Below are 72,089 nucleotides of genomic sequence, written 5' to 3' on the forward strand. Positions count from 1 at the left end.
ACACAGACAGTCGCCTGAGGGTGGAATTGAATCTGGGTCCCTGGCGCTGTGAGGCAGCAGTGTTAACTACTGAACCCACTGTGCTGCCCCTAGTTGGCGAGGGATCTTATGGACATGCCAAATTCCCTAAGCTACCTGAGGGAGAAGAGATGTTATTGTGCCTTCTTGTCTGTCGCAATTTTGATAAAGATAAACAATCTGACAGCAAGGAACAGAAAGTTTAATGGCACTGTATTAAGGTGAAATCAGATGACAATCTCAGGGTAAGAGAACGGCACTTGCAGCAGTGAAGAGTAGAAATTTCTTCACTGAATGAACTTTTGGAACTCTCTACCCCAGAGAGCTGTGATAATCAGTCATTGTGTATATTCAAGGTTTAATTCTAAGGGAATCCAGTGGTACGGGCAAACAATGAAAAATGGAGTTAATAGTGAAGATCAGCCATGAATTTATGGGATGACAGAGCAGACTTGAGTTGAGGGACCAATGGCTTAATCCAGCTTCCACTTATATTCTTATATTCAAGATTTATCCCTTATTTAACATCACTGAAATTGATTACTCAGACAATGGGAGTGTGGGGCGGGAGAGATGATGGCCTGTTTGTGTCAGGTAATCCAGAATTAGGTAATCCAGAGGTTAATGCTCGAGAGACAAAGATGAAAATCCCATTGTGGCAGCTGATGGCATTTAAATGTAAATAGTAAACCTGGGATATGAAGCTCGTTACAGAGATTGTGGTAAAAACTCACCCTGTTCACTAATGAGATAGTAAGAGCTGCTGACGCTGGAATCAGAGATAACACAGTGTGGAGCTAGAGGATCACAGCAGGCCAGGCAGCATCAGAGGAGCAGGAAAGCTGATGTTTCAGGTCGAGACCCTTCTTCAGAAACGGGGAATGGGGAAGGGAGCTAAGAAATAAATAGGGTGGGGTGGGTCAGACTGGGGAAGGTAGGTGGGATGGTGATAGGTGAGTGCAGGTGGGCAGTGGTGGGGATTGGTCAGTGAGGTGGGAGGAGCGGATAGGTGGGAGAGAAGACGGACAGGTCAGGGAGGCAGGAATGAGAGGGAGGGTTGGTCATGGGATGAGGCCGGGGGTGGGGAGATTTTGAAACTGTTAAAGTCCACATTGAGACCATTGGGTTGTAGGCTCCCAAGGCGGAATATGAGGTCTACTCCTCCAGTTTGCGGGTGGTGTCATTGTGACACTGGAGGAGGCCCAGGTTGGACATGTCATCCAGGGAGTGGGAGGGGGAGTTGAAATTGTTTGTGACTGGAAGGTGTTGTTGTTTGTCCTGAACCGACCACAGGTGCTCTACAAAGCGGTCTCCAAGCCTCCACTTGGTCTCACCGATGTAGAGGAGGCCACATCGGGAGCAGCAGATGCAGTAGACCACATTAGCGGATGTGCAGGTGAACATCTGTCTGATGCGGAATGTTTTTCTCGTTCCTTGGATGAAGGTGAGGGGGGAGGTGTAGGGGCAGGTGTAGCACTTCCTGCAGTTGCAGGGAAAGGTGCCAGGGGTGGTGGAGCTGGAGGGGAGTGTGGAGCAGACAAGGGAGTCACGGAGAGAGTGGTCCCTCCGGAAGGCAGATAAGGGTGGGGAGGGAAATATATCCTTTGTTGTGAGGTCAGATTGCAGGTTGTGGAAATGGCAGAGAATGATGCATTGAATCCGAAGGTTAATGGGGTAATATGTGAGGACAAGAGGGATTCTGTCTTTGTTTTTGTTGTGGGGAGGTGGTGTGAGGGCTGAGGTGCAGGAAACGCAAGAGATGCGGTTGAGAGCATTTTTGACACTGAAGGGGGGATGTTGTGGTCCTTGAAATACAAGGACATCTGGGATGTTCGGGAGTGGAACACCTTATCTTGGGAGCAGATACAACGGAGGTGGAGGAATTGGGAGTAGGGAATTGCATTCTTGTAGGAAGGTGGGTGAGAGAAGCTGTAGTCTAGGTAGCTGTGGGAGTCGGTGGGCTTGAAATAGATATCAGTTTTGAGGTGGTCACCAGAGATGGAGACAAAGAGGTCCAGGAAGGAGAGAGAGGTATCAGAGATGGTCCAGGTGAACTTAAGGTTGGGGTGAAAGGTGTTAGTAAAGTTGATGGCCTGTTCAATATCCTCATAGGAGCATGAGGCGACGCCGATACAGTCATCAATATAATGGAGGAAGAGATGGGGGATTGTGCCAGTGTCGCTGTGGAAGAGCAACTGTTCCATGTATCCTACAAAGAGGCAGGCATAGCTTGGGCCCATGTGGGTTCCCATGGCCACCCCCTTTGTCTGTAGGAAGTGGGAGGAGTTGAAGGAGAAGTTGTTAAGGGTAAGGACAAGTTCAGTTAAGTGGATGAGGGTGTCAGTGGAGGGGGACCGGTCGGGCCTGCGGGACAGGAAGAAGTGGACCGCCTTTAGGCCATCCACATGGGCAATGCAAGTGTACAGGGTTTGGACGTCCATAGTGAAGATGAGGTGTTGGGGACCGGGGAATTGGAAGTTTTGGAGGAGGTGGAGGGTGTAGGTGGTGTCCTGGATGTAGGTGGGGAGTTCCTGGACCAAGGGGTAGAAAATAGAGTCGAGATAGGTGGAGATGAGTTCGGTGGGGCAGGAGCAGGCGGAGACAGTGGATCGACCAGGGCAGTCAGGTTTGTGGATTTTGGGAAGGAGATAGAAGCGGGCAGTGTGGGGTTGGGGAACGATGAGGTTGGAGGCTGTGGGTGGGAGATCATCTGAGGTGATGAGGTTGTGGATGGTCTGAGAGATGATGGTTTGGTGGTCGGGGGTGGAGTCATGATCAAGGGGGCAGTAGGAGGAGGTATTGGAGAGTTGGTGCCTGGCCTCGGCGATGTAGAGGTCAGTGCGCCATATTACAACTGCGCCTCCCTTGTCCGCGGGTTTTATGGTGAGGTTGGGATTGGAGCGGAGGGAGCGGAGGGTTGCACGTTCTGCGGGGGAGAGGTTGGAGTGGGTGAGAGGGGTGGAAAGGTTGAGGCGATTGATGTCTCAACGGCAGTTGGAGATGAAGAGGCCGAGGGAGGGTAGGAGGGCTTGGGGTGGTGTCCAGGACGAAGGGGTGTGTTGGAGTTGGGAGAAGGGGTCAGTAGAGGGTGGGTTAGACTCGCAGTTGAAGAAGTAAGTGCAGAGGTGGCAGAAAAACTGTTCGATGTCCAGGCATGAGCTGTATTCATTGGTGTTCGGGTGGAGGGGGATAAAGGTGAGTAGTTTACTGAAGACTGACCGTTCATCCTCAGTGAGGGGGGAGTCTGGGGGGAAGGTGAAGGCCTGGCAGGGTTTGGGGCTGGGGTTGGCTGTCGAGCTGGTGGCCGTGGGGGCGGTGGGTAGAGCGTTCACTAATTCACTAAAAGGGCATTGTTCACCAAAGCCCTTTTCTTAAGGAAGGGAATCTGCTTTCCTTATCTTCTCTGACCTATACATGACTCCATAGCTACAGCACTCTGGTCGATTCTTAAGTGCCTTCTGAATTGGTCTAGCAGGCCATTCAGTCCAAGGGCAATTAGAGACGGTCAATAAATGCTAACATTGTTGCTGGCACCCACATGCAGCGAAAGATGATTATTTTTCAAGCCCTTTAATAGTTCTTGGAGCTCAACCATGGTCAAATTGGCTGTTGCATTTCCTACATAACAGTTATGATCAGACGTCTGATGTATTTCATTCTGTGTTATCTTATCAAGAGTTAGACGCACCATTTGTGGTTAGCTGAAAGAATTAGGGACAGTATCAGATTTAAAATAAAAGCATATAACTATATGTGGTCGTATGCAGGGCACAAGATGAGACAGAACATAAAATACTTGCCTGGTCAGATGCATCTGTGGCCAGCAGATGGGTGACGATGTGGTTAAGAGTATTTATCTCTCCTTCACTATCTGTTGCAGACCCAGTCGAGCAGCCATCTCTTTTAGGACATGAGCAGTTCAGTCAGTAGTAGTGCTACCAAACCACTGTTGTTGGACATTTGAAATCACTCCTGCAGAGAACATTCTGCACCTTATTCATAGAATCCCTACAGTATGGAAGCAGGCCATTTGGCCCATCGAATCCACACCAACACTCCGAAGAGCATCCCACTCTGACCCACCCCCATCCTATCCCTGTAACCCTGCATTTCCCATGGCTAAACCACCTATCCCACACATGCCTGGACACTATGGCCAATCCACCTAACCTGCATATTTTTGGAGTGTGGGAGGAAACCGAATTATCCAAAGGAAACCCACACAGACACGGGGAGAATGTGTAAACTCCACCCAGACAGTCATCTTAGGGTAGAATCGAACCCGGGTGAAGCAGCAGTGTCTCAGTGATCATTTCCTCAGTGGTCTTCATCATGGGAGAGTGTTCATTCATTACCTGAGGTGGGTGGAGGGTGGTATGTGGTCATCAGCAGGAGGCTTCCTTGTCCATGTTTGACCTGATACCATGAGACTTCATTGGATTGAAGACTCCCAGGGCAGTTCCCTCTGTCTTTATTAAACAGCCAGTACTGACTGAAGGCACACATTCTGGAAATGTGAACCAAAAACAAAGTGCTGAAGAATCACAGCAGGTGTGACAGAACCTGTAGAGAGAAAAAAACAGTTAGCGCTTGAGTTCACACTTTCTCTCCATAGATGTTGCCAAACCTGCTGAGTTTCACTGGCATCTTCTGAGTTCAAAGTTCTGGTTTGTAACAAACAATATAACAGACATGGCAGTACGGAATGACTGTTGTATCATAGAAAGATTGTCACTCTTTGTTTATTTCTATCACAACGTTGGAGCATTGCTGATTTAAGGTTTAAGTCAAGGCATCAGTCACTCTTTTCTAATTCTGATGTGGTACACAAACTGCTGTGAATCAGCTTTAATCTTCCGCAGAAAAGCAGATCTTGTATTTACACTGAATCCTTTGCAAACTCAGGATTTCTCAAAAAGATCTACCAGACCTGCTGTGATTCTTCAGCACTTTGTTTTTGGTTCACATTTCCAGAATGTGTGCCTTCAGTCAGTACTGGCTGTTTAATAAAGACAGAGGGAGCTGCCCTGGGAGTCTTCAATCCAATGAAGTCTCATGGCATCAGGTCAAACAGCAATCCAAGGCCCTGTCCACCCTTATAAATTTGAAGAACTGGGGAGCTATTCCTGGATACTATTAATCCCTCAGTGAATGTCCACCTGATCTGTATGGGGACATATTGTGGGTGATTGGCTGTTGGGTTTCCTACTTTACAGCAACAAGTAAACTTGAAGATTATGCCTGGACACTAGGGGCAATTTAGCATGGCCAATCCACCTAACCTGCATATTTTTGGACCGTGGGAGGAAACCACCCTGCTGATAACCACATACCACCCTCTACCCACCTCAGGTAATGAATGAACACTCTGCCATGATGAAGACCACTGAGGAAATAAGCACTGAGGCACTGCTGCCTCACAGCACTAGGGTCCCAGGTTCGATTCTAGCCTCAGATGACTATCTGAGTAGAGTTTGCACCTTCTTCCTGTGTCTGCGTGGGTTTCCTCCAGATGCTCCGGTTTCCTCCCACAGTCCAAAAATATGCAGAATAGGTGGATTGGCCATGCTAAATTGCCCCTAGTGTCCAGGCATGTGCAGGCATAATCTTCAAGTTTACTTGTTGCTGTAAAGTAGGAAATCTAACAGCCAATCACCCACAATTATTTCAGGCCTGCTGCAGTGCTTCAGCAAACTGGAGGGACAACACATCTTCTTCCACCTAGGTACCTTACAGCCCTAACTTATTTCTTTATTTTTCTATTTTTGTATCTAGGTACTTTTGTACCTAAGATGGTGCCACAAATGGTAACATTGTACACTTTTCACTGTACTCCTGTACATGAGTACATGTTACAATAAAACCTAAAATTTAAAATAAAAACCTTCAGCACCCTAACCCTAACCCTAACCCTAACCCTAACCCTAACCTTCATGTTTGGCTTGCACCCCCTACTCCACGAGCTCCCATTCTGGATGGATTCCTCCTAACACATACAAACCACTTTCACTGTTCCCCAATCAGCGACTCAGCATTTATCCTACCTCCCCACCCATCAATGATCCCTTTGTCTGCTGCCCTTAATTTTCTCTTTCTGGGCACTGTCTCCACCCATTCGACTCAGTCCTCCCCACCACTGCCCAGCAAACCCCACCAACCTATCAGCAACACACCTACCACCATTTCCCAGCTGCTTTTAGTTCTGACAAAGGGCCGCTAGATTAAAAATCAGGGAGGGGAGGTGATGGCCCAGTGGTATTATCACTGGTCTGTTAACCCAGAGACCCAGGCAATGTTCTTGGGACCTGGGCTTGAATCCCACCACGGCAGATGATGGAATTTGAATTCAATTTAAAAAGAACTGGAATTAAGAGTCTAATGCTGACCATGAATCCATTGTCGATTGTCGGGAAAAAGCCATCTGGCTCACTAATGTCCTTTAGGGAAGGAAACTGCCATCCTGACCTGGTCTGGCCTCCATGTGACTCCAGACCCACAGCAATGTGGTTGACTCTTAACTGCCCTCTGGGCAATTAGGAATGGGCAATAAATGATGCCTAGCCAGCGATGCCCTCATCCCGTGAATGAATAAAGGAAAGTTTGCTCTGTTTCTCACCACAGATGCTGAATTTCACCAGCACTTACTGTTTTTATCTCAAAGACCTTTGTTCCCCTGGCTAGGGTACACAATATATTTGAAGTATGTGGGCAAGTAAAATATTATCTAGGACATGGGGAAGAAAGGATCGCTTACGGAATCTGTGAACGTCATAGGATCATGGAACACTAGAGGAATCCAAATGGAAAATTATTCAACCCCAGAGCCTACAAGGTGCAGAGCTGGATGAACACAGCAGGCCAAGCAGCATCATAGGAGCAGAAAGGCTGACGTTTCGGGCCTAGACCCTTCATCAGAAAAAGGGTCTAGGCCCGAAACATCAGCCTTTCTGCTCCTATGATGCTGCTTGGCCTGCTGTGTTCGTCCAGCTCTGCACCTTGTTGTCTCGGATTCTCCAGCATCTGCAGTTCCTACTATCTCCAACCCCAGAGCCTAGCAGGGTTATTCAAGTAAACCAACCTAATGTTTTTGGATATCAGACACAAGTTGATGCAGTACTCCACTTTCTAATGGATGTCACCGATAACATACTCAAAGACAAAAAAACATAGAAAATAGGAGCAGAATAGTCGGCTCTTTGAGTCTGCTCTGTCATTCGTTATGATCATGGATTGTCATCCAACTCAGTACCCTGTTGCCATTTTCTCCCCATTACCTTTGATCACTTTAGCCCTAAGAGTCTGCCACTACTGCTGGAGACTTCATTAGTAAGTATATGTAAGACTGCATGACCAAGAAGTTAACCTGAATGTTCCCCAACAGGAAACGATGGAGCAACTGGGAGATCCACTCCCTACTGAAGTCCAGGCCTGAGGCGTAATTGTTGGGCAATATGCAGGAAATCCAGGTACAACATTTGCAAGGCCGTCAGAGACGCCAAGAGGCAATACCAAATTAAGCTTGAGACCCAGACCAACCACACGGACAACTGTCAATCACTACCATCTAGAAGGACTGGGAGCCAGTTGTACAGAGGGACCACCACCTGCAAGTTGCCCCCAAGCCACACCCTCTCCTGATTTTAAAACATTGCTGTTTCTTAAGTGTCACTGTGTCAAAATCCTGGAACTTCCTTTCTGAAGTATTCCACGTGTACCCACACCTCATGGACTGGAAGAGCTCTCCACCACCTTCTCAAGGACAGTCAGGGATGAGCAATAAATGCTGGCCCAACCAGTGTCATTCACATCCCAAACAGGGCTCCACGGTGGCTCAGTGGTTAGCACTGCAGCCTCACAGCACTAGGGACTCCAGGTTCAATTCCAGCCTCAGGTGACTGTCTGTGTGGAGTTTGCACATTCCCCCCATGTCTGTGTGGGTTTCCTCTGGGTGCCCTGGTTTCCTCCCACAGTCCAAAGATGGGCAGGCTAGGTGGATTGGCCATGCTAAATTGCCTGTAGTGTTCAGGGGTGTGTGTGTTATAGAGGGATGGGTCTGGGTGGGATGCTCCAAGGGTCAGTGTGGACTTGTTGGGCCGAAGGGCCTGTTTCCACACTGTAAGGATTCTATGATCTATGAAAATGGTGCTGTGCAGGTTCATAAATACTTATAATTACTGCAGTAATTGTACCTTTGTAATCGTATTGGCACTCTGAAATGTGTCACCCTCATTTATTGAAGGACCTTTACATGTAAGGTTGATATAAAATTTAATGTATCACAGATTATATTTTGGAACATCAAAAATGGCAAAGCTTTAGATAGCTTTAAATTTCTGTAATACTGACTAGAATAAACAGTAAATCCTTTTAAAAATATTACGAATTTATCCTTCTCGAACTCTTTCTCGTGTCACTCAGAAGAAATAAGTATCAAACAATAATGAAAATTCTGCATCTTTACTGCCCATAGAATTGTTTTCAGCCTAGTGATATCTACAAATGTTGTGGTGCAGTGGTCTAGAAAGTGTCTTTTATTCAGCCTTGGATTCAGATTGAGCTCCACCTGATATGATGACACTTCCTCTCTCTACTATCCGAGCATCCGTTGTGAAAGGGTTTGAAGCAACCTGAGTTCAGTTTCCAGCAAGCTTTGGATTCATAGCATAAAATTGTCTCTAATTTGGCGATGATCATTGCTAAATTGGAATTAATTGACAACATCCTTTGCAACCAGCTGCAAGCTGGCATGATGGTTGCAGGAAATGAAAGCGTCTTCAAAATATGTCACTGGGATGGCTGCGGTCGGGAGAGGGAGAAGCAGATGATATTAAAGTCTCCACTTTCTCAGGAGGCTAAGGAAATTCAGTATGTCCACAAGGACTCTTACCAATTTTTAAAGATGCACCATAGAAGGCATCCTATCTGGATGCATCACAGCTTGGTTTGGCAACTGCTCTTTCCAAGGCTGGAAAAAACAACAAACAGTCCTGAACACAGCCCAGTCCATCAGGCAAACCAGCCTTCCATCCATTGACTCCATCTACACTTCCCGCTGCCTCAGGAAAGCAGTCAACATCATCAAAGACCCCTCCCATCCCAGTTATACTCTCTTCCACCCTCTTCTGTTGGGCTGAAGACATAAAAGTATGGATAACTTGTACGAACATATTTACGAACAGCTTCTTCCCTGCTGTTTTCAAACTTTTGAACAGTTCTCAAATGTTAATTCTGATCTCTCTCTCTCTCAGCACCTTCTCAGTGGCTGTAACACTGTATTCTGCACTCTGTTCTGCTACCCTGATGCACATTGTATGTACGATCTGCCTGTATAGCATGCAGAACAGCACTTTTCACTGTATCTCAGTACATGACAACAATAAATCAATCAATCAATCAATGGTGAGTATCTAACCAGAAATTCCAGAAAGTTCAGAATAGATTCATTCCGATAGATTCAAAAAATTCTAAGGGAAGGACCTGCCATCTGTGGTGAACTGTAGAAGTCAAAGATAGTACCAAAGTCAAAAGACATATAATTAAAGGTAAGTGGCAGATCAAGAGATTGTAAAGCCATATTAAAAAAGCCAAAGAATTACTCAAAGATTAATAAGGTGGGAGAAATTAAAGCAAGAGAGAAAGTTCATCAAAAATATAAGAACAGAAGTGGAAAAGTGTTTTTTTGGATATCTGAAAAAGAAAAGATTTAACAAAGTAGGTATTGGGCCCTAAAAGAAAAGGAGTCTGGAAATTAGTAACGGAGGATGAAGAGATGGCAAATGAATTGAATAGATATTTTGCATCAGTCTTCACTAGATCTCCTCTCCTCTTTCTAATCTCCAAAGAATGTAGGCCTAAACTGCTCAATCTCTCTTCATTAGACAAGCCCCTCATCCCTGGAATCAATCTAGTGAACCTTCTCTGAACTGCCCCCAATTTAACTACTCCCCTCCTCAAATAAGGGGACCAAAACTGTATGTAATAGTCCCGATGCATCTAAGCATTGGTTACTACCAATCAGTTTCAATCAGGCCACGTTGTTCCCCTGCCCGAAATAAAACTCTGAAAACAAAATGTCCTCTCTGAGCTTCAACACAAGAAACCCTTACCAGGAAGGCAAAAAGAAAATATATCAAACACATGCACAAAGCATCTGTGAAAAAAATACATTTCCACCAACTGGTGGGAATCTCTAGGATGGTCTAAACTGCCCAAGCTAGAGAAAAAAAGTATCTGTAAAAGTGTCAACACTCTTGAGCATTTCCCACAGACTTGTGGGAAGGTCTAACGCAAACAGCAGAAGAAGCATCTGAAAACCTGAGCATCTGAAAACACCAGCTGCCCAATGTCTAGCAGGAGGTGCAGATTCGCCAATGGATTGTGTCACTACCTCAGGGCCTGCAAATCCCCAGTGAAAGGAAGTCATCCTCAGTTTTGAAGGAAGACCCAAGAGAAGAAGAGACTTGATGGGCTGAATGACCTCATTTCTTGCTGTAAACATTTTATGATTTTGAAGAAAGGATCAGTCTGATTATTCTTGTGATGGTGTTATTGAATCTCATTCTACCAACTAATCATCACCCTTACTCTGCTGCTGTGTAAATTGGTGTGATCACTTGAAATTTGACATTCTCGCATTTGTCTTGTTGAGTGCGAATCAAAAGTATGTCGCTTTTCTCCAACAATAACCATGATTTCTAATCAATGGGTCAAAGCAAATATCGCTTACGAGATTATTTACAGTATTGGATTTTATTTTAAATTTGGTTTGTCCATTAATTGCTTAATATAATACAAGGACACTAGTTTTCTGCTTTGAAGAGAATGATAACACCCGCAACATGTTTCTTGACAGCTAGATCTGGAACAGATTCATTCCCCCGACAACTATTTCTTGTTTGCTTAAAGTGTTCAAGACATGAAATGCAGTTTTGAGTTTAAAAAATGAAACCTTGAGCCGCTGTCAAAGTTACCCTTCATCTCTTGTCTCTTTTGCATCTCCCAACCATCTGTGGACTCAAAAATCTTCAACTCTTCTGTTCCCTTATGCTCTGAAGTGTTTTCTTTAACTCCTCCCAGCTGCTTATCTCTCTAAACTCCTTCAAAAGACCTGCTCAAATCCAATCTGTCTGGGGATGTCTGCAGTCCCATCCCTTTGCTCTTCGCTGTTGTTGTTAGATTTTATGCGGAATCATATTTTCACTCTTTGTTCTTGAAAAGTAGCTCAAAGAGGGAAAGAATGTCATTCAAATTTCAGTCAAGAAAAAAAACCTTACTCCCAAATAATTACACAGGAAAAAAATTACCTTAAAATAACTTTTCTAACAAAAAATCAATGGCAGTTAATTAAATAAGACATTTCATCAAGGTTTAAAATGCAAACAAATTGGGAGTAAATAGCAGGGGAGGGTGAATTGAATTTCACAGAGTGGGAGCTCTTTCACTTAAAAAGCAAATATTTCATTTCCTATAGATTTTGAAATTGATTTTAAACCGTCAGAAAGGTTAATGATAATGATGTTGAATAATTCAATTGTCACACCTCCCAGATGCCTAAGGATAATTGGAAACTGGCTCCCAAATTAATAGCAATTTTAGGTTACAGCAAACAAATAGTGTGATGGAATGGAACGTCAACATGGTGTACGTGTCACCTTTACAGGTTTGGTAACAATCATGCCTCTGAAACAGTTTACAGCGTGAAGCTCTGTTTGGGATTTGAGCATTTCCTCTACACTTCTCTCTTTGACAGTCCCCTCATGGTTGAGTATGATTTGCTTCAACAATAGAAACAATTTCACAAGGTTCTGCATAGTAGACTGGTTAGCAAGGTTAGATCACATGGGATAGAGGGAGAACTAGCCATTTGGATGCAGAACTGGCTTAAAGGTAGGACAGAGGGTGGTGGTGGAGGGTTGCTTATCAGACTGGAGGTCTGTGACCAACAGTGTGCCACAAGGATTGGTGCTGGGTCCACTACTTCTTGTCATTTTTATAAATGATTTGGATGCAAATGTACAAGGTATGGTTAGTAAGTTTGCAGATGACACCAAACTTAGAGGTGGAGTGGACAGCGAAGAATGTTACCTCAGAGTACAATGGGATCTTCATCAGATGGGCCAATGGGCAAAGGAGTGGCAGATGGGGATTAATTTAGATACATGCGAGGTGCTGCATTTTGGGAAGGCAAATCAGGGCAGGACTTATACATTTAATGGTAAAGTCCTGGTGAGTGTTGCTGAACAAAGAGACCTCGGATTGCAGGTTCATAGTTCCTTGAAAGTGAAGTTGCAGGTAGACAGGGTGGTGAAGAAGGTGTTTGGTATGCTTGCTTTTATTGGTTATTGAGTTGGGAGGTCATGTTATGGCTGTGTAGGACATTGGTTAGGCACCCACTGGAATAATGCATGTAATTCTGGTCTTGATGCTACGGGAAGGGATGTTGTGAAACTTGAAAGAGTTCAGAAATGATTTACAAGGATGTTGCCAGGATTGGAGGGTTTGAGCTACAGGGAGATGCTGAATAGACCGGGGCTATTTTCCCTGGAGCATCAGAGGCTGAAGGGTGACCTTACAGAGATTTATAAAATCATGAGGGGCATGGATAGGGTGAATTGGCAAGGTCTTGTCCCCGGGACAGGGAAGTCCAAAACTAGAGGGCAAGGTTTAAGGTGAGAGGAGAAAGTGTTAAAAGGGACCTAAGGGGCAACTTTTTCATGCAGAGGGTGGTGTGTGTATGGAATGAGCTGCCAGAGGAAGTGGTGGAGGCTGGTATAATTATAACTGTTAAAAGGCATCTGGATGGGTATATGACTAGGAAGGGTTTAGAGTGTTATGGGCCAAATGCTGGCAAATGGGATTAGATTTATTTAGGATATGTGGTGAGCATGGATGAGTTGGGCCGAAGCATCTGTTTCCAGGCTGTGCAGCTCTATGACTCTATGACCAGTGACTGAGGAACACATCGCACAACCTACAATCTCTGTCACAGGTGAGGCAGGCATTGTAATGTGATTTTTAGTTTTTAACACTTAGTTAGAGCTAACCTAGGTCATGAATATATCCCTGATAATGTCTGTCCACTGAGTTTAAGATAGTTAATCCCACAAATGTTTAGCCTTTTATCTATAGGATTGACCGAGCCATTGTAATTTGAAAGAAACTGCCTGAGATTGTTACCTTCCTCCTAATAGCCACCTTAATTTTAGTAAACCTGAGCAGTGCTATAAATGTCCCAGATATTTTAAGGGTCTGGGATTTCATGGAATCCCTACAGTTTGGAAACCGGCTATATGGCCCATCAAGTCCACACAGACCCTCTAAAGGGCATCCCACCCAGGCCCATCCCATCCCTGTAACCTTTCATTTCCCATCGCTAAACTACCTAGCCTACCCATCCCAGGATGCTGTGGGCAACTTAGCTTGGCCAATTCACCTAACTGGCACACCTTTGGACTGTGGGAGTAAACCAAAACAGACACGGGGAGAATGTGCAAACTCCATACAAACCGTCACTCGAATGTGGAGGGTCCCTGGCACAGTGAGGTAGCAGTGCTAACCACTGAGCCGCCATGCTGCCCTCTCTCTGTTTCTCTCTCCATAATATACTTCTCCACTTAAGGAGTACATAGAGTGTAGGGTTAGTTTCAGCTGTAACAGAAAAGCATAAATTTGATGATTTACTGATTTCACAATTCTATTAACAAAAATTCACAAGCAATACACAGTAAGTGGACAACCATGTGGCTATGCTAAAAGCTATCATACACAAATCTAATGGGATTCAGTCTGATGTTATGTATGACTATTCAAGAATGTAGGATTTGCCAAAGATAGAATATCTAAGAATAGAATCTCCATCAACATTTAAAACCAGGAGTGCGTGAGGTATTTTCTTAGAATTAGAGAATCATATATTACAGAACAGGCCCTTCACCCCATTCAGTCTGTACCAACAAAAAAACTACTTGTTCCGCTTTGCAGAACATGGCTCATGACCTAGATGAGAGAAAATGTATTTTTGAGAAGTATTATCGCAGAGTTCCCAAGGGTTTGAAATTTCAGTGAAAGAGTCTTTTTTTTTAGAATTATTCAGATTACACCAACTTTAAAATGTGGGTGTTGACTTTTTGTATAAGTTCCCCTCATGATTCTAGACCATTTAACATTCCTCCTTAACTATTCAGGGAAGATTCCTTTAAGAAGTTGTTTGCTTTTATCCAGACAATTTGCTGGTGCTGTTTTACACGCTGTTATGGATATTTCTTTCCCATCTCTGCCCCTTTCTTTGAACCTTAAAAAGAATCCTTCATTGAACATTTATCAGTCAATGTGCTCCATTTCTCTGTCTTTATGACTGTTACGTCTTCTTGGATTTTCATAGTATTAATGTGATAAGGATATTTGCCATCTCTTATCAGTTGGGCTGTTAAAGCATTTCTCCTGTATTTAACATCTTATTTTCATGCCTGGGGAGCAGGGGAGGGCGGGGGATTGTCATGACTCTTTCCAGGCTCTCCTTTCAGTATTTATAAAAGTTGCTGAAAGAAAATAGGAATTTGATGCTTTTGATCTTGGACTGACTGGAACTAGGATGTTAGAAACAGATTTGAACAAAGGACACCATTTTATATGGCATGAGAAGAGAGTGCTGATTGATTGGACCATCATTGGCTTGGAGATGCAGAAAGAACAGTTAATTGTCAATTTTAATTCTCAGACCAGGCAGCTCGATTCTGATTGATGAGGGTGTTGCCATGGGGATGCAACAGGCACTGGCTGTCTCCATGACACTTTTCTATGAAAAGGATGCAAATTCCTTTCCCTGCACAAAATAGTGTCCTGTGTGTTTATACATGTAGCTGGTAGCATGCTGTCTTTCCTACAGCTGCTGCTATTACTGGAGAAGTCAGATCCCAGACTAAAATCTGGCCTGATAGATCATTTCCTACTTTTTTATTCTAAAGGTGTGTTTTTTTCACTGCAACACACACACACTCAATGATGCAGATTCAAGTTTAACGATGAAACCAAAGTTTACATGCAAAATAAATTAAGATTAAATAGATTAAGCCAAACATTACCTATGATGAACATTGAAAGATTTCAAAATATATGATAAAAATATAACCCCATAAATCCTGAGAACACTTTTACAGATTCCAAAACGCTCCATGATAGATCCAAAAAGATTCGTTCACAGGGCCCAAGACTCCTTGCTGCAGTTGTACAGGGCTTTAGTGAGGCCACACCTTGAGTATTGTGTGCAGTTTAGGTCTCCTAGTCTGAGGAAGGACATTGTTGCTAATGAGGGAGTCCAGCGATGGTTCACCAGACTGAGTCCCGGGATGGCAGGACTGATGTATGAAGAAATCCTATATCGACTGGTATTTAGAAGAATAAAATGGGGGTGGTGGTGATAGTTGGTGGGGGGGGGGGGAGAGGGGGTGCGGGGTGGGGGGGTTGCGTGGGGGGTGGTTCTCATAGAAACATATAAAATCCTGATAGGATGATTCTTCCTTGTTGCACCTCTATTAGGAAAGATAGCAACAAGTTATAAATATATTTTTAAAAATTGAAATGGTTAAAAGGAAGTGCCTTGCACCTCGTATCTATTTACCCTGATCAAAAAATAAATGGAACTAGAATAGGAATACATGGATATGGAAGTTGTACAGATGTTAAAAAGCAGCTTTTCTACAAAAATGCCTGAATGATCTTATGAGTAAAGGCAATAGCTTGGGTTTGCCAAATCAGAGAGATAGATAGATAGGCTGGTTGATGTTTTGAGCCAGGGTAACAGTTGTGGAATTATTTGATGGAAATAAACACAACAGCATTAGGAAAGGCTGCAATCAGTCAAGCTGCAGTTCCAACGTTTGACCAGAGATTGCAGATAGAAAATAGGATTGGGTTCAGCTGAGAATTGAAGAGCCACTACTGGAGAGGTTGGATTGATTAGGGCTAAAATTCACTGGAGTTTGGAAAGTTGAGGGGGATTCTCATAAAAACCTATCAAACTCTGATAGGATTAGACAGAGTAAACATTGGATGGATGTTCCTGATGATCAGGGAAGCCAGTAACAGGGTTCACAGCCTAAGGACACAGGATGAGCCATTTAGGTCTGAGATATTTCTCCTTATCTCACCCAGAGAGTGGTGAGCCTGAGAGAATTCCCTGCAACAGAAAGGATTTGATCACAAAACATTGAACGTTTTCAAGAAGGAGTTAAATATAGTTCTTACAGCTAAAGGGTACGGGGAGAAAGTGGGAATAGGGTTATGAGCTGTTTAACCAGCCATGATCGTATTGAATGTCAGAGCAGGCTCGAATGGCCTACTCCTGCTCCTATTTTCTGTTTTCCTATGTTACTGCTTGAGGTGGAATGTTACAGTGATGAGGAAACTTTGGGCCTTTGATTATCTGACATCGCAGCTGCTGTTTCAGCAGAATGTGAGAAAACACACCCTTACTGGAGTTGATTTAAGTGGCACTTGTATATTGTTAATTGAACACTAGATGGCTCACTATTAGGAGGAAGCACATTGCTCCAATAGCACTCCATAGCCTCTCGTGCCAGTGCTGTCATTTATTGATGAAGAAATATTCTCAAGGGTCTGGAAGTCATCACAGTTGATTATTCTAATTCTATTATTTTGTCAGACACGCTAGGAGGTTGCACTGAAGCACCAGCTGATTCCCAGAGCTGCAAACTGGGCTGAGATACTGAGTAGAAAATATTTCCCCAATTTTTATTTTCATAGTCAATAGAAAACCCTGAGCTTTAATCCTGGAACTGAATGTAATTAAGAAAGACTTTTTTTCAGATATTCATTCTCAGTATGTGGGCATCACTGGCTAGGCCAACATTTATTGCCTATTCCTAATTGCCCAGAGGGCAGTTGAGAGTCTGTGACATTGCTGTGGGTCTGGAGTCACATGTAGGCCAGACCAAGTAAGGTTGGTAGATTTCCTTGCATAAAGGAAGTTAATGAGCCTGATGGTGTTTTTACAACAATGGTTTCATGGTGATCATTAGACTCCTAATTCCAGATTTTTATTGAATTCAAACTCCACCATCTGCCATGACCAGATTCACCCCAGATCTCCAGAAATTTACCTGGATCTCTAGATTCATTGCAATAATGCCACTATGCCATTATCTCCCCTGTTCACATCCAAACCATTCACTATTAACAAACGTTTAGGAAAAGCCATCTGATTTATCTACAGCACCAACTGAAGTACCCATCTGAAACGAGACGAATTTGAAACGAGAAGGAACAGGAGTGGTCAATGGTTTCCTTTCTGAAGAAGGGTCCTTACCCGAAATGTCAGCTTTCCTGCTGCTCTGATGCTGCCTGGCCTGCTCTGTTCCTCGAGTTCAACACCTTGTTATCTCAGACTCCAGCATCAGCAGTTCCTACTACCTCTAGTCAATGGTTTAGTTGTTCTGTGTTTGATTATGTGTGTCTGCTGACTAATCTAAATAAACATTAGAGAAAAAAAAGTGGAAGATACTTGAAGAATGACATTCAGTTTCTCAGAAAACTAACTGACTTGAAACAACTCCGCAGAGACTGGTACCCCATCACCAAGTCACCCTTTATTTACACGTGGAGGGTCCTTGAAACAGATCCAGCTCCCTCAGAGCCAGCTCTCAGAATGAACAGAGCCTTTGACACGCTTGTTTATATCTGTCAGCCAGGGCTCCCTGATTGGACCAGGTTAACAGCCCCAATCAGGGAACTCATATTCTATGAGGTCCACCTGGCTGACCTCATTAATAATCACTGCAGACTGGCCACTTTTTTTTTCATTTGCAGGGCGAGGGTGTCACTGGCCAGGCAGCGTTTATTGACCATCCCTAATTGCCCAGAGGGCAGTTAGGAGTCAACCACATTGCTGTGGGTCTGGAGTCATGTGGAGGCCAGACCAGGATGACAGTGAATTAGATGGATTTTTACGAACAATCTTTTAAAACTTAAACAGCAGTCAGCACAGTTTTCAAATTGTTAACAGCAATCTGACACTCATTTGTACACTCAAATGTTTGCCTTTCTTCAAAAACTTGTCAAAGGAGTCATGACAACGCTGAAATTTGGAATCAACCTCCAATGAAATCCACTTAGCTCACCAAATCTCATGTTTTGCCTCAAGAATGGTAACATCCAGGATAGCTTTTTTTCAATGCTTGTTTAGGTGCTACTTGGGTTTGTCTCACACTATGGACCGGGTGAGTCACTTTCGCTCTGGAAAGTTCTGTTTTTGTCAAATTTATGACCAATTTTCTTTAAATTCACTCGTGGAATGTGGGGAATCACTGGCAGTCAGCTTTTATTACTTAGGACGGGCAATAAAATTGGCTCTTTATAACTGATCAAAGAGTTAATGCGAGACAACAAGGTGCAGGGCTGGATGAACACAGCAGGCCAAGCAGCATCATAGGAGCAGAGAGGCTGACGTTTCGGGCCTAGACCCTTCATCAGAAAAGGGGGAGGGGAAGGGGGTTCCGAAATAAATAGGGAGAGAGTGGGAGGCGGATAGAAGAGGGATAGAGGAGAGGATAGGTGGAGAGGAAACAAACAGGTCGAAGAGGCGGGGATGGAGCCAGTAAAGGTGAGTGTAGGTAGGGAGTTAGGAAGGGGATAGGTCAGTCCAGGGAGGACGGACAGGTCAAGGGGGCGGGATGAGGTTGGTCGGTAGGAGATGGAGGTGCGGCTTGAGGTGGGAGGAGGGGATAGGTGGGAGGAAGAACAGGTTAGGGAGGCAGGGACAAGCTGGACTGGTTTTGGGATGCGGTAGGGGGAGGGGAGATTTTGAAACTTGTGAAATCCACATTGATACCATTGGGCTGCAGGGTTCCCGAGCGGAATATGAGTTGCTGTTCCTGCAACCTTCGGGTGGCATCGTTGTGGCACTGCAGGAGGCCCAGGATGGACATGTCGTCTGAGGAATGGGAGGGGGAGTTCAAATGGTCCGCGACTGGGAAGTGCAGTTGTTTATTGCGAACCGAGCGTAGGTGTTCTGCAAAGCGGTCCCCGAGCCTCCGCTTGGTTTCCCCGATGTAGAGGAAGCCACACTGGGTACAGCAGATACAGTATACCACATTGGCAGATGTGCAGGTGAACATCTGCTTGATGTGGAAAGAGTTAATGCCAATGGTATAAGTGTCATTCCCAGGTTTAGCTGAACATAAACAAAGTACATACTGTGTTTTGGCAGTATGTAGTGGTTTCTTGGCCCGGCATGGCCTCAGTGTGGACTTCTGGTCTCGAGGTGATTTCTTGAAATGCAATCCCACTGTAGCTAAGCACTTAAGAAAGACTGTAATGTTTGAACTTTCAGCTTTATTTCTTTATTTTCTACTTAAACCTAAGGAGGTCTGTGATGTGTAGCTTTTAACTCTGTTCCGTATGTTTTACGCTACACTGCAATGTTTAACTTTTAACCTTGTTCTTTCTTTCTACTTTGTTCTTATGATTCTGTCCCTAGGTACTTGTACCTAAGATGGTGCCTTCAACATTATACACTTTTCACTGTACTCCTGTACTTTCGTATTTCAGTACACGTGACAATAAAATCGAAATGTAAAATCAAAATCACATCATCGACATATACATCACAGTTTTATAGTCTTTCTGTGACCTTGATGGTTAAACAGTTAAAAGTTGTTGGTGCACTTTTCATCCCAAAAAGCACGTCTCTATACTGATAAAGTCTATCTTGTGTTAGGAACGCTGATATTTCTTTGCCTCTGTCAGTCAATAGGATTGCTAACCATCTTTTAAAGAGTCAATTTTTGAAACAAATCAGACTTAATCCAACCCTCCCCAATCATATATGGTTCAGCCTTTGTTACTGTGTTGGTTCTGTAATAATGGACACTCAGGCCTTGTGATCCATTCGGTATCAGCACCATCACAAAATATGAGGCCTAGCGACTATAACTCAGTTCAATAACTTCATTGTCCATCATAAACTGGATCACTTCCCACACTAAAACCAGTTTCACTGGTTGAGCCTGTAAGGATTCTTTTAGTGGACAATATATCCCCTCCATTAACATTATTTATAGCTAAAGATGCATTTTCTGGCTAACTTATAAAACTCAATTTATGAGTCTGTTATTGCCTTTCTAAGACACTTCAATAGTTTTTGGGAGATAGTATAATGTTCTATTTAAATTTGTAAGCATCTCTATACTACCTAATCTGAAAACTGGAGGGTTGAATTTTGAATGTTCAATTTCTGATTTAGTCTCAAACCATTCCGATATTTTTATTACTTTTAATTTTTATTTCTTTCACCACTGTAAATACACCTGTCACAACCATCGTCCGTGTCATAATATATCTTAAAGACATTACTATGGCTTACTTGTTGACTTTTTTTCTCCTGTCTCGAGTACTCAAAACATAACTCACACCAATGAGTTTCTTTTCGATTTGATAAGACTGGCAAACCTTTGACTTTAACGGTTACCTAGAGGTGGATATAATAACGCATTGTCTGCAGCAATAAAATTTTTCCCTTTGGCATTTTTACTTGCTTGACTTGTCATTGTTTGTGGAGAATTTTTTGAATTCCTCTTGACCAACTCACACCATTTTGCTTAGATTTTCTCGGAAGCATGGCATATGCACAACCCTGATCCGCCCAATGCTTTCTATGCTCAGTTCGAGCAGAAAGCCAGAGGTGCGGTGTCACCTGCCCCAACAGCCGCAGACGCACCTGTCCCCTCCGTCACTACGGCAGATGTCAGACCCGTCTTCCTGAGAGTGAATTCAAGGAGAAAGATGGGCTTGGATGGAGTCCCCGGCCATGCTCTGTAATCCTGTGTGGACCAACTGGCGGAGGTATTCACTGACATCTTCAACCTCTCCCTCCTACAAGCCAAAATCCCCACCTGCTTCAAGAAGACCACCATCATTCCCTTACTGAAGAAAACACATGCAGTGTACCTTAATGCCCACCGCCCAGTGGCTCTGACTTCAGTAATTACAAAGTGCTTCGAGAGGCTGGTCATGGCCCACATCAACTCCAGTCTCCCATCCTGCCTCAATCCCCTGCAATTTGCCTACCAACATAACAGGTCCACAGCGGACGCCATTTCCGTCGCCCTGCGCTCATCCCTGGAACATCTCGATCACAATGATAGATATGTCAAGCTCATATTCATCTGTCTTCAACACCATTATCCCCTCCAGACTGATCTCAAAACTCTGAGACCTAGGTCTCGGCTCCGCCCTCTGCAACTGGATCCTCAGCTTCCTGACCCACAGACCACAAGCAGTGAGGATAGACAACAGCACCTCCTCCATGATAATCTTCAACAGCGAATCAGAGGGCGGCTGAGAGTCATCACAGTGGAATTCTGGGAGACATTGCCACAGCCATCATGACTGTCCAGGACCCCTCTGCAGGACACCCTTCATGAGATGGCAAAGAAGGGTAGTGAACCAGGGAGTGGCTGAGAATCATCACAGTGGAATTCTGGGAGAAATTGCCTCAGTCATCATGACTTTTAGCAGGTCACAGAGAACCTGGTGTCAAGGCATGGTTAAGTATGAAGTGCTACAATGGTTTTACCTGTTCTCCCTTCTCCTATGGTCTAAGGAAAAATGGCTCTGTTGGGAGGATAACTGGCAAGGTAAAGGTGTACAATGAAGCAGCCATTAGGAGAGTGGGCCACTGTTGGAGTGGAAATGTTGAGGCCTTTGCCCAAGAGGTTTTGTCATCAGGAGGCTGAGCAGGTGGATAGGTAATGGCTCTTTAACTCTCTTTCTTTCCAGACAAAAGGCAGTAGGAATGGCAATTAGAGACTTCCAGAGTCTGTGGGGGCTACGCCTGTGAGAATTGCACCCGGCTGCAGGTCCTGACAGACCGCGTCAGGGACCTGGAGCTCGATGCACTCAGAATCATCCGGGGTGCAGAGAACACCATTGATAAGAGCTATAGTGAAGTGGTCACTCCCAAGGTGCAGGCTGCCATTCCTGCTTTATACTGTTAGGGCGGGGGTGGGTGGTGTGAGACCTTTCAGGGACTAGTAGCAGCAGCACAGTCAGGTCAATGACACTGTGACCAGCTCTGAGGCTCACAGGGAAGGGGTGCAGTCAGACAGAGTGACACTGATAAAAGACTCCGTTGTGAGGGGGACAGACAGGAGATTCTGTGGCCACAGAAGAGACACCAGGATGGTATGTTGCCTCCCGGGAGCCAGGGTCAAGGATGTCTCTGATCGCCTGCAGAACATTCTGAAGGGGGAGGGTGAGCAGCCAGAGGTCATTGTGTACATCGGTACAAATGGCATAGGCAGACAAAGGGATGGGGACCTGTAAAATGAGTAGAGGGATTTAGGTAAGAAGTTAAAAAACAGGACCTGAAGGGTAGTGATCTCCGGATTACTCCCAGTGCCACGTGCCAGTGAGGGTAGAAATAGAAATATAGGCCAGATGAATGTGTGGCTGAGGAGCTGGTGTAGGGGGCAGGGTTTTCAGTTCTTGGATCATTGGGATCTCTTCTGAGGTAGAGGTGACCTGTACAAGAGGGATGGGTTGCATTTGAACTGGAGGGGGTCCAATATCCTTGTGGGGAGATTTAAACTGGTTTGGCAGGTGGGGTGGGACTCTGAATAAGATTCTGAATAAGAGAGGCAGCATTGAGAAGTCAAGGGAAAATACATTAGCCATCGAGAGCAAGTTTACGATTCAAGATAGCCAGGGGCACAGTAAAGAGAGGGAAAAGACTTCTGGTTTAAAGTGCATTTATTTCAAAGCACGAGGGCACAAGGTAAGGCAGATGAACTCAGAGCATGGATTGGCTCTGGGGGACTGCGATATTGTAGCCAGCACAGAAATATGGCTAAGGGAAGGGCAGGACTGGCAGCTCAATGTTCCAGGATACAGAAGCTACAGGCATGACAGAAATACAAGTAACCAAGGAGGGGAGTTGCCCTTATGATAATGGAGGACAGAACAACAGTGCTTAGAGAGGATATTGTTAAGGGGTCATCAAATCAAGCCATATGGTTAGAACATAGAAACAAGAGGGGGATGGTCACTCTGTTGGGACTGTATTATAGACCCTCAAATAGCCTAGAGGAGCAGATGACTAGAGAGATTGCAGATACTTGTAGAAATAATGGTGGAGTATTGTTTGGAGATTTTCATTTTCCCTGTGTTGACTGGGCCACCCAGAGTGTAAAAGGCCCGAATGGGATGGAATTTGTCAAATGTGTGCAAGAAGGTTGCTTAAATGAGGGGGAGGGTGCAACACTGGACCTACTCTTAGGAAACGAGGTCAGGGAAGTGACTGAATTGTCATTCAGAGAGCAGTTTGGGTCCAGTGACCATAACTCTCTTAGTTTTAACATAGTTATGGAAAAAGGTTGGGAAGGTCCACAGGTTAAGGTGCTAATCTGGATCAGGGCCAATTTTGGGAACTGAGAGGAAAGTTGAGTTCATGTTGAAGATTAGCCATGATTGTAATGATCAGGGGCTGTATTCCCCCTCCCAAATGTTATCTACTTAAACAAGCAACTCATTCTTCTTCTGGTGGTCAATAACATCTGAGGCAGAGGCCTGAGATAACAAGGTGTAGAGCTGGATAAACAGAACAGGCCAGGCAGCATCAGAGGAGCAGGAAAGCTGATGTTTCGGGTCTGGACCCTTCTTCAGAAATGGGCCTGGTCTTTTCTCCAGACTGTGGAAAATCAGTGATATGTGGAACAGCGAGGGCTGTTACCACACGGCACATATGAAGGAACATCAAAACCACAGACAAAGCCCTTTGATCAGGGAAATAAAAGATGATAGAATCCCTGCAGTGTGGTATCAGGCCTTTCAACCCATTGACTCCACACCAACCCTCCCATCCAGACCCACCTCCTTAGGCTAATGCAGCTGCCTGCGCATCCCTGGACACTGCAAGGGTAATTTAGCATGGCCAATCCATGTAACCAGCAAATTTTTGGACTACGGGGGGAGACTGGAGCAAAACCACGCAGACACAGGGAGAATGTGCAAACTCCACACAGATAGTTGCCTGAGTGCAGAATCAAACCCAGGCCCCTGGAACTGTGAGGCAGCAGTGCGAACCATTGAGCCATCATGCCAAGCCATCAATTCTCATTGCTTCAACAAAGCACTGTGGTATATTTTGAAGGGAATGTTGTGATATGCAATCATACATCTGAAATAGGAACAGGAGTATGTGTGTTAATATAAGAAAAGGTAATGGTAAAGTTGCCATTGTCCTACCAGACGACAGAGCTGCTCTCTCATTAAAAAGAGATAACTGGAGGTGTTTTAAGCGTAGCAAGAGGAGAGTCATACTGTCATAGAGTCATGCATGGAATCAGCATGGAAACAGACCCTTTGGTCCTACCAGTCCATGCCAACCATGTTTCCAAACTAAACTAGTCCCTCCTGCCTGCATTTGACCCATATCCCTCCAAACAATTCTTATTCATGTACTTATTTAAATATCTCTTAAGTGTTGTAACTATACCCACATCGACCACTTTCTCTGGAATTCATTTTAAGCGCAAAACACTCTGTGTAAAAAAAAAAAATGCCTCATGTCTTTTCAAGTGGTACTTTTCTCTTCTCACCTTAAAAATATGACTCCAGTCTTGAAATCCCCCACCCTGGGGAAAAGACACCTGCCATTCACCTTATCTATACCTTTTATGATTTTATAAACTTCTATAAGGTCACCCCTCAACCTCCTACGCTCCAGCGAAAAAAGTCCCAGCCAATCTGCCTCTCCTCATAACTCAAACTTTCCATTCCTGGTAACGTCCTGGTAAATTTCTTCTCAACCCCGTCCAGTTTAATAATATCCTTCCTATAACAAGGTGATCAGAATTGCACACAATACTCCAAAAGTGGCCTCACCAATGTCCTGAACAATCTCAACATAATATAACGAGAGAGTGAGGAGAGTCCTTCATGTTAAAGATGGTGTGTTAATACCCTTGTCAACAAATAACTCCATTGAGTAAGTTATTTGTCTTTACTTCAGTTTCTTTCATTCAAATTGAGGTCAATGGTATATTTTGGGGTATGATTGCTGTTTTCTTTGGTGCCTGCTAATTTTAGGATATATTACATAGCTACATTGCCTTAAAGCCGTACAGGTCCATGAAAAAATAGAGACGCAACTTTAATGGGAAAATTATTATTAAGCAAGTGGACCTGAAATCTAGTGCTTTGATGAGGCATAAAATATTTTATGATGGCTCCATGGTTTTACACAGAATGACAGCTGCTAACTTTAGCATTAAATAGACAGCCGCACATTCTTGCATCTTGTCAATTCAAGGATGAAATGTAACCTTACCTCATCTGTGTATGCAATTAAGTTAATGCGGATAAATGAGTGATAAATGAATAATGATTTAAATGGGTTACATTTGTTTCTGGAATCTAGTTAATTCTGACAGGTTTGCATATATCGCTCATTTAAATGGTCATTGGATAAACATATGGATGATAATGGAATAGTGTAGGTTAGATGGGCTTCAGATTGGTTTCACAAGTCGGCGCAACATCGAGGGCCGAAGGGCCTGTACTGCACTGTAATGTTCTATGTTCTATGTTCTTTGTTCAGCTTTTTTCACTTGATGGTGAAATGATTTAAATGTCAACCATACAGAATGGATCTGTAGTCATATGTAGACTGGGTGTAACAGGAGGTGGCCAGGACCATAACTGTGAGAAAGGGCTGAATCTACCTTACTCCTTGAAAGAGGTTTCACAAAATGGTTTTCAGTCACTCAGAGATAGCAAGAACTGCAGTTGATGCAAGTCAGAGCCAATACAGTGTGGAGCTGGTCAGGCAGCATGGTCAGAACAGGAAAATTGACATTTCAGGTTTACACCCTTCATCAGGACTGGGGACGGGGAAAGGAGGGTGGAAATAAATGGGGACGTGGGGCTAAGGGAAGGTAGGTTGGATGGTGGTAGTTGGATGCAGGTAGGGCATTGTGGAAATAGCTCATGGGAAGGATGGGGCGGATAGGTGGGAAAGAACATGGACAGGTTTTGTCAGGTCAAGGAGGCGGTGATGAGAGGGAGCGTCTTCCAAGGGTGCCCATCTTGAAGAAGTTGTCCTCTGCCCTCCGAAAAGATCTCTGGATCTCTCTCCCACTACACCCCACTGGTGATCTCCTCTGCCTTAAAGCTCTTCAAAATCTCCCCATCCTCAGCCTTATCCCATGTCCAACCCTCCCTCTCATCCCCGCTTCCTTGATCTGACACAACCTGTCCATCCTCTTTCCCAGACAACAAGGTGCAGAGCTGGATGAACACAGCAAGCTAAGCAGCATCATAGGAGCAGAAAGGCTGACGTTTCGGGCCTAGACCCTTCATCCCACCTATCCGCCCCAACCTTCCAACTGACCAATCTCCACTACCCCCTATCTGCATCCACCTATCACCATCCCACCTACCTACACCCAGCCCCACCCCACTCCCTCTATTTATTTCCAAGCTCTCTTCCCCATCCCCAGTCCTGATGAAGGGTGTAAACCTGAAATGTTGACTTTCCTGCTCCTTTGATGCTGCCTGACCTGCTATGTTCCTCCAGCTCCACACTGTACCAGGTCTAAATGAGTCACCCTTAATCCACAACTCTGTTCCCTACTTCAAGATTCCAAGAAACATCTTTCCAACATATATCCTGTCAAGCCCTTAGAATCTTGATCAGAATCTAGGTTGCCCCTCTTCTAAGCTCTAATGAATAAAGAACTAACCTGTTTAGCCATTGTTGAATGGCATTGTGGTTTACAACAAATTTGATTTCCACTAAAAAATAAATGGATTGATAATAGTGGGTTGTGAATCCCATTTCCCAAAAGGAAAAACTAACCCCTTCATCCAGGAATCAGCCTAGTGAATCTTTTGAACTTTCACCAAAGCCAGTCTCTCCTTTCTTTGAAACAGGGAACAAAACTGTACAAATTACTCAATGTGCAAGTTTACAACCCCCTGTCCAATTGCAACAAGAATCTCTATTTCTAAACACCAATCCCCTTGAAATAAAGAATGAACGAAAACTTTGTCAAGGAAAAGAAAAATTCAGTCCATTGTTCACAAATCAACAAGCAAACTACATTACTTCTGCACACCCACAATAAATACAAGATGTGGTTCAGCCTAAATCTTTAAGGGTGATTCTATGAACATACTTTCAGCATGGAGACTCCTACTCCAGTCACTCCTGTTGGGAGATGGGATTCACAGCTTACAATTATCAACACGTTTAGTGAAAATAAAATTTGTGGGCCTCACGATGGAGCTGAACTTTATTCAAACTCTTTTATATGACAGAATAAGATTAACAAACAGTGATTGTTGGTCACTGATCTCACATCCCACATTCCTCCATTGATACTGATCACTCTAAAACAGAAGGTTCAGAATTTCTACTGGATTACTGTGAGACCACATCATTGTTTAATCTGAAAATAGCTCTCTAAAATACAGGATATGACCAGGCTCCAAAATCGAAAGCAGTATCCCAGACAGAGACTGACTCTATACAACTGACTAATAAACTCATTGATTATCTCAATATGGTAATGTAGCCATGACATTACTGGTCCAGTAATCTAGGAGGCTGGAGGAATGAGCCAGAGACATGAGTTAAAGTGTCTCTGAGGCATTCAGACTCAATTAATTATATAAATAGGAAAAAAAAAAGGTAGCATCAGTAATGATAAGCATGCACTGACAACTATATCAGAAATGTTCTTTGGGGAAGGAAATCTGCTGTCTTTATATGGTTTGACCTGTATATGGCTTCAGACCTACAGAGCCATTTGAACTTCATGTTCAAGAAAGCTGCATTTTTGCTGTAACGTCTGCCCTGTACCACTGTGTGGGAGTTATAAGATCATGGAGTAGATAATGTCATATTCTTGCACAATTCCTCCATAATGGTGAACCTGCCATTGTAAATACTCTCTGTGTTGACATGACAGGTATAAGGGCAAACAGCAGTGTTTGGGGGTGCATGGGCTACCTGGAGCCAGAATAGAGGTTATAAAAGGTCATGGGAGAATGGGTGGGGAGGCCTAGGTTGGCATGTGTGTGACCATGGGTTAGCATGGATGGGGCATAGGGGTTGTGTAGGGGAGTGATGATACACGAGGGGTGATGACAGAGGTGGGTTTTTGTTTTTCCTTCTCTTAAATAAGCTTCGATACAGCGATCCCAGAATGAAAATCAGCTATTCACTCTCAGCTTGTGTTTTTGAAGCCCAGAAAATGCTTGACTTATGGTCCTGACCCAGGAACATTAAGTCTGAGCCATAGATAGGGTGCAACCAAAGCTGGTCAAGTTTGATTACTGAGTCTGGAGGGGCTGTTCTACCAAGTGGAATCGGCTTTTATTTCTTGTTGTTTACATGAGAGGAAATAAATTCTTAGACAGGGTGATTGCTTAGAGGCTGTTTCCTCTGACTGGAGTGTTTAGGTACTGAAGACATTGTCTCAGTGTAAATGGGTAAGAGTGATTAGAACTGAGGTGAGGAGAAATTCCTCACTAACAGGGCTTTGAAGGCGATAGTTTTCACTCAGAAGGTTGAGAGTCTTTGGAAATATCAGCTCCAGAAGGCCCAAGTTGCACATTCAACGTAGTCAATACTGAGATTGACAGATGGACTCCATAGGAATTAAGAGGTGGCTGGTTAGGATGGCAAATTATAAAAGTTAAGCTAGACTCTTAATTGGATGGCAAAGCAGGCTTGAAGGGCAGTACAACCTGTTCCTGCTCCGTCTTCCATGTTCTTCAGGAACTGAAATTCTTTCTGTATCTGACTTGATAGAGATGTACAAAATGATCAGAGGTATAGATAGAGTAGACAGCCAGAGACTTTTTCCTAGGGTGGAGGTAGCTATTACGAGGGGGCATAGTTTTAAAGTGAGTGGAGGTAGAAATCGGGGAGACATCAGAGGTAGGTTCTTTACTCAGAGAGTGGTAGGGGCATGGAATGCATTGCCGGAGAGGGTAGTGGAGTCGGCCTCATTAGGGACATTTAAGCGGCTATTAGATAGGCATATGGATGATAGTATAAGGTAGGGATGGAGATTAGATAGACCTTAGGTTTAGGGTAAAAGTTCGGCACAACATCGTGGGCCAAAGGGCCTGTACTGTGCTGTACTGTTCTATGTTCTATGTTCTATCATTGTTTAGTTAGTGACAAAGATGGTTTTGCTTCAATGTCTCATTTGTATCCAGCAGTTATTTTTGTGCTCTACATTGCCACAGAAACCACACACCACAAAAGACCGCATCAACTATATGGTGCTTGAGAATGGCTTAAGGCTGTGTAAGTAGCCTTTTATATAACCTCTCCACTTAAGAGGTAGAGGAAACCACTTCAGGCAGCATTAACTCATATTATTGAACACAAGGATGCATGGGACGCCCTGGAACCTTTACAACAGGGTTGGAGAAAAGAATGATTGATATTTCTGCCACAGCCTGCAGTCCACCCGAGAGTGCTTCCAATAGGAAGTGCAATGGGCAGGATTTTCAGGATTCTGTTTAAAACATGATGGAGGGGATGGGAGATGGGGCTACTAACTGAGGTGGCAGCATTTTGGATGATGAGGGTTCTGGGCTGGCAGAACTGCCCATAAGGTGGATGTCCAATTTGGCTCATTAAGGAAATATAAGTGAAGAGCACTTATAAACATGAAAGTTAAACTGAAACTGTAAGTTAAAATTAAGAGAGTCCTGAACTCTGACTCCCAAGTCCCTTTGTGCTTCAGATTTCTGAACTGTTTCCCCATTTAGAAAAGGGGCTATACCCTTAATCTTCCTACTAAAGTGCTGAAACTCACACTTTCCCACATTGTATTTCAGTAAGGTCAACATGGTGACTCAGTAGTTGGCACTGCTGCCTGACAGTGCCTAGGCCCCTGGTTCAATCCCAGCCTTGGGCAGCTGTCTGTGTAGACTTTGCACATTGTCCCCATGTCTGCAAGGGTTTCCTTCAGGTGCTCCAATTTCCGTCCACTGTCCAAAGATGTGCAGGTTAGGTGGATTGGCCATGCTAGAGTGTCCAGGGACGAGCAGGTTAGACGATTTAACCATGGTAAATGCAGGGTTACAGGGATAAGGTGGGTCTCGGTGGGATGTTCTGCAGAGGATTAGTGTGGACCCGATGATCTGAATGGCATACTTCCACACTGTAGGGATACTTTGATCTGCCACTTCCATGCCCACTCTTCTAGTCTGTACAAGTCCTTCTGCAGCATGTTTGCTACCTCAACCCCACCGTCCCTACACATGTCTTTTAATTATGTTTTTTGGTGAGGCACGCTCTCACCTCGTACTGCAGCTGGATGCAGATCTGAAACTGGAAAATCAGCACTCGAGGATTCTGATTCTGCCTCGTAATAAGATACAGAAGCTGCCGCCATGCTAACTAAGGGAAGGCAGCCTGATAGGAAACTCAAGGGTGGCGACTGTCTCCCTATCCCTCCCTCCACAACTCCCACAAGAAGCTGACCCAGTTCCTATTTCCTGATGCCATGAAGCTTCTTGGGGTTCAGAGTTAAACATGGGCAAGGAAACCTCCTGCTGATTACCATGTACTGACAGCCCCCTCCCTCAGGTGATGAATCAGGACTCCTCTATGTATAGCACCACTTGTAGGAAGCACTGAGGACTGTAATGATTGTAGTGAGGTTAGCCAGCTGGACCTCATGGAATATGAGCTTCCTTACATCAGGTTTGCTTCTTTAGAAAAGCACACTAAATCTGAACTGTTTGGTTGTTGAACCTCTTATGAGTGGAAACAGTTCTTCCTAATCTCTCCAGACCCCTTTTGATTTTGAAAACTTTGGTCAGATCTCACCTTAACCTTGTCCTCCCCAAGGAAAACAGTGCTGACATCTCTGACCCATTCCCACAATTGAAATTTCTCGGATCAGAATTTATGGTCCACTCAAGCCTCCTCCCCGCTTACCTCATCTAGCTTAAACCCTGAGCTCCTTCTTCCTCATGTGTTGATCCGTCCTCCCCTTGAACACAACCATTCTGTTCACTTCAACTTCTCCCTGTGATAGTGAGTTCCACATCCTCACAGCTGTATGGAGAAGATGTTCCTTCTCAGTTCCTTATCTGAAAAGGTATTTCACCTAGTAAACTGGAGAAGATGAAGTTATGTTGAACCTTCATCTGTTAATGATTTGACTTCAGCCGTGGTACAATGTCCAATTTGAACTAGAGGTCAAGACCTTGGAAAGGGCACACACTAGAATTATCAAAAGAAGGACTTCCGCTGGTTGGAGAGACTAGAGAAAGTGTAACTGCTTTTGTTAGAGTAGAGAAGGTTAAGAGGAGATTTGATAGAGGTGATCAAAATTACAAGGGCGTTGAATAGAATAATGATGGAAAAACTGTTTCTACTATCACTGGACCGCAGGAGATCGAGGGGCAACCAAACAGAAGTTCATAAGATTGTGAGTGGCATGGATAGAATGGAAAATTTGATGTGCTTTTTCCAAGGGTGAAGGGGTCAATTACTAGGTGACACAGGTTCAAGGTGTGAGGGGTGAAGTTTAAAAGAGATGTGCAAGGCAAGTTTTTCACACAAAGGGTGATGAGTGCCTGGAATGCACTGCCAGAGGAGGTGGTAGAAACAGACACGATAGCAGCATTCAAGAAGCACCTGGACAAATACACGAATAGGAAGGGAATAAAGGGATACGGATCCTGTAAGTGAAGACAGTTTTAGTATGGAAGGGCATAAGGTATCAATGCAGGTTTGAGGGCCAAAGGGCCTGTACATGTGCTGTATTGTTCTTTGTTCTTTGTAACTAGAGAATACAGACTTTTGGTAATTGGTTTCAAAACAGAGCAGGTACGGGGAAGTGGGAATAAATTGTTATGATTCAGAAATCACTGTTTGAAAGGGTCATGTAAGCATGTTTGATAGTAACTTGAAAACCAGAATTGGATCAATTTTTTTTAAAAAACTTGAGCTATGGAAACGAACAGGGAAGTGGAGTTAATTGGATTGGTCTTTCAAACAGCTGGTGAGGGCTTGAAGTCTTTCAGTGTTGATTACCTTCAGGATTCAAATGTCCTACCTCACGATAAATGCATCTAGTAACACTACCGTGCCTTAAGCAATCAAGGTCAGGGCAGATGGAGGTTACATCAAGAAAAGGCCAGAGGGTAATTTAGAACCCAATGTATCCACATTTCCTGGTTAATACATGGCCCTTCCACAATCCCCTAGCTTGAAATTTATTGTATTAATTCATGGGACACAGACTTCACTGACCAGGCCATCATTTATTGCCCATCCCTACTTGCCTTTGGGAAGGTAATGGTGAGCTGCTACCCTGAATCATTGCAGTTCACATGGAGTCCTGGTGGGACTTCGAGATAGTTGGGTTAAACGTATGCGATTTCTGTACATTAACATTTTTTTTAGAGTTTGCATTTTAAGCTCGCGGCATAGAGGTTAGCCCTTGTTGTGTGAAGGGATCTAATAATGAACTAGATCTGTCTTTTCCTAAGCATGATTTCTAAACAAGTATGCGTCAGACAGCAGATGACTGAAGGCCTCCTGGAGAGTAAATGGAAGTTTATTTATAATGTAAGGTGTTACAAGAGGAGAAAATTGCATCATGCTATTATTTGAGCAGAAACACAAATGAGCAAGTTTTCTTTTCCAAAACAAAGTTGAAAGTTTTGATATTCAGTTTGAAGAAAACCTGACAAAATTTTCTTCTAGGAAAAGGAGATTGTTTAGAACAGTTAAGGAAATGATTTATCATGGTGTAAGGATGTAATTTGTATAACCCTGCAGACCAGGACTGTTTGGTTAGGAATCTGCATTGGTTATTCAAAGTTGAGGAAGTAAAATTTCAGTTGTGTAGCAAAAAACGGGCATTACCACATATAGGACTGAAACTAAAAAGAAACAGATAAGTGAACCTACAAACTTGACAGTAAGGGCATGTTTTTCCTGATTTTGATTAACTGTAAAGTGATGGTGTTGGGGAGTAGATGAGAATTTGTTTTACCATGTGTTCTAAATCTTTTAGACTGTATTAGGTATTCTTGGTTTTCATTTCTGTATCTTTTAGTGTGTAATAAACTTTATTTTTATTGTTGAAACTAAATCTGCAGCCTGGTGTGCTTATGTTTCAGTGAGAGACTGCTACAGTAACTTTAAAAAAAAATCAACAAAATATGATCTATAAGTTAAATTGCTATTTGGAATCTGACTCATTTAATAACAATATCAGCCGGGATGAAGACAGTAGGTTCATACTAACAAGGGCTTTTGATTCCAATATAATTTTTACAGTTAAATGTAAGGGAAGCATGGACATAATTTTAGCTTTTATTATCTTTCCTTATTTTTGATGCAAACTTTTGGCATTTGTGAAGTGTTCAACTCAAATAAAATGATTTAAGTTGAAGATCAAGCCTGATTTGACCACGTCAACATCAGTGTACACAGAGACAGACAGGAAGAGGGACCATTATGCAGAGAGAAAAGAACATAACATGGTAAGCCCATTAGAACTAGCCAGATCTCTAATTGAACATCAAAATGCCCCTATGACACTTGCTATTAAGAACTAGAATGCAAGACAATCACTGCTTGATGAGATGGAAATTGTGAAGCACACTTGATTTAATTCTGTTTCATGTTTAATAATTAGTCTGGTGAGAATGTTTCCTCAAGGAGTATATTCGATACAATTATTCTTCAACTCAATCTTGAGCCTTGTGCACATTATTTTGCTGGCCTCCCGCTCCTGTTTGTTAGCAGCTTTGTTTGTCTGAAGCTTTTAGCCTTTCCTGGTATTAGCATGCAGAACCAAGTTAGAATCCCACTGTATCCAGCTGCCAATATCTGAATTTATTCACAGTTAGCCTCTGAGAACAGATAAGATTAGGCTTGTATTCCTTTGTGTGCAGGATGAGCCAAGGTGCTTAAGATGGTTAAATAAGTTGATGGTGCAGATAAAAGGACATTATTTCCTCCGGTGTGAGATGTCAAAATAAAGCAACATAACGTTAAAATTATAAGCAAACCATTTGAAGTTGATGCCAGCTAGAAATACTTTGTACAAAGTCTTCACCCAGAGGGTGTGGGAATGTGGAACTCACTGCCTGTAAAGATAATAGGGGCAGAAAGCCTAATATTTAACAAGTACCTAGGTGGTCACTTACGATGCTAAGCCAAACAAAGCTATGGGCCCAAGTGCTGGAAAATGGGATTAGAATAGGTATGTGACACATCCACAACGTGTGGAAGAGACCTTTTCTGTACTGTCAATCTCTATGAGTCTATGACCCTATAAAGTATAGTGCCGATGTGGAATTCCCTTCCACCATGTTTCCCCTCTGCCAATCAGACTCGAAACATTAACGATGTTTTCTCTCCACAGATGCTGCCAGACCTATTGAGCTTCTCTGGCAATTTCGGTTTTTGTTTCAGAATCTCCAGCATCCAAAGTTCATTGCTTTGTTTCAGATTCAATAGAAACTGGGAAAAACTCTCCAGTGTCGGAGTCACACGATTGAAGATGGTCATGGTTTTTGGAGGTCGATCAACTCAGCTCTAGGACATCTCTGCAGGAGTTCCTCAGGGTCATGTCTTAGACACAATCATCTTCATCAATGACCTTGCCTCCACCATAAGGTCAGAAGTGGGGATGTTCGCTGATGATTGCACAATGTTCAGCACCATTCACAACTCCTCAGAGACTGCACGTCCAAATCCAGCAAGACCTGGACAGTACCCACGTAGGGTTGAAAAGGAGCAAGCAACATTTGTGCTAGGCATTGACCCACTCAAACAAGAGAGAATCTACCCATAACCCCTTGACATTTAACAGCATTACCATCACTGAATCCAAGACTAAACATATCCCCAGTTTACCATTGACCGAAAACTCAACTGGACTCACCCTATGAAAATATTAGCAGGTCAACTTTTTGGAATACTGTCCTAGTCTGGTCTAAATGTAAGTCTAGACCCACAACTCTTAACTGTCTTTGGAAATGGCCTAGCAGGTCACTCAGTTGTGTTCAAGAAGACAGCTCACCATCAGTATCTAAAGAACAATTAGACCTGTGACATTCACATCCTATTAGTGAATTTTAAAAAAAAGTTTTTTGTGAGCTTCACTGTTATGGAAAGAGTCATCCTTGTTATTTAAACATATAAGATTCTTTGGAATCTTAACAGGGTAAATGCTGAAACAGAAACAGAAATTGCTGGAGAAATTAAGCAAGTCTGGGAGTGGTATTTCTGGTTTGGCAGCTCTGAAGAGGAGTAGCTGTACTCAAAACGTTAACTCTGTTTTCTCTCCACAGATTCTGCCAGAACTGCTGAGTTTCTTCAGCAGTTTCTGTTTTTTCTTCAGATTTCCGGAATTCACTGTTGTTTGTGTTATTTAAATGTGGAGAGGTTTCTCCCCCTCGCGGATGAGTCAAGGACCAGAGAGCATAAGAGTGAGGTGTTGTCCATATAATACAGAGATGAGGATGAATTTCTTCTCTGAGGGTAGAGAATCTGTAGAAGTCTTTATTGTGGAGGGCTTTTGAGGCTGGGTTATTATGAATATTGAAGGCTGAGATTGACAGATTTTAGGGGAATCAAGAGTAATGGGGAAAAAGCAGGAAAATGGAGTTATGGGTTCTCAGACCAACTATGTTCCCATTGAATGGTGGAGCAGACATGATGGGCCGAACAGCCTCCTCTGGTCTTATGATCAGTTGTCTGTAAAGCAGCTTGATATATTTAATACCATTTACTAAGATGCTGCCTGAACTGGAAGGTTTACGTTATAAGGAAAGGCTGAATAGACTGGAACTTTTTTTCCCTGGAGTGTGCGAGACTGAGGGGTGACCTTATAGAGGTCTATAAAATCATGAGAGGAATAGATAAGGCAGATAGCCAACAGCTTTTCCCCATGGTAGAGGAGTCTAAAACTAGATGGCGTAGGTTTGAGGGCAGAGATACAAAAGGGTCCAGAGGTGCAATTTTTTTCACACATAGGGCAGTGAATGTCTGGAATGGGCTGCCAGAGGTGGTGGGTGGAGGCGAGTACAATTTTGTCTTTTAAGAAACATTTGGACAGATACATGGATGGGATAGGTATGGAGGGATATGGACCAAATGTTGGCAAATGGGACTGGACTAATTGTGAAAACTGGACAGCATGGACAAGTTGGTCAAAGGGCCTGTTTCCATGCAGGAAACCTCCACGACTCTGACTCTAAGTCACTGAAGCAGAGGTGAAACTGTGACCATTTATGAATTGCAAGGTATGAGGATATTGAAGTCCGCAAATGTACAGTCCCAAATTTAATCACATGTGAACCTGTTGCCTCCTCATGATGTCAGCCTTTCTCATCAAATTCATGCCGCACAGAGGGAATATCCAACAGGATTCCCATCCTCGCCACTCTGTCAGCAGGAACTCAGCAACAAGCCAAATTGCTGATAAATCTTCGCTGGCCAAATATTTGGCAGCTTCTCAGGAATGCTTCATGTCAAAAAAGTTAATTTCATTATTCTAAAGGCAGTGTACACAACAGCAGAACACTAAATAAACTAAACATGCTTTAAAGGATATCAGGAAAGAAGATAACTGTGTAATTGCAAGCCAAATATTAATGACTGAGCTTAATGGGAACATCTTAGGCTTTGGGATACAGAGCATTAAGTCCAAATTTGCAGATAACAGAAAACTTGGAATTAAACAAGCTCTTGGGAAGAAGGGGCACATGGCAGGCAAGGTTTGAGACTTGGAATGTAAAATGACAGATTTCAGTGGGAAAAACATGGAGAATTTTTTCTTGCAAATTAAAGACCTCAATCATGACAATAGTTTGGAGAAGCTAGAGCTGTAATTTTGGAGAAGTAAGGCTGAGAAGCATGGTAGCTCAGTGGTTTGCACTGCTGCCTTACAGCACCAGGGACCTGGGCTTGATTCCAGTCTTAGGTAACTGTCTGTGTGGAGATTGCACATTCTCCCTGTGTCCGCATGGGTTTCCTCTGGGTTCTCCGGTTTCCTCCCACAGTCCAAACATGTGTAGGAAAACTGGATGGGCCAAGCTAAATTGCCCCATAGTATGCAAGCTAGGTGGGTCAACTGTAGTAAATGTGGGTTTACAGAGATAGGGTGGGATGCTCTTTGGAAGGACAGTGCAGACTCAATGGGCCAAATAGCCTTTAGCTGCACTAAAGGGATTCTATGATTTTGGTAGATAATATTACACTCATTGTGAGCCTTGCAACATTGTGCAATGAATTAGATGATGAATAATTCTCAGATTACAGTCCCAGAGCTCCTACTTTTCAACCTAACTCATTAAATTCCATTTGCAAGATCTCATCCTACCTATGTCATTAGTACCAATATTGACCACAACCTCTGGCTGCTCACCCTCCACCTTCAGAATATCCTGCACCTGTTCAGAGACATTCTTGACCCTCGCACCTGGTAGGCAACACACCATCCTGGAATTTCACCTGCAACCATAGAAATGTCTATTTGTGCCCCTGATTATAGAGTTCCCTATCACCACTTCTTGCCTACACTTCGAGCCTCCCTGCTGTACAACAGTGCCAGTCGTGGTACCACTGATCTGGCTGCTGCTGCTTGCACTGAGAAGCCAACCCACAAAACGGTAACCTTGTTAGAGAGGGGAATAATCATAGGGGACTGCCTGCCTGCCCCTCCTGGAGGAGTCACCCATCTCTCTGGCTGAAGCTTCTGCTCTCCTCACTTAAAAGTGATGACTTGTAAGATGGTACAATTCATGAATGCCATCAGCTTTCTCATTGTTTCATTTTTGCACGTAATTAATCTTCAAGCATGATTCGACTCAGATTCTAGACCCCTGTCATCCTAGAGAAACTGGTGACCATCCACAGTTGTGACTATACCAAGATTGTTTTAACCACATGCACAGGTATTCATGAAAATTACTCCATTTATTCACCCAATGTGGTTAAATGCACATATTTCCTGAACAGACATCTTAGAATCTTAGAATTCGCTTTATCGTCACATGTACTGACATGAGTACAGTGAAAAGTTTACAAGTCGTAACTTACGACACCAACGTAGGTACAAGTATACCTAGGTACAGGGTCTTAAGTACAAACACTTGGGGAAAAACTTAGAAAAATAAAGAAATAAAAAGTCCAGCAATTCAGATCATAGGAATAAATTAGAAAACTAAAGAAATAAAAAAGTTCAGAAAACAGTCCTTCTAAGCCAGACCACGCTGGCGCATGGCATCCAATCCGCAATGGGCCTTGACTCCAGACTACGCCAGGCTTCACCTCGAGGCTCTTGAGGCCAGGAGATTGCTCTGAAATCATCTCAAGGCCGGAGGTCCACACGGAGGCCGTGCCGATCTTCCTGGAGACCATCATGCGGGCCGCCCAGAGATTGCCATGATGGGCCGGGAGACCATGAGGCCGAACTGAGAAATTCCCATGTCGGATCCACGCTGAGGCTGAGAGTCTGAGTCAGCGCTGAAGCCAGGAGTTCGAGTCCAACCTGAAGCTGGGAGTTCGAGTCCACACTGAGGCCGGGAGTTCAAGACATTGCTGAGAAGAAGCCTCTGCAACACATTCAGTAATTGAGGAATTCAAGTGGTCTAAATAATTATAGGAGGACTTGCAAAAGTCTTCTGGCTTCCATTTATTATTTCTTCCACAAAGGCAATAGGTTAAAGTATGGCTAATTAATTGAGTGGCTGCCTGAAAATGATGTCAGTCACTCAGTTTGCTTATAATTTTTTTGAATGCATGATCACTTAAGTTTTATTCATTTTTGGAAAGCAAAATACATGTCTGGATTGCCAATTAGTGACGTGGGGCCGGTTGTAAAAGGAAAATGTTGACAGGCACAGTTACAGTTCACCGACGCATGATTCCTAATAGAGATTGCCGTACATGGATGAGAAAAGAGGCCCTTCTATTTGCGTTATGGGCTTGGAAGCCATCTACGGTGTCACTACAACAAGACAAATAAAAACAAAATAATTCTGCTGGGACTGCAAATCTGAAATAAAAACAGAAACACTCTGCAGGTCAAATAATCGCTACTGTAATAGGAACAGTCATTGTTCCAAGATTTTTAAGCAAGATTTCATAGGGGCAGTGAAGATAAAGGTACAGGAGCATCAGAAAAGAAGGTCTGTGCTAGGGTGTAAGGCAGAAGAATTTAATGATAAAAAATGGAGCAGTGCTGGTGTAGGGGTTAATTGACCACCTTGCACTTGTTGTAGAAGGAATGAAGCTAGAATAGTTAGATGGAACATGTGTGGCTAATGCAAAGGAGAGTGTGTGATGGAAGCATTTGGAGTCAAGGTGTGAGGATCGCTTTGAGTAATTAGGGATCAGGAGTAGTTGTTCAGTATCAGGAGAAGACACCAGCAGCATATCAGAACTTAAAGGAAATCAGGGGTTTAGGACAATACTGGACCAAAACCCTGGACTTTTCAGAAACTTTTAAAAGAAAGGGGGTGGCTAGGCTGAGCTCTGGGAAAAATACACAAGCACAGAGATAGCTGCCTAGACCATTGTTCAACCCGAAAGTCCAATTTACAGAGATAGTAGGAACTGCAGATGCTGGAGAATCTGAGATAACAAGGCGTAGAGCTGGGTGAACACAGCAGACCAAGCGGCATCAGAGGAGCAGGAAAGGTATCGTTTCGGGTCTAGACTCTTCTTCAGAAAATTCAGAAGAAGGGTCCAGACCCGAAACATCAGCTTTCCTGCTCCCCTGATGCTGCTTGGCCTGCTGTGTTCATCCAGCTCTACACCTTGTTATCTCAGTCCAATTTACACCTCCACTCTACGAGAACAATCAACCAGACCTAACACTCTGGACTGATATTAACTTTTACACCTTGGGCTACCAAGCCCGGACATTATGGAACCTATATCAATAACAGACATTCAACTTCAATCAAAATACATTTACACCTACTCGTTAACTGCTGGGAAGCCAATTGACTTCATCAGTAACACAATGGAAAGCGCAGCTTTGGCGCAAAGATAAGTGGCCGACAATTAGTATAATGATCTCAACTGAGAGAGCTAACTTCCCAGGTGCTACGGTCACAGCCATCTCCAGAAGAGGGATCCCAAACAGCTCTCTCCCCGAGACTGATCCCCCTGGCAGCTATCCCCAGGAGACATTCCAAAGTGCGTTCCCCAAAAGAATTCCAACAACTAATTCCAGTGGCTATTTCCAAGATCTATCTGCAGAAGGGAGATCCCAACAGCAATTCTGAAACCTGCTGACACACAGGCCTGCTCCGTAGCAGAGGAACCAACAGAAACCGACTACGACCCGCAGATATAAGAACCGACCAACTCCAAAAACCACCAACTTGACCGACACCACAAGGCCGTAGACACATCCAGAGGTGAAATCCGGCCCACAAAACCAGCAGAAAGTAAGGAAAACCAAGCACTCACCTGATAAATCCAAATACGAGTCCTACTGCATGAGTGGGCTTAACCCAGACTGAAGGCCCACACTGCCATACCCAGTGCTTCGTCAGAAGCTGTACTTCAAAATAGAATATAGAACATAGAACAGTGAACAGTACAGCACAGTACAGGCCCTTCGGCCCACGATGTTGTGCCGAGCTATTAGCCTACTAAGATCAATCTACCCTGCATACCGTATCTACATTTTACTATCCTCCATGTGCCTACCCAAGAGTCGCTTAACAGTTTCTAAAGTATCTGACTCCACTACCACTGCTGGCAGTGCATTCCACACGCCCACCACTCTCTGTGTGAAGAACCTACCTCTGGCTTCTCCCCTATACCTTCCTTCAATCACCTTAAAATTGTGCCCCTTGTAAGTCATTTCCGCCCTGGGAGAAAGTCTCTGACTATCCACTCTATCTATGCCTCTCATCATCTTGTACACCTCTATCAAGTCACCTCTCATCCTTCTTCGCTCCAATGAGAAAAACCCTAGCTCCTTCAACCTTTCCTCATAAGACCTGCCCTCCAGTCCAGGCAGCATCCTGATAAATCTCCTCTGCACCCTCTCTAAAGCTTCCACATCCTTCCTACAATGAGGTGACCGGAACTGAACACGATATTCCTGGTGTGGTCTAACCAGGGTTTTATAGAGCTGCAGCATAACGTCGCGGCTCTTAGACTCAATTCCCCTGCCAATGAAAGCCAACACACCGTACGCCTTCTTTACAACCCTATCAACTTGGGTAGCAACTTTGAGGGATCCATGGACGTGGACCCCAAGATCCGTCTGTTCCTCCACACTGCTGAGAATCCTGCCATTAACCCCGTGCGTTTTTCCTTAGAATTGAGCTTCAACTTTCGAGTCCCAAAGTTTCCAACCAGCTAGCAGGGAGGGGGAGGCAGATGGTGACAGTGCAGGGACTCCAACGGTAGGAAGCCTGATTAAAGTTTCAGTGATTAAAACTGCTGTTTAGCTTCTAATGGTGTTTAACTTGTGCTTAATTTAATACTGTATTTAATTACTGGTCCTCTATATAAATGCTCATGTTAATTTCACTGTTTATTACATTTGCCTTTTTGCCTTATGTTATACAATGTCTTGTATTTAAATAAATGCAGAATCTTTTGCCCTACAACAACTGTCTACTGCTTTCTTCATTTCACATTCCCTAAATAAGTTCAGCGTCAGAACCAGGATCTGGGAGTGATTCGAACCAACTAAAGATCAACAAATTACTGATCACAAACCAGAATCCTACACAGGACAGAGGTGGGTGTAGTGGCTGTCCCTCAGGAGAATGTGCTAGGGAAAGGATAATCCAGGTAATTATAGAGCGGTGAGCCTGACGTCAGTGGTGGGGAAGCTGCTGGAGAAGATACTGAGGGATAGGATCTATTTACATTTGGAAGAAAATGGGCTTATTAGTGATAGGCAGCATGGTTTTGTGCAGGGAAGGTCATGTCTTACCAACTTGATAGAATTCTTTGAGGAAGTGACAAAGTTGATAGATGAGGGAAGGGCTGTAGATGTCATATACGTGGACTTCAGTAAGGCGTTTGATAAGGTTCTCCATGGTAGGCTGATGGAGAAAGTGAAGTCGCATGGGGTCCAGGGTGTACTAACTAGATGGATAGAGAACTGGCTGGGCAACAGGAGACAGAAAGTTGTAGTGGAAGGGAGTTTTTCAAAATGGAGAACTGTGAACAGTGGTGTTCCACAGGGATCCATGTTGGGACCACTGTTGTTTGTGATATACATAAATGATTTGGAGGAAGGTATAGATGGTCTGATTAGCAAGTTTGCAGATGACACTAAGATTGGTGGAGTAGCAGATAGTGAAGGGGACTGTCGGAGAATGCAGCAGAATATAGATAGATTGGAGAGTTGGGCAGAGAAATGGCAGATGGAGTTCAATCCAGGCAAATGCAAGGTGATGCATTTTGGAAGATCCAATTCAAGAGCGAACTATACGGTAAATGGAAAAGCCCTGGGGAAAATTGATACACAGAGAGATCTGGGTGTTCAGGTCCATTGTACCCTGAAGGTGGCAACGCAGGTCGATAGAGTGGTCAAGAAGGCATACGGCATGCTTTCATTCATCGGACAGGGTATTGAGTACAAGAGTTGGCAGGTCATGTTACAGTTATATAGGACTTTGGTTCGACCACATTTGGAATACTGCGTACAGTTCTGGTCGCCACATTACCAAAAGGATGTGGATGCTTTGGAGAGGGTGCAAAGGAGGTTCACCAGGATGTTGCCTGGTATGGAGGGCACTAGCTATGAAGAGAGGTTGAGTAGATTAGGATTATTTACATTAGAAAGACAGAGGTTGAGGGGGCACCTGATTGAGGTCTACAAAATCATGAGGGGTGTAGACAGGGTGGATAGCAAGAAGCTTTCTCCCAGAGTGGGGGACTCAATTACTAGGGGTCATGATTTCAAGGTGAGAGGGGAAGAGTTTAAAGGAGATATGCATGGAAAGTCCTTTGTGCAGAGTGTGGTGGGTACCTGGAACGCGTTGCTAGCAGAAGTGGTAGAGGCGGGCACGAAAGCGTTATTTAAGATGTATCTGGACAGATACATGAATGGGCAGGGAGCAAAGGGATACAGATCCTTGGAAAATAGGCGACAGGTTTAGATAGAGGATCTGGATCAGCGCAAGCTTGGAGGGCCGAAGGGCCTGTTCCTGTGCTGTAATTTTCTTTGTTCTTTGTTCTTTGAAACTGAAAGATCTGAAGATGGATAGACAGGCAGGACTAGATGGACTACACCTAAAGTTTCTGAGGGATATAGCTGAGGAGATTGCATTGGCATTGGTGGACGGAGGCAGAAATCAGGAAAGTATAGGCTGGTTTGCCTGCTCCTGGTGGCTGGTAAGATTTTAGAATCCACTACTAAGGACGAACAGGTTGATTGGAAAAATAGGTTAAATAAAAAAATACAAATTTAGAAAAAGGCCCTTCAGTCCCTCGAGTCTGCTTCCTGCCCTGTTGACCTGGGAGGCACCCTCCTCCCTCTCCGCACTTTTTGCTCCCTCCTGGGCCACAATCCCTTCACCCTCCCAGAAGTTCCAGCATGCACTGGTGACAGTAAAACATAACCTTTTCAGTTTCAATCCCAGCCTCAACAGCATATTTCCTGTGGGTGAGGGAGGGGGAACTTTGTGGGAGGGAATTCTGGGTTTGCACTTTATAGAGTCATAGACTCATAGAGACACCCCCGTACAGAAAAAGTCCCTTCCGCATATCATATCTGTGCCCATCATAAACCATCACGTACCAATGGGAGACAATGGTCTAGTGGTATTATCGCTGGACTGTTAATCCAGAGACCCTGGATAACATTCTGGGGACCCTGGTTCGAATTCTGCTATGGCAGATGGTGGAATTTGAATTCAATAAAATATCTGGAATTAGGAATCTAATGATGGCCATGAATCCATTGTTGATTGTTGTAAAAATCCACTTGGTTCACTAATGCCCTTTAGGGAAGGAAACTGCCATCTTTACTTGATCCAGTCTATATGTGACTCCAGACCCACAGCAATGTGGTTGACTCTGGGCAATTAGCGGTAGACAATAAATGCTGCCTAGCCAGCAATATCCTCATCCCATTTCCCAGCACTTGCACTAGGTCCACAATCTTGTATGCCTTGGCTTTTCAAGTGACCATCAAAATAGTTCTTTAATGTTCGGGCTTCTGCCTTGACCACGCTCACAGGCAGTAGTTTCCAAATTCCCACAATCCTCTGGATGAAAACATTTTTCCTCACCTCTCCACTAACCTTGAATCTGTGCCTACAGGGCATTGGTCCCTCCACCAAGGGGGGATGTTTCTTCCTGTCCACCCTAGCCATGCCCCTTATATTTTTATACATTGTATAACCCATGCCATGATTGGTAACGACAAGTATCCCATATGTCTTCTTGACTACCCTATTAAACTGGCCTGCTGCTTTCATGGATCTGTGGACAAACATCCCCAGATCCCTACATTCCTCCTAACCTCCTGGTGTCCTGCCATTCATTGAGTAATTCCTTTGTTTATTTCTTGTTAACTCTTCCAAAGTGCATCACCTCACACTTACTGGGGTTAAACTTCATCTGTCACTGATCTGCTGATCTGACCAATCCTCTTTATCATCCTGTAAGATCTTCTTCCTTACTGCCAATCAGCTAGCCAATCTTCATCTTGTTGTCAAATTTACTTATCATTCCCCAACATTTTCCTCTATTTGTTTACATATCTCATGAACAATGAGGGATCCAGTACTGATCCCTATGGTACTGATGTTTCTAGTTACACAAACTGCCTTCTACCATCAGCCTCTGTCTCCTGCCACTCATTCAACTTTCCAAGTTACCCAGGATCCCATATGCTTTAGCCTTCTTTATTAATCTCCCATCTGAGGCATATTGGTTTCAGTTCCTGCAGGCATGTTCGAATCATAATAGGCAGGCCAAAATCTGTGTGTTAAATCTGGACTTTCACAGTGGTGTTCCTTATTAGAGCATCCATTTCATTTTTTGACCAAAGCTCCAAAGAAACGTGTCAGAGTCATAGAGTCATAAATCATACAGCACGCAAAACAGACCCTTCTGTCCAACCAGTCCATGCTGACCATGTTACCAAACTAAATTAGTCCCACCTGCCTGCCCTTGGCCCATATCCCTCCAAACATTTCTTATTTATATACTTATCCCAATGTCTTTTAAATGTTGTAAGTGTATCCACATCCACCATTTCCTCTGGAAGTTCATGCCACGCATGAATCACTCACTGTATAAAAAGTTACCCCTTGTGTCTTTTTTAAAACTTTCTCCTTTTACCTTTGAAATATGTCCCCTTGTCTTGAAATCCCTAACCCAAGGGAAAAGACACCTGCCGTTCACCTTATCTATACCCTTCATGATACCCTCTGATGCTCCAGGGATAAAAAGTCCCAGCCTATCCAGCCTCTCCTAATAACTCAAACCCTCTTTCCCTGGCAACATGCTTCTAAATCTTCTCTGAACTCTCTCCAGCTTAATAATATCCTTCCTATAACAGGGTGACCAGAACTGAATACAGAAGAGGTCTCCCCAACGTCCTGTACAACCTCTGATTAGAATAAATGGATCTTTGATGACTAGTGTGGACATGATGGGCCAAAGGGCCTCTTTTCATCACTGGAACGAGGGCATCGCTGGCTAGGCCAACATTTATTGCCCATCTGTAAGAGAAGAGTCAACTACATTGCTGTGGGTCTGGAGTTACATGTAGGCCAGACCAGATAAGGATGGCAGATTTCCTTCCCTAAAAGACAATAGCGAACCAGATGGCATTTTTTCCCAACAATAAACAATGGTTTCCAGGTCATCATTAAACTCTTAATTCCAGATTTTCATGGAATTCAAATGCCAACATCTGCCTTGGCAGGATTCAAACTGGGTTACCTGGGTCTCTGGATTAACAGCCCAGTGGTAATACCACTAGGCCACACCTCCGAATGACTCCCAAATATCTCTATTGTTAGCCTGGCAACACAACCATTAGGATCTCCCTGGCATTGGTACATGGAGATATCTTTCAGATTGCCTTCCTACATGGCTTAAACACACAGCTGGGAATCCTCCTGTGATCCAGTCTTTCTGCGATGCAGTCCTCCATCCGGGAATGCATCATGGATAGGGAACAAAACCAGAAAATGCCTGTGACATGCTCCCAGTGAGCAGTGCTCCTGCATTGAATTACATGACGTGCTGAGCAGCATTGAATATCTCACTTCCCACAGCTGTGCTCTGCACGCTATTTGAGCCTGCATGAAGGCTTATATTGAAGGAAAATATCTCAGCAAGGGCCCTTCCTCCAGAGTCAGTTCATATTAGTTTAATTTTGCAGCCAAAACAAAGACGAAAACGAAGCTCATTAAGATTATTTTTCAGCTGAATATTTACCAGAAAAACAAAAAATAAAACCAGTCACCAACAGCAGCTGTATGGTTATGACAAATGTCTCCATCCAGGAGGCTTAGCATGACTCATTGGAGATGTGCACCTCCTGAGGCACCTTTCTTAACATTTTACTGCAAATCTTGAACTGTCCTTCTGTGAAGACTGTTCTAACCTGTTATATACTAGCAACGTAAGATCAGAGCTGACCATGACCACTACAGCTGCAATTCTTTATGTGGTTGACTCTGAACTGCCCTCTGGGCAATTAGGGATGGGCAATAACTGATGCCTAGCCACTGATGTCCTCATCATGTGAATGAATAAAAAAAATTCTCTCTCCCTGGCAGTGGCAAGCATGAGAATCAATTGGGTAGATTAGTTGTTGTGTGATAATCTAACCCCAATCCAAATTTCTCTGTTTAACTCCTGGGGAAAAGCTATATGGACAGCCTTCTTAACATGCCACCAATTCTTTTCTTCATTCATTACTGGGATGAGGGCATTGCAGGCCAGGCAGAACTTGAACCCAGGTCCCTGGGATGTTATCTGCATCTCTGGATTAATAGTCCAGTGATAATACCACTAGGTCATCACCTACCTACCACTAGGCCATTGCCTCCCAACAGGGTGTAAGAGAAGGCATTTCTGAAGCCCAATTAACTTTCACATCTAGGTTTAAGTGTTTTATTCCTAATCATTGTAGTATACTTTAGTTATATGTGTATCTAACTTTTATGTTGAAAACTGCTTCTATGATTATCTGAAGAATCTTTAACTAGAACCTATTTCTTAATATTGTGAGTAACTTCAAAGAAACAACTACTTACTACAAAACAACGTTAGCTGTTGTCTTTGCAGCTGCTTAGGGAGTTAATCTGGCTGAGACTCACATCTGATGGTATTCATTTACTGGGACAATCATCCTTTCATTAATGAAGCTGCAATCCATCGCTTGTCTATCCTTAGGCATCGTCTTGTCAGAACTGTCTCAGAAGGTTGCTTGCAGGGCCCTTTTACTGACCTTGGAGTAGTCTTGGTCGAAGGTACCATTATGTTTCACTGAGTGAGCAGGCTGTTTAGTTTTGCTTGGTTTCTGTCTGCCATTTTGTAAGCAGGCATGGGCCGCTTAGTGTGGGCAGGTTCGGGTACAGTCACTCCCACATTCAGATTCTTGTAAAGTCCTGGAGGTTTGAGGAGCTGCCAATTATTTAGACAGGGAAGGAGACCGAAAACAGGCAACTATCGGCCAGTTAATATCTGTTATTGGGAAAGTGTTCGAGTCAACCATATCGCATAGAAATACATAGTATGATCAAGTATAGTCAACAGAGCTTCATGTAAAGGAAATCATGTCTTATTAAGTTATTCAATCTTATTCAGTAGCCTATCATATAGTCCCTTATCAAATGCATTCATGACCATGAATCCATTGCTGATTGTCAGGGGAAAAACCCATCTGGTTCCCTAATGTCCTTTAGGGAAGGAAGCTGCCATCTTTACCTAGTCTGGCCTACATGTTACTCCAGACCCACAGCAATGTGGTTGACTCTCAACTGCTCTCTGGGCAATTAAGGATGCTGGCCTAGTCAGTGACACCCTCATCCCACTAATGATTAAAAATGAACAAATAGATTGCCCACAACCCATTAATTACAAAGTGCTAACAGCAGAAGTATACTTTTACAATTCATAACTAATTTCATAACAGAAATTAACATTATAGCAATTAGTTAAAACTAATTATCTTTTGTATTTTTGTATATATAATTGGGACAATGAGAAATATAAGAGTAATAACTGAATTTGATAAAGGTAGCATATGCATTACAATGAATACCAAAATTCAAGCAGTCCTTAGGACAGATCAGAAGGAGTATAACCAGTAACATTGCAATGCTAATTAACAGGATGCATAGAAAGATCCCAAGATCTGGAGATTAACAATGTCTGTTAAACACCATGAGATCATTAGAGCCTGGGGCTGATCATAGGAATGCCTATCATTGATTAGGTGTTTCACAGGATTGGGGGTATGGAATCAGGGGGAAAGACATGTCAACCACGTTGTATGGGAGCATTGTAACAAATGTATAAAAATGTTGTATTTCACTGTAAAATATCAGTGTGTCATTGATCTCTCTTCTGATGTGAGCCAAAGATTAAGGGAATAATTGTGTTCTCACGTCAAGGCCAGATTGGGGAAGATCCTTTGGCCCCCTCCCTGCATTAACTGGTTCTTGCTTGAATAAAAATCTTCCACTTTCCTAAATTTCTGCCTGACCCTTGAGTCTGTCCCCAGTTGGGGTTTACGCTCCTACACTGAGGATTCTTGAAAATTATTTAAAAGAGCTCATGGCATTGGGGACAGTACAATAGGATGGGCAGAGGATTGGCTAACTAATAGAAAACAGAGAGTTGGGATAAGGGGACATTCTCAGGACAGCAACATGTAATTGGTGGAGGCCACAGGGAACAGTGGTGTGGTCATAAATATTTACAATATGTATTAATGACTTGCACGAGGAAAGTTAATATACTATCATTAAGTTTGAAGATGATGCAAAAATAGCTGGGAAGGCATGTGGTGATGATGACGCAAACAGTGTGCAGAAGAATAGAGACAAGTTAAGCAATTGGGCAAAATCTTGTCAGAAGCAATGTAATGTGCGAAAATGTGAGGCTGTGCACCTTGGCAAGAATTGCTGAGCTGAATGCTACATAAATGGATTGTTAGAAAGGGATAATTTGTTTTCTATCTGTTATCTTTAGCCGATAATTTACCTGACTCAACTTCTCAAACTGATAAGGACCACTAAACCTTGCTTTGAAGGGATCTCCTACCACTGGTAACAGCACCAATACTTTATGCTCATAGACAAACGAACAAGTTTTAGATTTCTTATCTGCTCCATGCTTCATTAGATGCTGCGCCACCTTCAGATGTTGTCTCGCTAATTCACCTGCTCAGTTTAATCATTTTTTCACCTCAGATACAAATTCCAACTGTGAGATCTCTGACTGCGGACCTATCAACTTTTCCTTAATTAATTTTAAAAGCCCTCTTATTTTGTGTCCGAATATCAATTCAAATGGAGTAAACTGATTCAAATCATTGGAGCATCTCTAATAGCAAACAATATTTATCCCAATCATTTGGGTAATCCTAGCAATAAGCCCTCAACAATTGTCTGATTCAACCTTTCCAATGTTCCCTGGGATTCAGCATGGTGCACACTTGAATTAAAGTGTTGGATGCCTAAACTATCCATGAGCTCCTTAAATAGTATGGCAATAAAATTGGACTTTTTGGACTGACTGAATCTCCCTGGGTAATCCACGATGGGTAAACAAAGCAAGCAATTCCTCCACAACATTTTTTGCCTTGACACTCAGTAATGGAATTGTCTCTGGAAATCTGGCAGACACATTTCTGAAGAAGAGTCCTGACCCGAAATGTCAGCTTTCCTGCTCCTCTGATGCTGCCTGGCCTGCTGTGTTAATTTAGCTCCACACTGTGTTATCTCTGACTCCAGCATCGGCAGTTCTTACTATCTCTGGCAGACACATCCATTATGGTTAGCAAATACTGGCTCCCACTTTTGGTTTTAGGGAGGGGACCTCCACAATCAATCATAATCTGCTTGAAAGGTTCTTCAAATGTGGGAATTGCTATCAAAGGCGCTAGTTTTATAACTGCCTGTGGCTTTCCTACCATCTGACACATATGAAAGATACAGCAAAATTCAAACACATCTTTATGTAATCCAGGCCAATATAAATGTTTCTGTATTTCGGCCAGAGTCTTCCTAGATGACCTCCCACAAGTATTTCATGTGCTATCCACAATACTTCTTGTTAGTATACTACCGGCAATACAATCCTGTGAACTTCTGCCCATTTCTCCTCTGCACTAACTTGCCAAGGTCTCCATGTCTGCATTAGGATTCTATCCTTAAAATAATAAAATTCACGAATACATTCTGCTCCCTTTTCTGAGTAAGCCTCATGATATAAATCTTTTATTATCTAATCTTTTTGTTATAACTCCATTCATCTTTCAGAACTAAACACTTCTGCCTGATCCTTTACCTGTTCAGGTTTTTCCTTTACCATTTCATCAAACAGAGTGTCAGCTAACTGGACCTCAACTCCTTCATCTTTCTCTTTGGTTTTTCCTTCTTGTTGTAACTTATGACTGTGGGGTCTTGTTACCACATTGTCTGGAAAAATTCCAGGGTATTTTTCTTTTACCTTCCTAGTTCCCTGGTTTTCCTTTGGCTTCTCCACTACAAGGGACGTCACTCCCACCTTTGATTCTGATAGGTCATTTCCAACAAACTGTATTCCTGGTATAGACACTCTTTCACTCACTCCCACTGTCACTTCTCTAGTCCTGATTGGACTTTCCAACCTGATCTTACACAGAGAAATGCTAAATCTCTCTCCATTTATTCCACAGATTATCTCTCGGGTAACATTTCAGATGGAGTGTAAATACTTTCATCCCTTATCGTTAGAGACTGACCAGCTCTTGTATCTCTCAATGCTTTAACTTCTTTACCTTCTCCCCCTGTTCTTACCCATGCAGGTGAAGTCTTTGTAGAGATCGGGCACCAACTCACTACCCAGTCCATGAGTAGGCTGTGCACTCTCCAGCAGCTCCTCGACCTCTCTTGTGATTTCCTTCATTACCTCAGCTAATCCCACTGGTTTAGCCTCTTTTACCACATCCTTTTTCCCAGTGCCTTTCTTAAACCACCAGCACTGTGACTTTGTGTGTCCCCCTCCATTGCCGTGAAAACACCTGAGGTCTTTCACCTCTTTTTCACCCTCTTGGATTTCTTTACTCACCTGTGGTAAACTATTCCCAGTGTGATCTACACTTTGTTTTTCATTGAAGGATCTCCCTTTTTCCCAATTTCTATCCCTCAGGGAATGGCATCGCCTCAAAATAAAGGGAAGCAGATGTAGGACTGAGGTCAGGAGGAACTTCTTCACCCAAAGGGTTGCGAATCTGTGGAATTCCCTGCCCTGTGAAGCGGTTGAAGCTACCTCGCTGAATGTTTTTAAGGCAAAGCTAGATAAATTTTTGAACAGTAAAGGAATTAAGGGTTGTGGTGAGTGGGCGGGTAAGTGGATCTGAGTCTCAAAAAGATCAGCCGTGATCTTATTAAATGGCGGGTCAGGCTCGAGGGGCCAGATGGCCTACTCCTGCTCCTAGTTCTTATGTTCTTATGAAATTGCTGTCGGAAGCTAGATTTCGATTTATACACTAATGCGTATTCATCCACTATCTCTGCAGCTCTTCTCGCTATTTGAACATTCTGTTCCTCAACATGAATTCTTATCATTTCTGGAAGTGAGTTAATAAACTCTCCCAGCAGAATAAACTCTATAAGATCCTCATATGTCTTTTCTGTCTTTAATGCTGTCACCTTTCTATCAAAGTTGCTGTGTTTAATTCGTTCAAACTCAACATAAATCTGACCTGGTTCCTTCCTTATATTTCTGGACCACTGTAAACACCTCACTAGCCCTGCCTACCAACTTGGCCTGAATTAACATTACCCACACAGTCACTGGTCAATTCATCTGTTTAGCCAACTTCTCAAAGGAAATGAGAAAAGGATTCTACATCTTTTTCATTGAATTTTGGTAATGTTTTGACATATTTATGTATATCCCTACCATGTCTTTGGCTACCATGGGTTTGCTTATCATCACTCACTTCCTCACTAAACCTATCTTCTATCTTCATTTCCATCGTTTTAAATCAACTTTCCTGTTTAATTTGCATCTTCTGAATTTCAAACTCTCTTTTTCGTTTTGCTCAGCTAAGAACTTCCTCTCTCTTTCTTCATCTTCTAACGCCATTTGTCTAATTTTCAACTAAATTTTTTTCTAACTCCACTGCACTTTCCTGTTTCTCTTGGATACCTAAATGCTTGATGAACTCCTTTACAATTTCAGCTTTTCCCTTGTCCCTAGTTAAACCCAAATTTTTAGCCTGTTTGCTAAGTCTAAAAGTATATCCTTGCTCTGCCCTCCTGAACTTTCTTGACAAATTTGGAAAGCATCCTCAAACCTCAGAACTTCTTTAGTAATGTTAAGAGCCATTTCCCCATTTTGGATTGAACCAACCGTAAGTCAAAATTAAACAGATTTTCCACTTCTCCCAATGTTTTATTTAAAGATCTAGGACACTAATCCTAGTCTGTTTAAATCTACTGAAACCTTTCATACCCCAAATCTGTTCAGATCCTGTATATGAATCAGCCAGATCCTGGAAGAGCCCCCAATCTGTCACAGCAGGAATTGAGGTCCCCTTCTAATAATTAAACCCAATACACACAGAGAAGCTCATCTTTCCTCATCTAATCTATGAAAAAGGAATGGTTAATAAAAGAAAATCCCTGATATTCACTTTATAAGCAACAAGCAACAATTTATTTATTTAACTCTAGCAGTAAAAAAATTAACAGAATGACTAACAAATCAAACAATTCCCCCTTAACTACTAACTATTCCCAAACAGAACAAAATTCTAATGGCAAATAAATATAAGTCCCACTTATAAATGCCCAAGTAATAATGAAAATAAACTAAAACTTAAACTCTGAAAAGTACAGCCAGGGTAAGTCTTCTGGAATATTCTTTGCCTTCTCCATTGATCCTTCTGTCAGGAATGCTTTCTCTGTGAAATTTTCCGTCAGGAATCTTAGCTAGGAGTGCTGTGGTACATTTATGAATAGATGGTGCTTTCTCAGAGAGGGTAGAAATTTCTGTGAGAGCCAAATATTTACTCTTCAGATGGCAGTTTACTCTCACACCGATTTTCAAAAACCCTTTTCTTATATACCTCTGATGACCTGTCAATTTTCTTATAATAGGATTGGCCCAAGCTTGTCAAAATGATCAGGATTAAATTCTATTGGCGTTCAATCTCTAAGTGCTTGGTTTAAATTGATTGGCTGATCTTCAAACTAGTTGCCCAAACATCAAAACAAGCTGAAGGTTTCCAATCATACAGTCAACAGATACATGTTTCAATTTCAGAACTGTTTGTACCTCTTCAGCTGCTTACAGATGCATTTTCGTTTCAATCTCCAAGCTTAGAAAAGCACAACACCTCTTAAAAGGACTATACACTCTTCCCCCCTATCATTTTTACAAACAAATTCTAACTTCCTGCCTTCCAGTTCACAAGTACTCTTCATAACTTTGCAACAGGATAAACAGGAGAAAGCTGCAGTACTGCGGGATTTGGTAGTTATCACAAAAAGCCAGGATTAAAATTCAGCAGGTAACAGAGAAGGCAAATGGAACATTGGCCCATATTTCAAATGGAATGGGAAATAAAAATAGTTTGAGGTCTTGCTAAAACTCAACATGGTACTAGTCAAGACCACAGCTGGAACACTGAGAATAGTTTTGGGCTCTTTATCTAGGGAAAGATGTGCTGGAGGGAGTCCAGAGAAGGTTCACATGGCTGCTTCTGAGTTTGGAGGGACTATCTTATGAGGAGAGGTTGAGTATCATAGAATCATAGAATCCCTACAGTGTGGAAACAGGCCCTTTGGCCCAACAAGTCCACACTGAACCTCAGAACATCCCACCCAGACCCATCCCCCTATAACCCACCTAATCTACACCTCCCTGAACACTAAGGGCAATTTAGCATGGCCAATCAACCTAACCTGCACATCTTTGGACTGTGGGAGGAAACCAGAGCACCGGAGGAAACCCACACAGACACAGGGAGAATGTGCAAACTCCACACAGACAGTTGCCTGAGGCTGGAATCAAACCTGGGTCCCTGGTGCTGTGAGGTAGCAGTGCTAACCACTGAGCCACTGTGCCGCCTAAGTTTGGTAGGTTTGGCTTGTACTTGTTGGAGCTTAGAAGAATGAGAGGCAACTTTATTAAATGCGTAAGATTGTTAGGAGACTTAACAGGGTAGATGTGGAAATTTTGTTTCACCCTTGTGGAAGAGCCCAGACCAGAGGGCATGATATAGGAATAAGGGGTTGCCAATTTAAGACAGAGATGAAGAGGAATCATATCGTCATGTACTTATCCAAAAGTCTTTCAAACATTTTAATAGTGTCCACATCCACCACTTCCTCAGGAAGGTCACTCCACACACAAACCATCTCCTATGAAAAAAATTGCCCCTCATGAGTGTTTTAAGTCTTTCTGCTCTCACCTTAAAAATGTGCCCCTGAGTCTTGAAATCCCCCATCTGAGGGAAAAAATAACTGCCATTAGCCCTATCTAAACCCTCATTAGTTTATAAACTTCTACAAGGTTGCCTCTCAACTTTCTATGCTCCAGTGAAGAAAGTCCCAGCTTACCCAACCTTTCTTTATGACTCAAGTCTTTTACACCCAGCAACACCCTTTTTAAATCTCTTCTGAACCCTCTCCAGCTTAATAGTATCCTTCCTATATATTGACACGGTGGATGTAGGATGGAAATAGTTAGGGAACACTCTGAAGATCTTTGAACGTTTAGAAAAGAAATGTTGGCCATTATCTCCGGGCTTTACCTGTTTGTAAGAAAACCCCTCCACAGTGTGGTGTGTGGCCCACAGTTCTCTAATGCCTGCCATTCTGTTAACAGGACAGTGAGGAAGTCTCTTGATCCTCCCAGTCCCTCAGACAACACTGGCAAACCATCTAGCTACTTGCCAGAGATAGTAGGAACTGCAGATGCTGGAGAATCTGACATAACAAGGTGTAGAGCTGGATGAACACAGCAGGCCAAGCAGCATCATAGGAGTAGGAAAGCTGACGTTTCGGGCCTAGACCCTTCATCAGAAGCTTCAGCCTGGTTGTGGGGCAGGGGTCATGTTCACAAATCTCCCCAACCTGCCCACAATGGGATGATTAATTATTCAAAACAGCTGATTCCAACCACCACCCCCCCATCCAAGGAGGCCGGAATATACCAGTGCATTGACCTGTTTCCCTCCTTTCAACGATCCCTCCACTCCCATTGCTCACAACCCTGAGTCCTATGTTCAGGTCTACCTTGAAGGGGCCAGAAAGATCACTGCTCACAGATCCCAAGGAGGTCACAGGGAAGTGGGAAGGTCAGGAATGGGAGATGCCTCAGATTCAGAGTACAACAGGACCTTGATCAGATGGGCCAATGCCTTCAGGAGTGGCAGATGAAGTTTGATTTAAATAAATGTAGGTGTTGCATTTTGGTAAGGCAAATCAGAGCAGGACTTATACAAGTAATGGTCAGGTCCTGGGGAGTATTGCCAAACAAAGAAACCTTGGGGTGCAGGTACACAGTTCCTTGAAGGTGGAGTCACAGGTAGACAGGGTTGTGAAGAAGACATTTGGTATGCTTGCCTTTATTAAACAGAACAATGAGTATAGGAGTTGGGATGACATGTTGTGGCTGTACAGGAGGACGCCACTTTTGGAATACTGCGTACAATTCTGGTCTCCCTGCTATAAGAAGGGTGTTGTTAAACTTGAAAGGTTCATAAAAGATTGACAAGGATGTTGCCAGGATTGGAGGGTTTGAGCGATAGGGAATAGGCAGGGGCTTTTCTTTCCTAGAGTGTCAGAGGCTGAGAGGTGAACTTATAGAAGTTTATAAAATCATGAAGGGCATGGATAAGGCAAGTGACCAAGGTCTTTTTCCCAGGGTAGGGGAGTCCAAAACTAAGGTTTGAAAGGACGTCAGGGGCAACTTTTTCAGAGGGTAGTGTGTGTATGGAATGAACTGCCAGAGGAGATGGTGGAGGATCGTACAATTAAAACATTTAAAAAGCATCTGGATGGGTATATGAATAGGAAGGGTTTAGAGGGATATGGGCCAAATGCTGACAAATGCGACTAGATCAGTTTAGGATATCTGATTGGCATGGACGAGTTAGACCAAAGTATCTGTTCCTGTGCTGTACAACTGTATGACTATGACTGTACAACAGAGGTTCAGGAAGAGACGTGAGATTGGAAGATGGGATTTAAAGAGAGATGGTTGTTGGGTTATGAGGTTTGGGGAGGGATAGAAGACTGTCGGGGAGGAGAGGAGCAGAACTGAAGGCTGAGATTGGAGTTTCTAGAAAGAAAGGTCTTGACACTGAATGCTGTACACTTTGTGGGAAATGCCTCACACATAGTGTTTGTGGTTCTTTCTGCAACCTCTGAGGTTAATTCACAGCTCACTTTACCAAATGGTTTTGATGTGCAAAGTGCAAGCAATGACTCACTCTGAGATTTTTTCATGTATTTGTGTGAACCTCACTGGGAAGGCTAACATTTATTTCTGACCTCTAATTGGCTTGGATGGGGTGTTGAGCTCGTGGGCATTAGGGATATTTGTGGAACTTCCTTCTCTTGTGAGGTGTTTAATGCCCATCACCATTCCCAACTGGACAAGCAGGACTCCAGAGCTTAGGTCTGATTTACAACTCCTTGTTCACCAGTTAGCCAGCAGTACTTGAAGTAAAAATCCATGAGAGATTTTGCTGGCACCGAGTCATTAGGAAGGCAATCTCCTGCTGACAGTGTACGTGCAGAGATTTCTACAGCTTCATTCAGCAGTGACTATCTTTATTTTGATCTGTAACCTAGAGGGAGCTCTAATCTAGATCTAAGTGTGGCATTGCTGACTTGGGGGCTGTTTCATGCTGAGGTTTGAAGTCTAAAAAGAATCATGGAATCATAGAATTGTACATTACAGAAGGAGGCCATTCAACCCATTGTGTCTATACTGGTTCCTGAAAGAGCTTCACAGCTCGTCCCAGTCACCAACTCAAAAGGAAAGTGTTCCATTCTAACTGCTCAATACTCCTCAAACCTTCTCACAGAGGCCAGCAGAAGCTCAAGTTTCAGCTAGTCTATAAAACGAAATCAAAATAAGCTACGAGATATCACATAGCTAAAGTATACAAAACACTCCAGCTAAAGTTCAATTGAGAACCAACATCCTGGAAATTAGACCATGAGAAACCTCACACTCTGCAGAAATTAGACTACCTGAAACCTCACCCTGAAGAATCCTTCAACTTACCAAGCCCTCACTTCAACTCTAAGTCATCAAAATCATTGAAGAAACTCTATCCTGTGAGGTGGTGTTAGATATAGTTCCTGGGACTAAAATGATCTAAGGATATGGAGAGAAAGAGGGAACAGGGTGCTGAGTTGGATGATCAGCCACGATCATATTGAATAGCAGAGCAGGCTCAAAGGGCTAAGGGCTCAACTCTTACTCCTATTTTCTGTTGCTAGGTTTCCATGAGATTATAAATCAAATATTGAGGTAATTATAATCTGTAAAAGTATACGGCCTTCATTTACATCGAAACCAAGTGTCTCTCAGATTATGAACAAACAAGACTGCTTATTGTTGCATTTTAATCCAGGGTAAATTTATGAGAACAAATAATCTTTATTTTAAACTGAGAAAAGCTTGCTGCTGAAATAATTTAATTGAAATACACACTCCATGGGGAATGAAAACACAAACCTCCTTCAGACTAAACACACTTGTCATACACAGTAAGTCAAAATGCACAAGCTGTTCAGCTGTTGAGTACAGGAACTAGGTTGATAGTCCTACTTGATACCAGCACAAATGGAGACAGGAGAGGGATTGCGCTATCCACAAGTAGGTGGGTATGGTGCCTCAGTGGCTAACACTGTTGCCTTAAAAACCCCTGGGACCTGGGTTCAAGCCCACCCTTGGGTGATGTTGTGTGGAGTTTACACATTCTCCCTGTGTCTGCATGGGTTTCCTCCCACAGCCAAATGTGCAGGTTACATGCATTGGCCATTTTAAATTTCCCATAACATGCAGTTTAGCTATGGGAAATGCAGAGTTAAATAAGGACAGGGTGGGATGCTCTTGGAGGGTTGGTGTGGGCTGAATAACCTACTTCAACACTGTAGGGGTTTCTATGATTAATTAAAAAGGGACATTAGAAGCAGATGTAATATTATCTTTCAGAAAGGAAATGGATAAATACTTATAAAGAAAAGTATCTGGGAAAAAAGGAGGAGAATCACTCAAATGGGCTGCACTTTTGAAGAGATAGCACTGGCACAATGGGTGGAATGGCCTTATTATTTGCTGTATCACTCCATCACTCTGATGTCCTTTGTATGAAATACTGAACTGAAATCGCTTCTGACGTTTGGGAGGTTTTAAAATTCCCTGGCAGTTGGTGAAAAGCGGGAGTGATCTGATATGGTTTCCCAAGCCTCCCTTAACAAATTGAGCCAGAAAGAAAAAGACCTGGAAACTGGCCAATGCAATTGCTACTACATTTCTCAAAACAGGAATTCACACATTAAGTCATTTCAACCACATGATAAGGTGTTACGCAAGAGTATGTTTTTTTTTGGAACGATTCTCCAAGTCATTTTTCAAACCAAAATAAACAGAATGGAATCTATGATAGAGCATACAAGGTATCAAGCAGATAGAATGGTCTTGACAGACCAAATGATCCTTTATGATACACTTCCTCATGTTTTCATGGGGAGTTTGAATAGACCTGACATGGAGACCACATGACTGCTAGCTTCTTTAGACCAATTGAGGCTGCTAAGAAAAGATAGGCTGCAGGAGATCCATTAACGCCAATGGGCAAACCTGAAGAAAATAGCAACACAGGTAAGAATTACTGAGTGATGCAACAACATTTGAAAGCTGACTGCAGCAAAACATGCTGTAAACATAACAGTGCCTGAATGACAAAAGTGGTGACGAGAAGGGGAAACAATTGGATGAGTTAGTCCTGGAGACATACATGGCCCTTTCTGACCATCTCCGTAATTTCCTTCTAGGTGAGAAGGTCCAAGGGGTTTCAGCCCTGATTTTCTTGAGTTGCAAAGCCAAAACTGCTGACTCAATGTCCAATGAAACATGTGGCGTCTCATTCCTTCAGGTTGTGCATTGTTTTAGTAAATTATAAACATGCAAAATTTTAAACTTTGTACTTTTCTATCTTCCTTTTCTTTCTCTCTGTTTTCTCTCTCTCTCGCCTGAAACAATCTTCCTTACCCTCCTCCATTTCTCTTTTTATACTTGATTGGATGATTTTTCATCCACTTTCATTCATTATTTATTAGAATGGGAGTGGGACTTCAGCCCTTTAGGCCTGTTCCACCATTCAATGAGATAATGGGCTGATAATCTACTTCGACACAATTTTTCCATATCCTTTGATGTTTTAAATATGCAAAAATCCGTCAATTTCAATTGAGTTTCTTCATTCTTCTCCCCGATCATTCCTCAATTTATTTCTCAGTCCTTAAATCTGACTTGTTATGGAAATATAATACTCACTGTTCAATTTTTACCAAGACCCCAAATGCCTTATTTGTCCTCAAAGAACAGGCATCAACTTGCACTTCCCAGCAACATGGTGGCAAGGAAAATGCAAAGTCTAAATGTACATGAGCAAGTCAAATTAATGGGCACTTCACAAGACACCCTACATCCAATCTAATCAAGTCAAAACTTATTTCTTTTTCAGTTTTTGTTATTTCACAGGATATGAGCATCACTGACAATGCCAACATTTGTTGCCCTTTCCTAATAGCCTTGAACCAAGCGGAATATTTAAGGTCATTGCGGTGGACAACCATATGTTAACTAAATTGAAGTAGGTTGGGAGTAACATACAGACCAGACCAAGTAAGAACAACAGATTTCCTTCCACGCAGGACATTGTGCTTAACTTAGAATGTACAAGCATCTAGTACTCATTATGTAATGTTTGACGTTATGTTGACGTACAGGACGTTGATGAGGCCTCTTCTGGAGTACTGTGTCCAGTTCTGGTTGTCCTGTTATAGGATGAGTATTATTAAGCTGGAGAGGGTTCAGAAGAGACTTACCAGGGTGTTGCCGGGAATGGAGAGTTTGAGATATAAGGAGAGGCTGGATAAGCTGGGACCTTTTTTCACTGGAGCGTCAGAGATTGAGAGGTGACCTTATTGAGGTTTATAAAATAATGAGGAGCAAAGATAAGGTGTCTTCTCTCTAGAGTGGGGGAATTTAAAGACTGGGGGGACATATTTTTAAGGTGAGAGGAGAAAGGGATGTGAGGGGCAACTTTTTTTTTGACAGAGAGTCGTTCATGTGGGGAATGAACTTCCAGAGGAAGCGGTGGATGTGGGTACAGCTACAACACTAAAAAGACATTTGGATATGTACATGAATAAGAAATGTTTGAAGGGATATAGGCCAATCAGAGCCAAGTGGGACTAGTTTAGTTTGGGATTATGATCGGCATTGACCGGTAGGACCGAAGGGTCTGTTTCTTTGCTGTATGACTCTATGATTCTACATCATCCTGACAACTCAATAGAACTCACCCATAAATCATTTCTCAAGGCAGGATGGAAAAATGCATGTTAAAAATGCATTATTATATCAATATTTATATCTTCCAGTCAAAATTTGAAACCTTGTTAAAATTTAATGCACATTTAAAATCACACCGGGAACATTATCAAGCCTGACTTAGCAGGCCAACATGGAGTGAAAGATCATTAATCATGAAAAGCCGATATGAATGCTATACCTAAGTCCACAATGCCTTTACTTGAATGTCATTGCTGGGGAAATGGAGTTCCTTCTGCAAGTAATTTCTATTATAGATGAATGGTTTAGTGGGAAGCATTATTTTCATTTGTAATGCTTTTCTGCAGTTAAAAACAAGTTTTCTTTTATTCCTCAGGCACTTTATTAATGAAATGAATGATAGCTTGAAACTACTGAGTGCTTTATAGTGTCAGTCAGAAACATGCCAAAGGTATTCTTATATCATTTTTTTAAAGTGGTGTGACTGCAAGTTTTGATAATAAATAGAAAATTTGATTCCACTGCATCAGACAATGAAGTTCAGCAAGGTGTCAATATAACTCAAGCCACTCTGTGAAACGTTACTAGTCTTCGGTTCAGTTGCTGTTAAGAAATGAGGCTGCACTGTGCCTTTGTTAGGTCGTCTCTGATGAAGTGCCTCTTTTACTGGTCACCATGGGGTGGACCCTGATCCAATGAACAAAGCACAGTACAGCACAGGAACAGTCTAACAAGACTGAGCCAACACATGATGGCTTACTAAACTAAAAACCTTAGCCTCTATGAGCTTTGTATCCTTCTATTCCCTGCCTATTTGTGTATCTGTCAAGATGCCTCTTAAATGTTGCTATTGTATCTGCCTCCACCACCATCTCTAGTAGTGCATTCTAGATAATAGTTACCCTCTGTGTTAAAAAAAAGACTTGCCTCTCACATCCCCTTTAAACTTACCTCCTTTTACCTTAAACCTGTATCTCCTAGTAATTGACATTTCTACCCTAGGAAAAAGACTTCGACTATACATTCTATCCATGCGTTGCATAATTTTGTAAACTACCAAGTTGCCTCTCATTCTTCAACATTCAAGTGAAAACAAACCAAATTTGTCCAATCTCTCCTCATAGTTAATACCCTCCAAGCCAGGCAACATCCTGGTAAACATTCCTGTACCCTCTTCAAAGCCTCCACATCTTTCCAGTAGTGTGGCAATTATTTCAAATGTGGACACATTATTTCAAATGTTGACCAACTAAAGTTCTATACGGCGACAACATGGCTTGCCAATTTTTATACTTTCTGCCCCAACCAATGAAGGCTATATGTCTTCTTTACCAACTTATCTACTTGTGTTGCCACTTTCAGCGAACTGAGGTCCTCTATGCATAGATCCCTCGGTATATTCATGCTGCTAAGGGTTCTGTCATTTACTGTACACATTCCTCTTGCATTAGACCTTCCAAAATGCATCACCTCGCATTTGCATGGATTAAACTCTATCTGCCATTTCCCCACCCAGATCTCCAGCCTGTTTATACCCTGCTGTATCCTCTGGCAATCCTCCTCACTATCTGCAGCTCCCCCAATCTTTGTGTCATTTGCAAACTTACTAACCAGACCACCTACATTCTCCTTCAAATCATTTATTTATATTACAAACACCGGGGATCCCAGCACTGATCCCTGCAGAATACTACTGGTCATAGATCTCCAGTCAGAAAAACACCCTTCCACCAATACTTTGTCTTCTATGACTAAGCCAGTTCCATATCCATTTTACCAGCTCACTGCAGATCCCATTTGACTTCAACTTTTGTATCAGCGTGCCGTGAGGGACCTAGTCAAAGGCTTTGCTGAAGCCCATACAGACATTATCTACCACCCTGCCCTCATCAATCATCTTTGTCATTTCCTCAAAAACTCAATTGAGTGTGTGAGATATAACCTTCTCTGGACAAAGCCATACTGCCTGTCACTAATAAGTGCATTTTTTTGCAAATGTGAGTAAATCCTACCCCTGAGAATTTTCTCCAATAATTTCCCTACCACTGACGTAAGGCTCACTGATCTGTAATATCCCAGATTCTCCCTGTTGACCTTCTTAAACAAAGGAATAATTGTTAATCTGGCTATTCTCCAGTCCTCTGGGACTTCTGCTGTCACTAAAGTCAATACAAATATTTCGTACAAGGTCCCAGCAACTTCCTCATCTGCCTCCTTCAGCATTCTGGGATAGATCCCATCAGGTCCTGGGGATTTAATGCTTAATGCTTTTTAAAACACCCAACACCTTTTTTCTATTGATATTGCCTAGAATATCAGCTTACCCCTCTTGAAACTCACGATCCACCATGTCCTTCTCCTTTATAAATACCAATACAAAGTGTTCTTGAAGGACCTCATCCACTACTTCCAGCTGCACACCTAAATCTCTCCTTCGTCCTTGAGTGAACTTGTGTGGTGTGGGAGAAGGGATAACAGGCAAGATTATGCTTTCCAGCTTGTAAAACAAGATCTCAGAAGAGCCAAAAACAAATTTGCTGGAAAAGCTCACCAGGTCTGGCAGCATCTGTGAAGGAAAACAACAGAGTTAACGTTTCGGGTCCGGTGACCCTTCCTCAGGACTTTGTTTTTGTTCCTGACTTACAGCATCCGCAGTTCTTTTGGTTTTTATCTCAGAGGGGACATGGTCCACATGCGTCAGTCATTTCCTGAGATAAATCCTGATTTTCTTCTGAGCTTCTCGCCTACGAATGGCTACAGTTATAGAGCATCAAATCAACTGCCTCTCCCTGCTGCCCCTATACCCTACGACAGCCAGAAACGGTGAGAGAATGAGAGAACCATATACAATATTCTGAGCAACTGTATAGCACCTCCTGCTTCCCCACAGCAACTTGCAGACAGTGGTTTATTTTCAATTGTGGTTACTTGTGTGGGTAGACACTGCAGGCAAATTTTGGACACAGTGTAGTTCCACAAAACAGGCCACAAAGGCAGTAGATCAACAGCTTTGCAAGGAAATCAAGGGAACAATGTCGATCTGGTGCAATAAGTGTTATGGCTGTACCCTGACAGAAAGTCCCCAATTCATGTCAAAAGACTGAGGAGGTTGCGATTGTTCACCTTGGAGAGCTCGAAAGCTCGGAAGAGATCTGATGGAGATTCTCAAAATCATGAGTGAGTTGGATAGGACAGATCAGGAGAAACTGTTCCCACTCATAAAAGAACAAGGATAAGAGAGCATCTTGCAAAAGAAGCAAGGTTACTGTGAAGAAAAGCTTTTTCACAGTGTGAGTGGTTTAGCTATGGAATGTACTATCTGGAAGCGTGGTAGATGGCAGGTTCAGTTGAGACATTCAAGGCAGCATTGGATGATTATTGGATAAAAACAATGTGCAACGGTATGTGGTAAAAGCAGGAGATTGGCACTAGTTAATGATGCTCATTTAACGAGCTAATGCAGGCACGATGGACCAAATGGTCTCCTGTGTCATTACATTTCTGTCTAGAGCAGTCAATTCAATCACAATTAGAGATGAGGAACAAACATTGACACGGCCAGTGAGGGAATTGTGGAGAAACAGTAAATGAGTGAGTGGCACCCTCAGGTCTGCTCCTCTTTTCCACATACTCCTAGCCAACTACTTACTCTCTTTTTCATTGCTATCCCACTTTTTCTGTCTTTCTTCTTTCCTCCTGTGTTCACACCATGCTTCTATCCACATTCCTGCTCCTCCAACCCCTGGGCTCCTGCTGAGGGAACACACAGACATACACACACACACGCACACACACACACACACACACATGCATGCACACACACACATGCATGCACACACACACATGCCATACACACGCACACCACACACGCACAAGCATGCACTCACATATGCTATACACACACATACACACACACCACACACACATACACATATACATACACACATACAACACACACACACAGACACACACACACACACACACACACATACACATATACATTACAATGAGAATCAGGCACGTGCACCAACACATATTTTACATTCAGTATCTTCAAATGATGAACAATTTTTAACAATATAATCTAGATAGAAGATGCCTGTCAAACCAAAGGGGTGGCTATGGGCACCCACATGGGCCTGAGCTATGCCTGCCTCTGTATAGGATTCGTGGAACAGCCCCTCTTCCACAACTATACCGGCACCATCACTCGCCTCTTTCTCCGCTATATTGACTGTATCAGTGCTGCCTTGTGCTCCCACAAGGAGCTCGAACAGTTCATCAACTTCACCAACACCTTCCACACTGCCCTCAAATTCACCTGGACCATTTCTGACACCTCCCCTTCCTGGACCTCTCTGTCTCCATCTCTGGCAACCGACTCACCACTGATATCCATTTCAAACCAACTGACTCCCACAATTACCTTGACTACACCTCCTCTCACCCACTCTCCCGTAATAAGCTGTCCCATAGTCACAATTCCTCTGCCTCTGCCACATCTGCTCCAGGATGAGGCGTTCTACTCCAGGACTTCCCAGATATCCTCCTACTTCAGGGACCATAATTTCCCCTCCTCTGCTATTAAGGATGCCCTGGGCCGCATCTCCCCCATTTCCCACGCTACTGCCCTCAAACCCCCTCCCCCCAACAACAATAAGGATTGAGTCCCCTTACTCCTCACATACCACCCCACCAACCTCTGAATACAACACATCATCCTCCGACATTTCAGCCACCTACAATCAGACCCCATCACCAAAAAGATATTTCCCTCCCCACCCCTGTCCACTTTCCACAGGGACTATTCACTCCACAACACCCTTGTCAGCACTACACTCCCCACCAAACTCTCCACTACACCCGGCACCTTCCCCTGCAACCTCAGGAGCTGCTACACCTGCCCCCACACCTCCCCTCTCCCTCCGTCCAAGGCTCCAAACAATCCTTCGAAATCCGGCTGAAATTCACCTGCACTTCATCTAACCTCATCTACTGTATCTGCTGCTCCCGATGTGGTCTCTTCTATATCAGGGAGACCAAATGCAGACTTGGGGACCGGTTCTTGGAGCATCTGCACGCACCAACCAGCCTGACCTTCTGGCTACTATCCACTTTAACTCCCCCTCCCACTCCCCTGACAACATGTCCATCCTTGGCCTCCTCCACTGTCAGAGTGAGACCAAACGTAAACTGGAGGAACAACACCTCATATTTCACCTTGGGAGATTAGAGTCAATGGCATGAATATTGAAGTCGCCAGTTTTAAAATCGCTCCTTCCCCAACCTGCCCATCTTCTGACTCACCTATCCACTCCACCCTTCCCACTCACCAACCACATTAACCCCCTACCTGCATCCACCTATCTCCATCCCATCTACCCTCCCCCCAGCCCCACCTCCCTGTCTCTACTTATTTCTGGGCTTCCATCCCCCTCTCCAGTCCTGCTGAAGGGTTCTGGCCTGAAACATTGACCTCCCTGCTCCTCAGATGCTATCTGGCCTGCTGTGCTTTTCCAGCTCCACATTTTTTGGCTCACTTACCATGTTAGAAAATATATATATTCATACAGGCGGCCCTGTGTTTTGCAATCATAAAGCCTATATTCAGGCATCTTTTTCAACTAAACAAAAAGCTTGTGGACAGTTGTGCCCTGGTGTATTATCCATGGCAATACCTCAAACAATCAATAAATCGGCTTCATTTTCCATGCAGTATAAGTCTTGTTCCCTTTGCAATTTGATATTCTTGTGATTCTGTCCTGATAAAAGCAGGACAAAATATTTTGACAGCATGTCCCTTTTTCAACTAACTCAAGTTCTGTCTGACTAAATAATTTCACATAGTATTCAACCATCTGTACCCTTACACTGTCAATTAATTAATTAAAAATATCCTTCACACATAAACGCATAAACTGGAAGCCTATTTGATGAAGTCACAGAGGATAAAGCTTTCAATGAAACACCATAGAAAACCCTTCCTCGTAGTCATTAGACTTGTCAAATAATCTTTGTGGTACCTGCTGCATTTTTATTTATTCAAATCCATCTCTCTCTGAAAGAATGTATTTATAAATTGCATTTCAACCTTTTTCTCACCAGCTGGGGTTACACAAGCTCATTGTAATTTTTATGAATATTTAACTGAATCCATTTAAATAGTTTCCTTTAGCCCCATGTGGAGGTGAATGGTCTGTCATTGTATGATTTTTTTTTACAACGAACCACAGAATTTGGGCACAACAGTGTAAAAACAATCTGTAACCATTCATAACTGCACAGCTAAAAGCAAGCAGACAAACCAAATGACAACACTGTCTAAAAGAAATGAGAATGTAGGTAGATTGAACTGACTTCATTTAGCTGCCATTTGTACAGTGGCATTGGGGCAAACATGGGGCCACTGGAGTCATCTTGCTTCATCTCTAACTTTCTTCAAGTCTCTGTCTGTCCATGTCTCAACTTGTCTAATTTTAATCCTTCAGCTTCTGTTTTTACCCCAGATTTCCTCTTCAGTCGTTGCCAGGACGAGACTGTCAAGTTTCAATGTGTAATGTCTGTACTTGGCTATCTTCCTCACTCTAACTGCATTTAGCAACTCTTTTGATTCGTTCTACTGCTGGCCTAACAGGAGGTGGTGGTGCACTGGTAAATGTCACTAGGCTACTAATCGAACCACAGGGTGCTGAGTCATTGCTTATATGCATTCTGGGAGTGGACTTTGCAGCCAGCGTGGGCATGAAGGGTATCGTGGAAGAACATGCTGTTAAGGAATGGTTAGAGCTAAACATTACATTCATATGTTGCCATCTGTCCATCAATGCTTTAACCAAAAAAAAGGGAGAGGCCCAGTTCAGAGGAGACCGAACACCATGAGAGGAAGGTTGGCAGAGAGAGTTCCAGTAGGTAACGGAGCGTAGCCTAAACTGTTTCTGGAAACTGTTGTTGGTCAGTAACAGGTAAGTTTTGAAAAATTGTTATTGGAGCAGAGAGCGTCAGAAGCTTCAACTTAGTATTAAAAATATTGTAAGGATTAATAAAGTTAAAGGGGTAAGATATGGCAGGAGAGCTCCAAATCATAGTCTGCTCCTCTTACTCGATGTGGGAAGTTGGGTACGTTTCCAGTGCCTGAGACATGCATGTGTGCAAGAAGTGTCTCCAGCTGCAGATCCTGGAAGCCCGAGTTTCGGAGTTGGAGCAGCGTCTGGGGCACTATGGAGTATTCACAAGGTGGAGAGTGTTGTGGATAGCACAGATAGACACTCCACAGACAGGAAGGGAATGGGTGAGCATCGGGCAGAGCAGGGGTGCTAACCGGGCAGTGCAGGAATCTCTTGTGACTATTCCCCTGCAAAACAGGTATATTGTTTTCGATGCTGTTGAGGGGAACGGCCTCTGAGGGGATAACAGCAGAAGTCAAACTCATGGCACCATGGCTGGCTCTGCTTCAGAGGGAGGGAGAAATAGGCTTAGAAATGCTATAGCTATGGGGGATTCAATCATAAGGGGAATAGATAGGCATTTCTGTGGCCGCAAACGAGAGTCCAGGATGGTGTGTTGTCTCCCTGGTGCTAGGGTCATGGCTGTTTCGGAGTGGTTGCAGGACACTCTGGAGGGGGAGGGTGAACAGCCAGTTGTCGTGATATACATTGATACTAATGACATAGATATAAAAAGGAATGAGGTCCTAAAAGCAGAATATAGAGAACTAGGAAAAAATGTTGAAATGTGGGACTGGAAAGGTAGTGATCTCAGGATTACATCCAGCGCCATGAGCTACTCAGAGTAGAAACAGCAAGATATATAGGATGAACAGGTGTGAGGGGGGACTGTTTCAGATTAATGGGGCATTGGGACTGGTTCTGGAGGAGGTGAGACCTGTACAAACTGAACAGGTTACACCTGGGCAGGACTGGGACAAATGTCCTTGGGGCAATACTTGGTAAAGAGGTTGGGGAGGGTTTAAACTAGTGTGGAAGGGGGATGGGAGCCAGAGGAGTAGGGCAATAAATGCAGAAATTGACGGACAGGTAGAAACTGAGGCAAACATGGCTAAGAACAAGAACAGGCAGGGAAACGCTGATGTAAAGAGCAGGGGAAGTGGTCAGAAATTCATGTGTTTCAATATGAGAAGCATAATAGACAACGTCGATGAACTTAAAACTTTGGTTAATACTTGGAACTATGACATTATTGTGATTATGGAGACTTGGCTGAAAGAGGGACTGGACTGGCAGCTGAAGGTCTCAGGATTTAGATGTTTCAGGTGTGATAGAAGGGGATGTAAAAGGGGTGGGAGAGTTGCATTACTGGTAAAGGAGTATCTCACAGCTGTACTGAGGAAGGATCCATTAAAGGACTCATGCAGTGAGGCAGAATGGGTAGAACTCAGGAATAGGAAGGGTGAAATCACACTGCTGGGGGTATACTACAGGTTTCCTAACAGCCAGTGGGAGATAGAGGAGAGAATATGTAGACAGATTTTGGAAAGATATAAAAGCAGCAGGGTTGTTGTGGTGGGATATTTTAACTTCTTCTGTATTGACTGGGGCTCACTACATGCTAGGGACTTGGATGTGGCAGAATTTGTAAGGACCATTCAGGAGGGACTCTTGACACAGTATGCAAACAGTCTAACCAAGGAAGGGGTTATACTGGACCTGGTTTTGGGAAATGAGCCTGGCCAGGTGAGTGAAATTGCAGTGGGGGGAACATTTCCGGAGTAGTGATCATAATACCATAAGTTTTAAGATGCTCATGGATAGGGATAACAGCAGTCCTCAGGTGAAGGTGTTAAATTGGTGGAATGTGAACTACAATATTAGACAGAAACTGGAGAATTTTATTTGAAGGCTGCTGTTTGAGGGTAAATCTACATCAGACGTGTTGGAGTATTTCAAACAGCAGTTGATAAGAGTTCAGGTGCAGCATTTTCCTACGAGAATGAAGGATAGGTATGGGAAGTTACGTGAACCTTGGATGGCCAGGGATGTTATGACCTTGATCAGAAAGAAAAAAGCAAGTATATATAGCATCAAGGAGGATGGGAACTGATAAAGCCCTTGAAGTATATAAGGAAAGTAGCAAAGAACTTAAACAAGGAATTAGAAGGCTATAAGGGGTCATAATAAGTCACTAGCAAACAGGATTAAGGAGAATCCCAAGGCTTTTCATACATACATAAAAACCAAGAGGGTCGCCAGGAAAAGTGTTGGCCCACTCTGGGACAAAGCAGAGAATCTATGTGTGGAGCCAGAAGAGGTAGGTGAGGTCCTAAACAAAAACTTTGTTTCGGTATTCACCAAAGAGAAAGAATTGGTGCAGGATGAGTTCAGGAAAGGGAGTTTTGAGTTTCTAAGCTAAGTTGCTATTAAAAAGGAAGAGGTGTTGTGCATCTTAAAAAGTATTAAGATGGATAAGTCGCCGGGTCCTGATGGGATCCATCCCAGAATATCGAGGGAGGCAAGAGAACAAATTGCTGGAGCGTTGACAGACATCTTTGTATCCTCTTTGGCCACGTGTGGTCCCAGAGAACTGGGGAATAGGCAATGTTGTCCAATTGTTTAAGAAGGGTAGCAATGATAATCCTGGAAATTACAGGCCTGTGAGTCTTGTGTCAGTGGTAGGGAAATTATTGGAAAATATTCTCAGCGACAAGATCTATAAGCATTTAGAAGCAACTGGGCTTTTTAGCGATAGACAACATGGTTTTGTGCAGGGTGTGTCATGCCTCACTAACTTGATCCAGTTTTCTGAGGAGGTGACAAGGATGATTGAGGGAAACGTGGTTGATGTTGTCTTAAGTGAAGCCTTTGACAAGGGCTGTAATGAAGGACTGGTACGAAAGGTGAAGTCATATGGTATCAGGGTGAGCTGACAAGATGGATACAGATTCTGAGGAAGGGTCACCAGACCCGAAACATTAACTCTAATTTTTTTCTTCACAGATGGATGTGAATGATTTGGAGAGAGTACAGAAAAGGTTTACCAAGATGTTGCCTGGTATGGGGGATTTTAGCTATGAAGAAAGGTTGGATAGACTGGGTTTGTCTCCACTGGAACGCAGGAGGTTGAGGGGTGACCTAATAGAAGTTTACAAGATTGTGAATGGCATGGATAGAATGGAAAGTATGAGGCTTTTTCCCAGGGTGGAGGGGTCAATTACTGGGGGACAGAGGTTCAAGGAGTGAGGGGCGAAGTTTAAAAGAGATGTGCGAGGCAAGCTTTCCACACAAATGGTGGTGAGTGCCTGGAATGTGCTGCCAGAGGAGGTGGTGGAAGCAGACATAATAGCAGCGTTCAAGAAACACTTGGATGAATACATGAATAGGAAGGGAACAGAGGGAAACAGATCCTGTAAGTGAAGACAGTTTTAGTATGGAACGGCAAAATGTGCAGATTTGGAAGGCCAAAGGACCTGTTCCTGTGCTGTGTTGTTCTTTGTTCAGAACCCAGATTAATGTCCATTGCTTCAAATCTTACCATGGTGAAAATTAAATTCAGTAAAACTTGCAAACTGAGTGCTAGTCTATTTACAGCCATTGTCAGTCATTGCAAATACCCACGCAGTTTGCACGCTAGTGGCCCTGTTTCTTGGCTAGTCATCCAGCTTAACAATTCAAGACACGTTATTTCAAATCCCAATTCTGGAATTTGAATTGCAGTTTAGAAAAAGAATTCTAAATGGGCTGGTATTAGTGTGAGTGATCATTAGGCTGTCAAATTATTGTGAAAACCCATCAAATGGTTCACTAAAGTCCTCTAGGGAAAGGAATCATTCCCTGGCCTGGTGTGCATTGACCTACAGCAATGCGGTTTACTCTCAACTAACTTCTGTTCAGCTGCAAAGTGTCCTTTAAATCTGAGTGATTGTCTAATTCAGCTGGGCATCTGTGTCAATTGTTTATGAGTTCTTATTTCTATTTGTTTAGAGTATGTATTTTTCCAGATTAACTAACTCATTTTATGTTACTACAGTAAAGTTCCTGAGTTCTCCAAGAAGCATGTTCAGAAAATGAACACAGATACATCTACTATGAACGACCTCCTTATGTTCTGTATGTTTCCTTACAGGTCAAAGTCTGGGATCACTGAGCTCAGCATTCTGAGGGGTGCTATACCACGGAGTCATAAAGTCATTCCCAGGATGGGAAGGAGGATGTTCAGCCCATGAATCCAACCTAGCTCTCCTCAGAGTAATCCAGGCTATTTCCTTGTCTCCTTCCAATCCCCATTATGCGATAGGTTAATTTTCCTCAAATGTCAATTCAATTTC

The sequence above is a fragment of the Rhincodon typus genome, chromosome 1 (assembly GCF_021869965.1).
Source record: "Rhincodon typus isolate 14 chromosome 1, sRhiTyp1.1, whole genome shotgun sequence".
Lineage (NCBI taxonomy): Eukaryota > Metazoa > Chordata > Chondrichthyes > Orectolobiformes > Rhincodontidae > Rhincodon > Rhincodon typus.